Source organism: Fundulus heteroclitus, unplaced genomic scaffold (assembly GCF_011125445.2).
Source record: "Fundulus heteroclitus isolate FHET01 unplaced genomic scaffold, MU-UCD_Fhet_4.1 scaffold_80, whole genome shotgun sequence".
Taxonomy (NCBI): Eukaryota; Metazoa; Chordata; class Actinopteri; order Cyprinodontiformes; family Fundulidae; genus Fundulus; species Fundulus heteroclitus.
Window position 1 is genome coordinate 438788 of NW_023397252.1, and position 71453 is coordinate 510240.

At 39.2% G+C, this 71453-nt stretch overlaps 5 protein-coding genes across 6 annotated transcripts; 1 reads left to right on the forward strand and 4 right to left on the reverse strand.

The window, feature by feature from the left end:
- Positions 1-2319: 2319 nt before the first annotated feature.
- slc39a7 (solute carrier family 39 member 7) lies at positions 2320-15062 on the reverse strand. Of its 2 annotated transcripts, none has more exons than XM_036134354.1 (8): positions 14762-15062; positions 7525-8015; positions 6267-6435; positions 5942-6019; positions 5724-5846; positions 5242-5355; positions 3538-3734; positions 2320-3166 (listed from the first exon to the last, which is right to left on the reverse strand). In XM_036134354.1, the coding sequence occupies exons 2-8, from the start codon at positions 8005-8007 to the stop codon at positions 2912-2914; spliced, it is 1419 nt and encodes a 472-aa protein (XP_035990247.1). In that variant the 5' UTR covers positions 8008-8015; positions 14762-15062; the 3' UTR covers positions 2320-2911. The 2 variants fall into 2 exon arrangements, with proteins under 2 accessions (XP_035990247.1, XP_035990248.1); XM_036134355.1 differs by lacking the exon at positions 14762-15062 and adding an exon at positions 13820-13874 and having other exon boundaries at positions 2912-3166.
- A 6880-nt stretch (positions 15063-21942) lies between these two features.
- LOC110369242 (chitin synthase chs-2) lies at positions 21943-34402 on the reverse strand. Its single transcript, XM_036134352.1, has 21 exons — positions 34266-34402; positions 33752-33940; positions 32746-33625; positions 32350-32536; positions 32085-32183; positions 31305-31466; positions 29919-30093; positions 29739-29840; positions 29467-29608; positions 29179-29379; positions 28617-28732; positions 27953-28121; positions 27662-27841; positions 27314-27583; positions 27053-27227; positions 26907-26941; positions 25217-25281; positions 24382-24492; positions 24090-24301; positions 23917-23989; positions 21943-22767 (listed from the first exon to the last, which is right to left on the reverse strand). Exons 3-21 carry the CDS (start codon positions 33566-33568, stop codon positions 22609-22611), a joined length of 3456 nt encoding a protein of 1151 aa, XP_035990245.1. The 5' UTR covers positions 33569-33625; positions 33752-33940; positions 34266-34402; the 3' UTR covers positions 21943-22608.
- A 20024-nt stretch (positions 34403-54426) lies between these two features.
- On the reverse strand, positions 54427-55494 carry LOC118562045 (zinc transporter SLC39A7-like). Its single transcript, XM_036134341.1, has 2 exons — positions 55164-55494; positions 54427-54531 (listed from the first exon to the last, which is right to left on the reverse strand). Exons 1-2 carry the CDS (start codon positions 55458-55460, stop codon positions 54427-54429), a joined length of 402 nt encoding a protein of 133 aa, XP_035990234.1. The 5' UTR covers positions 55461-55494.
- A 259-nt stretch (positions 55495-55753) lies between these two features.
- LOC118562046 (zinc transporter Slc39a7-like) lies at positions 55754-63635 on the reverse strand. The gene is made up of 7 exons (XM_036134342.1): positions 63620-63635; positions 58882-58993; positions 58658-58821; positions 58273-58350; positions 58060-58182; positions 57508-57621; positions 55754-55959 (listed from the first exon to the last, which is right to left on the reverse strand). Exons 1-7 carry the CDS (start codon positions 63633-63635, stop codon positions 55754-55756), a joined length of 813 nt encoding a protein of 270 aa, XP_035990235.1.
- Positions 63636-65675: 2040 nt separating this feature from the next.
- On the forward strand, positions 65676-71114 carry LOC105923693 (major histocompatibility complex class I-related gene protein). Its single transcript, XM_036134364.1, is given in 7 exon segments — positions 65676-65765; positions 66649-66915; positions 67820-68098; positions 68184-68486; positions 69943-70050; positions 70158-70175; positions 70275-71114. Coding segments are annotated over 7 exon segments (1032 nt in total). The 5' UTR covers positions 65676-65719; the 3' UTR covers positions 70286-71114.
- Positions 71115-71453: the final 339 nt, after the last annotated feature.

The following is a 71453-nucleotide window of genomic DNA, read 5'->3' on the forward strand; positions in this document are numbered from 1 at the left end:
ATAGCATTTAATATTAGGATATTGCATCAGAGCTAGAAAAAATCAAAATCTTTCAGGGAGAAATATGTTTAAAGCTCTCTTTTTTTCAAAAAGTTTATTTTAATCTGACAAACAAGCCTCTCAGAAATGCATATTCTAATGTATCGAATATGACTGTAACATGACATCTATTCAACACAATACAACTGCAAAATAAATGTCTAAAGGAAACCTTCTCTTTAACAGGAAAAAAGGTGCAGCACTTTATCTGAAGAAGCAATAAAAAGTGAATTTAAATGATGCGCCAACAAAAAGCACATTGTTGTAAAGTTTCAAGTTTTTTGCAACGCCTTTCAAAATCGCCTTAAATTTAGCTACAACCGTCTCCCCATAATTTCTATCAAGCTGCCCTGTCCCAGTTGAAATGAGAAGCATTCCCACAGCAAGACAAGTTACAGGGGGGCTAACAGGCATGCCAGACTTATAATTGTGTTAAAACTAGGAAAACTATCTTTAAAACGATACATTATGTATCAGTTGTATGTTACTTTGTGTTATGCCATCACACACAACACTTTCAAGTTTGTGGTTTTCTGACAAACCTTAGGAGGTGTGAATGAGTGGGCTAATAAATCTCTGTAGAGTATTAAATCTCTGTGATCTGTCTCTGTCACTCTCCCCGGGGCCAGAGATGTCCAGAGATGTCCCGCCACTGGGACATCTCAGGACTAAGTGTGGAGCCCATCCCTCTCATACCCATGGCTCTGGCATAGCTGGCTGCCAGCGGAGCCTGCAGGCTTGTAGCTGCAGCCCATGGGGGTTTCAGCACTGTGGCTGTTGGGGGAATTCCTGGGGCTCTCCTCAGCTCTTCTCTGGGATGGGGGAGGCAGCTATCACTGTTTTGGTCCTTTTGGGCTCCTGTGCCCTGGGGGCCCTTTGGGGGTTCTCTTCTCCCCGGATCTTTGGCTGCTCACAACCACTATTGAGCATTTTTCTTATGGATAAACCTTAAATATAGAAGAACGCTCTCACAAACATTTGCTTGGATCCAGGTGCTTATCGATTCGCTACTATACAGATTAGCTCTCCCTAGATAAATTTGTATTAAACAGTACTGCATGTTTTTCAGTGACGTTATCAAGGCGTTAGGTTTGTAACTGTGATACTTTTTTTGGTTGGTTTTGCACCTCTTTTTATATCTCTCTCTGCAGGTGTAAAAGCAGACTCCGAGGATGTTATCTTGTGTTCTTTTTCCTCTACTGTATTTTCTTCACCTTTTCTCCCTTTTAACAATTTGCCAAATCCCTTTTCTCTTCCTTTCTTTCTCTTTTACCTTTCTATTTCTGTGTCCCTTGAATAATTCCAAAATAATATCTGATAAAGCTTTTTTGCATATAGAAAATCAAGCAGAGCACTACACAGTATGGTGGCAGCAATGTTCCACTTGTAAAAGTAAATATGTTGGGCTATCTTTGGCATAAAGACAGCGTTTCTTTTAAACAGATATAAACCTTCGACTTGTCATTGCACTCAGGACCGTCACTATTTACTGATTTGTAGTCAATCATTTTTTATTTTATTTTATATTTTTAACATTGTATATTCTCTTTTTTCAGGTAAATTCTTTACTTTTTTCAGTAACATATTAATATCAGGATTCAGAAACCCAAGAGCGCTTTAAATACTTAAGCAGTTTAAATCGTACATCTCTAAACTGAAGGTGATTGTGCACCAACTACAGAGACCATCAGATGACACACAGGACGGGGATTCCTTACTGTTTAGATTCTTCAAAGGAAGTCATAACTTCAGGATTCTCAGCTTTCCTCTCAGATCTTTGAGTTGAAACTTAGATCATGGAACATTGACAGGTCTGATGCTTAAGTAAACACGTTTTAACTAACTGGATACAATTACATGATTACATTAGTCCAGTCTTCCATCTCCTGTTTCTGCCTCCTCGATCATCAGTGTTCACAAAAATGGCCCCAGGTGCCTTAAAGAACGGCTTGTTTAAAACCCAGCACAGCATGTTCAACAGCTTCATGACGACTGCTAATTCCAGGGATCAAAGTAACTTCAGAGAGACGGAGCCTTCTGCACAGCCGCACCCCGCCTGTGGCATGCTCTCCCAGCACACCTCAGGGCGCCTTTGAATAAAGGACTAGACCGCAGTGCTTAGAAATATTTTTAAATTAACTATTGTAATCAATATTGATTTATTAATCTATTTTAATTCGTTTTTATAACAATTGCAGCACTTTTACATGGGTAAACTGATTTAAAGCACACCATAAATAAAATTAATTACTGTTATGACAGAAATTCTGCTAAACGTTATGCATTTGATTTTTGCATTTATTGAGGAGCAGATAAGAGAAAACGATGGACCTTTATTTGGGGACATCCAGCCAAGTTCATCTCAGGAGAACAAGTTATTGAAAAATATTTCTTTCAGCACAAAGCACAGTGTGACCACATCAACAGAAGCAACATTTCATTTTTGTGTGGAATGTAAAAAGAAAAATGTTAACATTCATCAGTATCAAACAAAAAGATATTAAAGTTGGACATCGGTGCAGGTCGGTGTCGAACCGACAACCCTTCTCTCGGCTCCTCGTCTGAGGAGTCGCTCTGCTGTTCGTGCAGAAGTCAGGCTCATCCTACTGGACTGCTGCAGAACTCTTTATCCTGATTAACAGTTATTGTCCATTCATTATTTTTCAGTTCTTTCTTGTAAAAAAAAAGATAAAGAAAAAGTGGACCTCTTGGTAAAAAAAACTAAAAAACACAAAAAAAAAGAAGAAAAAAAAACTCGTAATAAAACAAATCATTTAAATTCTGTGTAAAACCAGCTGTTCCCTCTCAGCGTCTCCGTTCTCCTCCTCCCAAGTCTTGTGCCGTAAAAAGTTTGCCGCTCCAATCGAGCGCTTCACTCGTACTCCGCGATCAGAACCATCATGCCGACTCCGAACAGCAGCGCCAGGATCTCCATGAGGGATTGGCCGAAACTGGAGCGGCCAGCCAGCAGCTCAGGGAGCACCGTCACGGTGGCGATGTAAACGAACCCACCAGCTGTGAAGGGGAGGATCCAGGCGGTGGCCGTGGCGCCCACGCCTTCGGCCATCAGGGAGCACGCCGTCCCGGCCAGAGCTCCCACTGCGGTCAGCAGCTGTAGACACATGGCCTGGTGCACAGAGGGGAACAGCGGCAACTCAGTCTCATTATTGCCTTCATTTCTGTTTTTCTCATTTAAAGGGAACATTCTAATTATTATTTTGCCATTAATCAATCATTAGAGAAAAGCAACTTTGTGATTTTAGAAAACAACATTTCTACTGCTGGTTCTACGAAAGCATTAACAGCTGCTGTATTAATGCAAAATCTAATTGTGGACAAGACAGATTCAATGGATTTTTGAATAATTTCCACTACTTTTATAGTGATTACAATGTGTCCATAATCTCCCATTTTCAGTCACCATTTTAGGACAAATGGATTTGATGTGCTAGAGGTCACTGAGTTGTATCATAAACATCAATATAAAAATATTTGTACCTTCTTTTTAGTGCAGCCAGACTGAACAAGGATGGCAAAGTCCCCGATCTCATGTGGAACCTCGTGGAGCAGGATTGTCAGGGTGGTGACGGCGCCCACGGCTGGGCTGACGAGGAATGAGGCGCCGATTGCCAGGCCATCGGTGAAATTATGCGTGAAGTCAGCCGCTAGGTTCAGATAACCGGACACCTTGATTTCTGCTTCCATGGAGACAAATAAATGGTTATCACAGAGAAGTAAGAATATTATTTAGTGAGGTCTTTTTGCTACATACATGTGCTAAAAAGTGAAGTGTAGGGTATGCATTGTGGGGTCAGGTCACAAAACATAAATGAGCACGCCACACGAGGAAAATAAAAGTTTAGGAAAACCACGAAGCTATCCAATAATACAATTATAGTCTAGATAAAACTTCCTCCTTTCATGCTTTTAGACTCAAACACTGGCTGTCTTCTCTGGTAGCTGAGCACATACCATCACGTGACCGCCATAATTATCATGATTATTATTATCAATCATGTCCTGACAGGTGCTGTCAAGTGACTGAATGATGAACTGTTACAGTCACACCTCCAGAGAACACGTGCAATAATTTTTTACTTTCTATAAGACTTTGTTAGAAAACTATATCTCAACAGAATCAATATTTTTAATATGCATATAATAAATATATGAATTAGAGCAGTGTGTTACCCAACATGGTCTATATTGTTATCACAAATAGCTAAAACGACTATTTTGCTGATAAGTTCTAGTTTATCAAGATAAGCCAAAAAGGCTCAGGATGAACCAAAGCTAGAATATCTGTTCAGGACATTTAAAGCTGGATTTAGAGATGTCGCCGACTTTTTTTTCCCACTTTCTATTACAAACAGAACAATTTACAAGCAAACTTTTAAATAAGAGCCTTTTAAGTATATTTGCAGGCACTGTCTGTCCCAAGTGTTGTAAACGTTTCTCTATCGTCCGTTCTTGTGCGACAGCCTGAAAATGCTGCACACAAGCTTCTAAATAGTGGCGCTCAGTGGACCAACTCTCCTGATGCAAAGGAGTTCAGACCAGTTTGCATCCATGAGGTGAGCTGCTAGCATTATCGTTGCTAGCAGAAGTCCAATGACCGCATGTGAGAGTGATATGTGGCGCTTTCTATAGCAGGCTTTGCTTCGTTGCTTTCTGGTTTGTCTTTCAACGTCTCTATTTTGGAAATTACTACTTGCCTTTAAGGTAAATAATTAGTGGAGTCCTCTCCCCCAATCACTAGCTGGACTGAGCAAATGGTTGTATACTGTAATGCAGAGGGGACACTTTTCAAATTAACCGTTGTGTTGACTTATTTTATTGTGTCACAGTGAAGAAATAACAGAAGTAGTTAAGATAATTTTAACAGCCCTATATATAACAATTTATTTCCTTCCATTCAAAATCACCTTATTAGGTAATTGCTAAATGTAGTCTTTAAACAGCTTTACTGTAATCAAAGAGAAGGATGAGGCTGTTTTAGCTTCGACACCTTAGCAGTTTTTGCTCAAATTATTTTTGTTTTTTTCTTAACTATAAACTTAATGTGTACCTCAGGGGTGCAAACAAATAATCTAAGTGGAACTTTTTAAGTAATTCCTGAACCAGCAGAGAGCCTAGCAGGGAGAGTGGCAGTGATAGGGATAAACCAAGGAAATTTAGGGATTTACCCAAAAGGTTACTCACCTGTACCCTTCTTCTCCTGCGTCTCTCGCACCTTTGCATCTTTGTTCTTTTTCTTCTCTTTTGTCTTCTTTTCCTCTTCCCCCTCTCCATCACTGTCCTTTTCTTTAGGAGCAGCTAAAAGTGTGACATCCAGAAAAAAATCAATTTAGCTCACAAAGGTGATCCTAAAAATCAATTGTCCTTAATTGATGTAATCAGCTGCAGTCTGGCATCTTCTGCTCTAATTGCATTTTGGAAGCAGATCTAAACACACTTTACAACCCTGCTGCTTCATGTGTATAAAGCAAATCCGAAGGTGGCTAAGAGTAGAGAGCATTTATTTATTTCTTCCTCTCCATAATTACTTGTACGCAAACTAATACAGAAAAGAAGAAAATGGTGTAGAAACCATCAGTAGCAGAGGAATATTAGAAGGTAATCCTAAATATTCATCAAAAGAACCCATCTGTAAAACGTTCTGTTCAGAAAAATGTCCCTCCTACCATGAGAGTGGCTGTGGGAATGCCCTCCCTTCAGCAGACGCACAAATTTTTCAACAACCAGGAAGGCGATGATCCCCCCGAGAACCCACAGACCAACGGACATCATGTGACCGTGGGCTGCTCCTGTGCAAGTTCGAGATCACAAGTGGCAGATATCAGCATGCAATATCCCTGAATTTATTGTCGAACGATTTGGTAAAAAGAGATCCTAGGGTTACCATGGGAGTGGCCGTGGTCATGTGACTCTTCACTTGCAGAGTGTCCATCATCTCCATCTTCATGATGGGAATGAGGCTCTATGCAGAACACAACGATATAAGGACAATTGAGAAATTCAAACGCCGGATTCAACAGCTGCACTCAGTAAAATACAGGATTTTTGAAACAAAATCGGTGCAAAAATATTTCAACTCATTGCTTGTGCTAGTACAGTATGTTGACAAAAATTACCTAAATCGTTGCGCATTATCCGTCTTTCTGGATATGTAAACTATGTAAATCAAACTGTTTAATTAATTTAAATGAAGCAAAAAAACAACCAACCGAGAGCGTGCGGTATGAGGTGCAGGAAGGCATCACCCAGCAGTCCGCCAGACGCGAAACTCAGCAGCACCTTGAGCAGGTTCTGGTGCTGGTCGCTGTTGGACTGGACTGGGATCAGGAAAAGGATGAGGAATGGAGCCGCGCTGATCAGCAGGGTGGCTCCGATAGCCTGCAGACAATGATGGGAGGAAGTTTACTAGTCTTTTGTTTTTCCTGCAGGGAAGAAAACAATGTCAGTAAGACGATCCTCAGAAAGGCGACATGAGGAGGAGGTGGTTGGGTTTGTAAAGTGGAACTGATCCGGGTCAAAGATATTGATCCACACTGATACAGGAGCTTATACACTCCTGATCAAAATCTTAAGACCAGATTCATGCAAATTCATTCATTCGTTTGCATTTTTTGGATCTCAAGAAGGTTGTAAGTAGAGCTTCAAAACGAAAAAAGAAGAAAAGGGAACAAGAGACCAGTTGTTGTGAGCTGGCAGTTTATTGAAAACAATTTAACTCAAATAGGCTGATCAGCTGTTAAAACGTTTAAGACCGTACTGTGAAGATCTCTTGATGCAGGCCCTCGTCTTTGTGGGGATGACCGGGTTTTTCAGCAGGACAACGCTACATATGCCCGACTGACCAAGACTCTCCAGCAGAGTAACGTCACTCTTTAGGACCATCCTGCATGTTCCCCTGGACTTAATCCAATTGAGAACAATTGAGGAAGGAGGGCAAGGGAGGTTTACAAAATGGCTTCAGACAGTGAAAGCCATCCTCACAGCTTGGAGCAACATCCCTACTAGCCTTTTGGAAAAACCTGCGTCAAACATGCCAAAACTAACTTTTGAAGTGATCAATAATAATGGAAGAGCTACTCATTACTGAGCCTGTTTGTAACACTTTCATTTCTGTTGTAGGATTTTTTTTTTTTTTTTTGAGTCTTAAAATTTGGATCAGTTGATGAACAGCTACTTGGGTTAAATTGTTGCTTTCAATACATTTCCTACTCACATTTGTTCTCTTGTCCCCATTTCTTCTTTTTGCATTTTGAAGCCCTACTTAGAACCTTGTTAGGATCCAACAGCGCAAAATGTAAATAATTTAATTTTTTTTAACTGGTTTTAAGAGTTTGATCAGCAGTGTATGCCAAAGAAAATTTAATTTTAATTATTACAAGATAAGTAAAGAGTACTGTTGTAATTATTTAATTATTAAAGAGTTGTAAACCTTTTACTAAGATAGCAACAAGGTTCCTTAGAGCGCACCTGTGTCCACAGCTCCACCAAGTCCCTTTTCTGGCCATCCGCTTCTCTCTTCACTCTCTCTGCTCCATGTCCGTGATCGTGGGCGTGCCCGTGATCGTGAGCATGCCCGTGATCGTGCCCGTGATCATGGCCATGAGCGTGCCCGTGATCGTGCCCATGATCGTGCCCGTGATCGTGGCCATGAGCATGCCCGTGATCGTGCCCGTGATCGTGGCCATGAGCGTGCCCGTGATCGTGACCATGAGCGTGCCCGTGATCCTCCTCTTCGTGCTGAGCTAGGTTGGCCTCCGCGCTCCACTTGCTCGCTCCGTGGAACATCTTCACCTGAGAACCATGAGCGTGTCCATCATCCTCCCCGTGCGAGTGGCCATGGTGGTGGTGGCCGTGGCCGCCATGGGAATGGCTATGAGCCGTGGCGGGTTGAGAGGCTAACAGCAGTACAGCAGATGCAGCCAGTGTCAGTGTCAGACGTACGCAGCCCATTCTGGAGCCTGTGAGAAAGAGAAATCAGGAGGAAAAGGGGAAAAACTTTAGCAATGCCTTTTATTTTGGCCCGTCTCAGAATCAAGTTTAATCGCCAAGTAGGTTTGCACTTACAAGGAGTTTGACTTGGTATTGATAGTGCAGACAAAAAATAAGAATACAGTAAAATAAGAAGTAACTAAACTTCAAGTCACTTTTTGAGCTTCACAAAGACGTTGCATTTATAGTGTAGACTATTTAACCGTTTAAATTAAGAAGAATGCAAATTAGGATTTTGGATAAAATCTAAAAGCCAGTAACTTTAACTTGGATTCAGATCTTTATTGATTAATAGAGGGGAAGTGGTAAAGGCAAATGATTAAAAGCACATTTTATTTCATAAACTACCATTTGTTGGAAATGGTGCCTCTGGTGAAAGTTCTGCTGAAACCTCTAGATTCTGGATTAACTGTAAGATTGTTTGGTACAATTTTTTTTTTTTTTTTTAGGTAGTTTGCCGCTTTTTTTAATGGGTTTTTTCACTTTTTTTTACTGCCATTTTGATCTGTTGCCCTTTGCAAAAACAGTTATGTGATCTTCACGGGACAAACTTTATTAAATAAATGAAAAGAGGAGTGAATTATTAACATTTTTCACCTGCTGTTTGTGTGGTATGTCAAATCCAACATGAATTCTTTTGAGTGACGTTAATTACTGTGGTTGGTGAGATGAGCTCAACTTTTACTTGGATGTCGTGCCTATGCTCTGTGAGCTAGTGTATGTAAACATTCAGGCCATCACAATTCGGTTTAACTATGGCCAAGAAATATAACTGGTTATCTGGAACGGTGGAAACCCCATTGCTAAGAATCTCTGCATATATTTCCCAGCGTCTCCAAAAAAAAAAAAAAAAAAAAAAAAAAAAAAAAGGGAATCCTTTCTTTCGATCAAAACTCAAAGGAGGGAAAAGTGGTGAAGGCCATGGCTCGTCAGCCCGTCAGGAGCTTAAGGCAGCCTGTGTGGTCCATGTGGCTCGGTCCACAGGAAGAGCTGCTGCAGCTCAAACAGCAGAAGACGTTCAAGCCGCTTCTGGGTGAAAGGTGACCAACAGCTCTGTGCATATGGAGCTGCATGGTGTGGCATCTCAACTACAACATGAACACTTTGAAGTTATGTTAATTACACTCGAGTGGTGAGATGGGCTCAGCGTTTACTGGTTGTTGCGGCTTCCCTCTGGGAGTTCATGTACTAGTATTCAGCCACCATCATAACTCATTTTAACTATCTTTAAAACAATGTAACTGGTTCTCTGGATTCAAAGAAACCCCACCCACTCGTTAAGAATCTCTGCATATTTTTCTCACGTCCCCAAAGCGTGGAATACCTTCCAACTCAGCTGAAGGAATAAACGTGATGGTGTCCACATGAAAGAATACACCGAAAAAAGCACAAGATTTTAGTTCAGCACCTGAAACAGAGGCGCTCTGTGGAGTTAGAGGCAGCTAACCCTAACCCACCCTAACCTCACTACGCTGGTTCCCACCTCACTGGAACCAGCGTAGGGCTGGGCCAAAATCTCAGATTTAGTTATACCAAATCCGACATTTCCCAAAAATAAATTCTAGAAATGAATATAAATACTTGCTTTAATGTCAAGCATTTGGTCTGAAATTTTACCTGAATTCAAAGCAAAACTAAATACAAGCTGTGAAAATATGCTTGTAAAACAAAATGGACGCCAGGCTGTTGTAAACAATGAAAATAAAACTAAATGTTTACAGTTAGGGGCATTACACAAAGAGCTAAGAACAGGCTTCCCTTCACTTGTCTAACTTCAAACTAACTTAAAAAAATAAATAAATAAGCAAATGAGTAAATTAAAGTGCCTCGTATTATGGTAAAAAAAAAAAAAAAAAAAAAAAAAAAAAGCTCAGCTCGGCTGCTGCACAGTGTGTAATAGACCTTTGGAACATTTGAACACCAAAGAAATAGCATTATCGCTATCCGCTAAAACATGTGGGGATATAAATGTATCAATTGTTTATCATAGATAAAAAGGTCAAAAAATATTTTGACAATATATTTTCCTAAACATATATTCAGCATTGCAAGCTCTTCTCTCCGTGGAAGCCCAATGAGTGCATTGGGAAAATAAAATCCAAATTTTTCAAAGATTAACCAATATTAAACCAAGAAGTTAATTCAAAATAAAAGTTAATTTATTTTGGCCTTGTCTCCCGACGGAGACGGATAGAGAGCTGTGGACATGGAGGGGTGGAGGGATATTACACACTTGGGAAGAATATTTAATGCACCTTATAATCCAGTGCGCCTTATGGTCTGAAAAATATGGTAGTCATATTGACCAGAATGTTGAATGTAGCTCCTTATTACAGTTAAATGGATGCTTTGTTTTCATTATAGTCCAGAGAATGGTGTGAAGGACCCATGGATTCAGTGTGCCATTTGGGGTTAGTAAAAAAGGCTCCTGCCGCCTGCTCCTTGCTCCTATAGTTGAAAAAAAAAAAATGGAGATGAATAAAACACGGGCCGAACTTGGTCTACCCCAGCAGCCACTAATGGAGTCTAATTTTCTTGCCAAAAACGATAAAGGTCTCTGGAACAGGAAAAGACAGCTGGTGTCCTGGGTTCAGACAGGAAAGTCTAGCATCTTGCGCCCTCTAGGTAAGACATGAGTGTTTTGGAATCTGTAAATAAGGCTGTTAGACCACTTCAAGAAAAGAAAAATACACCAAGAAAATCCTAATGATTTTGCTGACTATGCAACAAATGTGTGTCTGAAACATGACTGTGTTTTATATAAAAGATGGAATGTTTTCATCAAAAATATGTTAAGTCCAATGAAACTTTGCTTTGGAATAGATAATTAGTCCCACAAGAGAAACATTGTTTTGGTAATAGACTGCAATCATGAATTTGTGTTTAAGTTAAAATACATTGTCAAATTGCTTTTATTTGTTCATTAATTTTTTTGATGGCCTGAGAAACTCACTCCTTGAGTAACACCACTTATTGCCAGACACTGAGTCTTATATTTTCACTGTGTACTGTGGCAGGGCCTGCCGTTTTGTTTTATAAGCCGGCTTCAGGCTTTAGGGGGAGTGGTGGCCTAGTGGTTAGAGCAGTGCGCTTGCGCTCTGAGAAGGTTGCAAGTACCTCGGTTCGATCACTACCTGCACTCTGGGTCCCTGAGCAAGACCCTTAACCCCAGATTGCTCCCCAGGTGCCGCACAGTGGCAGCCCACTGCTCCCCAAGGGGATGGGTAAAGATGCAGAAGTGAATTTTTCCATTGTGAGATAAATAAAGTTAAATAATAATAATAATAATAATAATAATAATAATAATAATAATTATTATTATTATTATTATTATTATTATTATTATTATTATTATTCACGGCTGCTAATTAATTGCACTTTGAATTTAGGTTTACTCCTGGAAGGGGTGATTGATTTAAGTTAAAGGTTTTGAAAAATAACCTGTAATTTGAAAAAAAAAAAAAAAAATTAGATTTTTAAATAAATCAGATTATTTATTTCTTTTTTAGTTTTCAAGCCATACTGCCAACCCCTAACTCAAAGGATCTACTGCAATCTTGGTGCCATGTTCCACTAGCCTGCATGCTTTGGCATAGGGGTGGACGATGATTCAATAACAATATATATCGATCCATAGACATTTATTGAATATAGTAAAAAAGGTCAATAAAAAGTCCAAACAATAACAGCTTTCCTTCCTTTTGCATTCTAGCCATGCACAATTATTACATCCTCCCAACCAATGACAAATGCAGACCCAGGAACGCTCTGTCACCAAGCTCCGCCCCCTTCAAAGTGTATGTGTTTTTTCTTTTTTTAAAACTTTAAAAACCCATTTAATTAATGATAAAGAATTGGTTGAACAATGGGTTGAGTTTGAATTCAGTGTTTCTGTGTTCTGTATGTAGAAATATGTCATGAAGGAACAGCATAAAATGACCAGGGCTGCACTTAAAATGTGTGCGTAATATGTTTTGAATTTGTTGACAATTATCTATCCCGATCAATATTTCTATTTTAGTTGATATGTTTTTTTTTTTAATATCACCCAGGCCTACTTTCACAGCACAGTGTGCTTTTAGCTGCAAAACAGCTCGCGAGGTATCAGCCAATGTTAGTCATTTTTTAACATATCGGTATCGGTCCAACAAGAAAAACTGGGCCGATATTAACAGCCGGTGTTTATTTCCTTCTAGTTTCCCTTTGTGCCAGTGTTTAAAGAGAGGGAGTTGAACGGGTTGGTCATGCGGTCATGTTAAAGTGACAGTGATGCATCACAGCCAGGATTGTGTGGTTTTGAAATGAAGCAGAGGGGGAAAAAAGCAGAGTGTAAGTCTAGACTATAACCCACATTCAGAAATTCTGTTAGAATAGTTTTCAGTCGGTACACACTTTTACTAAATTTAACCATCACAGAAAACGTAAATGTTTGTGTATGTATACATGTAAATGCATACACACACATGAGTAAATATCAGTTATTGGACATAACAGCAATATTAATATCAGAAATCGATATGGGCCCAAATTTTCATATTGGTGCATCCCTATTTGCAACTCTATAAATTCCAATGATATTTGCCCTCTTCACCTAACCCATCTCTCAGGGGCCAGTGGGCTGCCACTGTGGAGTGGCCAGGGAGCCTCCTGGGGCTGAAAGTCTCGCTCAGGGACCCATAGTGACAGAGTGGGGAACTCGAACTTAGAAACTTGCAGCTTTACAGGATGGAAGCACCCTGATCAAACCAATCACCACCACTCCCCCTGTTGTTGATGGTGTGGCATGTTAAAACAAAATGTACACTTTCAAGTTATGCTAATTACAGTTCTTAAGGGTTATTGCACCTTTGTTCTAGACGCTCATGTATTAGCAACATTCAGCAACCATCAAAGTACATTTTAACAATCTTTAAGAAACGTAACTGGTTCTCTGGAGTCATAGAAACCCCACCCAATCGCTAAAAAGCTCTGCATATTTTTCACGCATGCCCAAAAAAGGGAACGCACTCAAACTCAGCTAAAGGAGTAAACATCAGGGTGATGCATAAAAAAAAGAGAATAGCACTCACTTTGGTGAGAGGGATATAGATTGCATAAAGTTACGACCATATCCCTCGATTAATGTTTTGGAATTGGAAAATATTGACCAATGTAAGGGTTTAAAACACGTTGACAAAGCAAAACTGTAATGGCTGAAAAACTGAGTCAGGGAATCTTCAAAACAGCCTCGCTATTCTGGGTTTGCAGTGGTCAGTTTCTATCGAACTGGCGACACGGCAATGACTCAGCATGTGGGGAGCGAAAGGTGGCCTTGTTTGCTCCTTGTGATTTGATCCAAAAGACGAGCTACTTCAGCTCAAATGGCAGAAGAAGTTCAAGCTGGTTCTGGGAGAAAAGTGAATCTCCGCTTGTGGCTGTAAGGATGCAGGCCAGTCAGGGTGGACAGAGTATCCCATAATGTTTGGGACCTGCTACAAGGTAGAAAGGCTTCAGGAATAGGCCTGTGACGATAATAATAATAAAAAAGGATGATTAAAAAACATTATTGCCATAAATCATGACCTTTTTCAAATAATATGATAATGGCATAATAAAGCAAGCATATCCTCTCAAAATACAGGCTAAAATAGATCAAGAGGTTGGCTGCAGTCTTATGGCTTAAAACCAAAAAACCTCCCACATTGCAGAGTTTGTCTTTGGCTTTGACACCAATTCAATTTTCCTCTGGCTCTCGCTCACGAGTCTCTTGTCTTATCTTTGAGCATGTGCCTACCTGGCAAGATTTAACGGAAACGAGAAGGAAGGGGTGAGTGGACAGCAATGCACTGAAACCTTTGTTATCCAGTCTCAGAGAGAGGAGAGGGAAACACAAGGAAAAGAAAAATAATCCTGCATACATACACAAATTAATGAGTTTATTTAAATTAATCCTGATTTATTATTTATGGTGACATGCCTATCCAGGAATGGTTTGAGGAGCACATCCGACTGGGTGTTGACTCTGCCTTTAAATCCCTCCTGATCTCGATCCAGTCGAGCAAATGTGACATATGTTAGACTTAGACTTATGTTGAACAAACAACAAACAACTCAAATCCACGGGTGTCCAGCTTCTAATCCTGCAGAAATCTAAATATTCCTTGCAGTCTTGGTGCCACGTTCTGATATAGACCTCCATGTATGGACAGCACAGTTTGCTTAGCAGGAAAAAGGTGAATATAATGCACGTGTTCATAATGTTATGCCTGATTGGTGTACAGGAAATATGACCATTATGGCGATTTTATGTTTAAGCTTTAAAACGGTTAAGACTGCAGTATTCAGAGATCTTTAACAATGCTTTTCTTAGTAGTATAATAACGGCACAGTGGTTTAATATAGGCTTATGAAAAAATCCCTTTGCATTAACTGTTTACGTTGAATAACAATGGTTATCCTCTTGAATCCGGTGCAGCAAGCACTGTGCTGAGATTGTTTATTTGCTGTGGGCCTAAAACGGATAATCTCTTTGATTCCCTGACAACAGAAACAACTTTTATCTCAGAGTAAACAGTAAAATCCGACCATCAAACAACAACGACCACCGGTTTCTACGAGCTGTTTACTCGAGCTAGCTAGCCAGCTAATACCCAGTGAATGTGCTAGCTCCATGCAGCAACTTAGCATCGTTACAAAGTGCAGAATGCAATAAAAAAAACAGTCGGTTCAATCTTACCGAGTGGTTTCTGATATGCCGTCTTGTTTTGCCACTAGATAACGCAGAGTCCTGAGAGGGAAAAGTGCTGATAATCACGTCTGCGGTGATGCTGCTTGTCAGACGTGGCATTTGCTCAACCAAACTCGTCGAAGTCTCGCGATGACACGTCCTACTCGGAGCATTTCAAGTTTTGGTTTATGCTCATTCCGCACCAGGTAATGAATATATGTCTGACGAGAAACCCGCTTTACAACAATGTATTTAACAATACCTCTGATTAAGTTTTTCCGTCTAAATATGCAACACTTTACCTGAAGCATACAAAGGAAAGACGAGGACTCATATGAAATATCGCGATAAAAAAAGGGTTCCGCTCAGGAGCATCCTGGAGGAGGTTGGAGTTCCGTCCGGCTGCTGCACAGTCCACAATAAACCTTTGCGACAACATTTGAGCACGCAAAGAAATAGCATTTAGACTATGCGCTAAAACATGTGGGAATATAAATGTATGAATTGTTTAGTGTAAATAAAAATGTCAAACATCTTTTTAGTCAGGTTGCAGTTAAATGTAATTCAAATCTGTGTTATCCACAGTTTGATAGACGTCGAGACTTGTTTTAATCGTTTTAAAATCTCGTAGTCTCAAGAACATGTCCCCTTCCCCAGGATATAAAGCACTGGCACATTAAATTCAGGGGCGGATTTAGGAAATCTGGGGCCCTAGGCAAAGAATGGGATGGGGCCCTCTGAATTGTGAAGACAACACATAAAACAGACCCATTATACAGATAGAGAAATTTTATTACAATAGACATACATTATTTTTTTTATACCTTTTGTCCCTCTGTTCTCATTGTTTTCCTCTCTATGTTTTCTTTTATCCCTTGTTCTAGTAGACAAGCCATGATCTGTTTATTTGTTCTCCATTTTTCATTTGAACGAAATAATAGCTGGAAGTAAATCTGCGCCCATCTCCATTTCTTGGAAAGAAATGGAGATGTGCTGACTGCTTCCCAGCAGAGTGGATGATGCTGGACCCTCTCAGTCTGGTGGGACATCATCATTATCAAAGCCTGGCTGGATAATTGTGGAACTCTCTCTGTTACAGCCCATCTATGTCTCATTCTGAAAACCAACACAGAAAACACAGTATAAGGCGTTTTAACCCAGTGGTTAAATGTATACTTGCTCAATTGCTAAAGTTGAAATTTGAGGATTTTATGCAACTTCAATTTTGTCTAAGTCACTTTAACTCAAAGGAACATACTGCAATTTCTACTCTACTACTAAGCCTATTTATATGCTGGTTACATACGGTATTTCAAAATCTGCTCCTCGGGCGCCGCACATGGCAGCCCACTGCTCCCCTAGGGTGATGATGGGTTAAAAGCAGAGAACAAATTTTGTTGTAATGTATGTTTAAATGTATGTTTCAATGACAATAAAGATGATATTACTATTACTATTAAAGCTCTGAAGTCATAAAATTAATTGGGGGGGAGGAGGTCATTGTGCAAGGTCAAATCTGACACTGCTAAAATCAGAATCAGAATCAGACAAACTTTAATAATCCCAGAGGAAAATTGCTGTTTTTTTTTGTTTTTGTTTTTTTCAGATTTGTGTCTTATCTCCTTTAACCAAAATTGAGGTATGAAACTCACTTCATTAACTCAGAGTGTGATTAGGTTAGAACATTTTGAATCATCTATGAGTGTCGGTTCCAATATAGGGGCATGCAGATTTTTGCATTGCAATGCATGTCAGAAATTGCTTCCTCCATCTAGGGATGGTTTCAAGTAGATAAGAAAGTTTTTGACCAATCTGTCTGTATGGTTTGATTAAATTTGACTTTAAAGTGCCTTGACATGTGTTCTGTAAAAATAAAATTGAATTGTATTTAATCTCACTCATTCGTTTTTGTTTTTTTTTAATTAATTTTATTTACTTAAAACACTGACCCATGTGTGGGGACACAATTAATGAGGTTATTCGGTGGGCTATAAACCCTTATCAGCTAAAACGCTGCTAAACCTGCTGTATTGGAGTAAAGAGTAGGACAATACGAAACAATGAAGGGACTAGGTTTATATGTAAGAAGGATTTCAAAATTGATTCCAGATCTTAAACCGAGATTTGGAAAATAATTATAAAGATTGTGGAGGCTCCACATAAATAAATAAATAAATAAAATATCCTAAACTTTTTAGGAGTAGTAATGCATGCTAAATCAACCTTAGCTAAAGTGTCCTACACAGTGTAAAGAGTTACAGAACCCCGTTTTATTACTCTTAAGGGCTAACATTGATTTCCCCATTTGATGAGACTACATTGATTAGTGTCACGCTGTCTGTGGAGGTGGACACGCCCCTTTCCATTCCATTAGGTTGTTTTAGTTCCTGTTATGTGTGCGGCTGACTTTACTTCATGTTTTTAAATCGTTCCTGCTTGAACAAAGCAGGATCATGAACTACTTTTGCCTGCTGCTTCTCTTTCACGTCACATCTTCAGGTAAGACGGGGTTCACCCTGATGACACACGACTGCGCTCCCAGGTTTGCTGACGACACAACGGTGGTGAGCCTGATCAGAGACGACAACGACCAGGACTACAGAGAGGAGGTGGAGCAGCTGGTGGGCTGGTGCAGAGACAACAGCCTGACCCTGAACATAGAGAAGACGAAGGAGCTCATCGTCGACTTCAGGAAGAACCGGCTGCACCATGCTCCTCTGCTCATCAACAACTTAGCTGTGGAGGTGGTCAGCAGCACCAAGTTCCTGGGGGTGCACATCACGGACAACCTCACCTGGTCTGTGAACACCACGCCACTGGTGAAGAAGGCACAGAAAAGACTGTACTTCCTGTGGAGGATGAGGAGAGCCTGCCTGCCCCCGCCCATCCTCAAGACCTTCTACAGAAGCACCATAGAGAGCATTCTGACCAGTTGTCTCTCTGTGTGGTGTGGAGGCTGCAGTGCCGCCGACTGGAAGAACGTGAGGAGAGTGGTGAATATGGCAGAAGGGATCATTGGGGCTCCTCTTCCCTCCATTAAGGATCTTTCATCACAGTGATGTGTGTCCCGAGCCCGTAACATCATCAGAGACCCCACACACCCCCACCATGGACTGTTCTCCCTGCTACCTTCTGGGAAGAGGTTCTGTAAAAGCTTTTTCCATGCTGCCATCAGACTGTTGAACTCCTGAAGCTAAAACTGGACTCTGTATCACATGTGTCCTGCATTGTTTACATTTCAATTGCTGTACTGTGAAATCACTACTGCACTTTATCCTAAAACTATCCTGCAAAGGTACTTTATTCTGAAATCCCCTGATATTCACTGAAATTCTCAAGCTGTATGCAAACGAAAATTAGTTCTGTACGCACTCTGTGCATACAAAATGACAATAAAGTTTGTCTAAGTCTAAGTTTAAGTCTAATTTCTCTATTTTTGTTATGTTTTAGAATTTAGATTGTTTAGTTAATTTTGATTTATTTGCTTATTTGTTGTAAAGATATTTTTGTTAAAAATTAGCTTATTTGTTAATAATTTGTTTAGTTAGTTAATTGATTTTGTTTGGGTCTTAGGTGTGTCACATACACGCATAGACTTTAGGTAGCTCGGGATGAACGTGGGTGGTCATATGTTTTTTTCTGTTTAACGGTCCTTCAGTCCTCAGGAACCAACGGTCAGTCACCATTAATCAATCCATAAGTGAGCAGGTGAAGCAATGCAGGAACCAGAGCAGGAGAGGCAGCAAGGGATGGTTTCAAGTTTGTACCATGCTGTTTGCCTGCAGAGACCTGGAATAAACCAACATGGAATTGCATTTTGTTTTTGGAAATTTTGTACTGCGTAAACCACAAACCCACGCTTCATCAAGTGACTATTTGAATTACATTTACTTTTAGCTTGTTCACCTTTAAGTCTTGAGTTTTTTTGGTTTTCATGGACAAGATGTCTTGACACATAGACACTACACTTTCATCTTTGGTGCTGGTGCTGTGCCAAAAGAGTTATTCCCGACAAAATTTTAATTTTTATTTAAATTTAATTTAAATAATAATATAATAAAAATGAATAATTTAAGACATATATGTATATGCGTGTATATATATATATACTGTATATATATATATATATATATATACTGTATATGAAGTGTGTGTGTGTATATGTGTATATTTGTGTATAAATGTGTTTGTATTTATAGTAATAAGAAATTATAACAATGTATGAGGCAGTGTTTTGCAAGAGACTTCCCATCAGAGTATTCTATTACTTTTAACCCCACTAAGAATATTTAAATGCACTGAACCATTTGTTAAAACAGCTATAGTTTTAAAGTTTTCACCAAAAAAACAAACAAAAAAGAAACCTGGAAATTAGTTCAATACTCAGCGAGTTATAGTTGATTAAAATTGATTCTGTGCCTGGTCAACACACTACACTGAGCAGAGCTGTCAACCGCTCCAAGAAGGCGCCCCTAAATCTCGTCAGCGCCCATAGGCGAAAATGGTCGATGCGGGGTCTACCCTTTATATTATGTCTATGGGGCGCACAGCTAATTGTGCGACACCAGGAAATACTTCACACTCGAGAGACACTTTATGTAATGGAACAAACATCACGGTTAATCCCATTCCCCGAATCAGAACATAGGCACCTGTTTCAGACTCAGCCAAGAACGGCAACATGTCAGCTCTAATAAAGGAGTCAAACGCCCTAGTGTCTCTCAAAATCTTAACTCAAACCTTTTCCCCACAACTAGCAGTGACACATACTCCTCACCAATGAAAGGCAGATATGAGACACTTACTTCAGAAGACCAAGCGTCCTTCGTGTCCGTTGAAGGACTCTGTACCGACGCAACCAAACCAACTCCTTTAGGAGTAGTTTGAAACTTTTTCATTTAGACCTTGAGCTGATGACAATCTGCTTTAATATGTCCGCGTCTGTGACAATAATAACAAACCTGATCATCATCCCAAACACCCGGACTTTTAAACTGTATCGCCTTATCTTGCTTAGTGACAGCACGCCGATCAATGCGGCTCACATTTAGCCCAAAAAATTGTTTGAAACCCACATGATCTGAATAATCCTGATGAGTAAGCACATATTTGTCTGCCAACACTGCAGCCTCAGACACATTCTTAGCTTTCTGCTCATTAATGTAAGTTGCAATGTTTTTCGGTAAGCCATTTTTAAATTCTTAAAACAAAATCAGGTCGCGGAGCTGATCAAAGTTCTCAACATTTGTGTAGCGCACCAACAATCAAATAAAGCAGTTTTAACATGACCAAAGTCAGTGTAACTTTGATTGTCGGCTTTTTTACAGTGGCAAAACCTTTGTCTATACGCCTCAGGCACAAGCTTATAGGCGTATAGGATAGGCAGCTGCTTCCAATTCCAATTTGCGCATCTCAACTCTTTCTCTCAGAGCTCCAAACGACGCATCTCCATCTCCAACTCCATTTTAGGTACCTCAGCGTTAGACGCCCCAACTTCACCCTGGGTGGTTGGTTCAAGAGGTGGCAAAACGTTTTGCTCAATCAACCCCCCCATACATCCATACATCCATCCATTTTCTAACCCGCTTAGTCCCTCATGGGGTCGCGGGACCCCCCGCCTTTTAAATATGTCTTTTTTCCCCTATTTAACCACAGGTATTTCAAACTGAGAAGCAATGGTTATGAGACCGTTTTTAGTAGCACCATTAACCTTTTCCATAGAAGGTTCAGCTACAAAATCATCCAGATCAAACTCCATTTCTGCGCAAAACTGTAAACACACGCCACAGGGGGGAAAAACAAGCTAAAGAGCAAATACAGTGTAAAGTGAAAGTAAATTGAAACGAGTACACCGCGGGCCCAAAGCAACCATGTCTCCACTATTGAATGGATCAACCCTGGTCCTATGTGGTACTCTACGGAGCTGTGCCAACCTCTGGAGCCAAGGAGCCACAGGTGCTCTGAGCCTTACACACACCTGGCACTTTGATGACACCTGGTACCCCGGTGACACACCTCCTCGTGGGTAGAACAGCGCTCCTTAAATGCCATCCAGGTGGCCAGGTAATCAGAAGCACCTCCCACAATCAAGGACCTGTATTGACACAGAGTTTCCGGCCACTTCCCTCACAGCAGGGCTATCACAGTCTGTATTATGTGTCTCAAAATTAGATCTGTGTTCCGGGGGAAATGTTTCCAGCTGGCCAACAAGGAAAGACTGAAGTCCCGCTGGAAGTGATCATGATCCACAAACAGTTACAGGTGGTGGCTCTTGCCGAACCTGGGTTCTTCTCTCGAAGATCTAGTGGACCCAGGAAAGCCGACGTCATTCTTTGGCTTTCAATAGTAAATAAAGGCCTGCTTAATCAAATCCTGATGAAGTGAGCAAGGCCTATGTCACCATTTATGCATTAAGTCAAGCAACCAACAGCAGGCAAAAAAATTGCCTGGATCGCATTCGGTATGAATGTGTTACAACATTTGACTTGTTTAAATCTGAATTAAGTTTCTAGCATAAAGTAGGCAAAAGTAGTAAACTGGCAAAGAGCACAAACCTTTTGGAGAACTTAAAGGATGATCTAATAATATTCGGAGAACACATAATATATAAGGAAAACAAAGCGTAAAATAATAAAAAAAATATATAAAAATTAAGCACACCATAAAGCATAAAAGTAAAGAATCTCACTGATGAGTCCAGATTCCTGCTAGTAAATAACTCAACCTATGTCAGCCATTCCATCATTATTTTTTCTTTATTTCACAGTTGTCAAATTGTTCTTCTCAAATCATAAAGAAACAAGAAAGAATGCTTGTTTCTTTATGAAGAAATACTTAAAATATATAAATAGCATATAAACAGTTTAAACAGAAAAAAGAGGCTAACATGCCAACAGGGAAACACTAGTTATATAAACAATTTGTGCTTTCCAAAAAAAGTAAAACTTGTTTTCCGTAGTTGAAGACGTTTCGCTTACATAACATGCAATTTCAATTTGAATTTGCATGTTATCTAAGCCATTGCAAGGCCTTTGTTTGGTAATGGTATAAAGCTTGTTACTCCACATTACTCCAGACTTTTTGAATTGAGAAAGCTTCCGGGAGAGGAAGCGAAACGTCTTCAACTACAGAAAACAAGTCCAGTTGCTTTGTTTTTTTACTTTTTTTTGAATGACCATGACCTGGATGACGTAGAATCTTCACCAGCAATTTGTGCTTTCGTAGCCACACAAAAACATTGCGGGGAAAAAAAATGAAAGTAACTTAATGTTTGAACAGTTTTCAAGTTAACACCTGTTTTGCATGAAACCGAGAATTGATCCAATCAGAATATACAGGCTTTAGTAAAAACACTTCCTTCATTAGTTTACAAGAGAAGTAACAATGTGCTTTCACGAATAATTCATTCCTCAGTTTTTTTCTCTTGGTATTTAATTAACATATTACATTAAATAACTTAACTTATAGTCTAAAAGAAAATCTCAGACAAATAGAATAGATTGATTAAATGTTATTTGCAAATTAAAAGACTTTTATTAATGGATAAACAAGCTTAAATAATGAAATATAAATATCAACATTCTTGATATAAAATAAACATTTATTGCTAATTAAAAGATCCAGTTGGCACATTATAAAATGCAAAAACATTTATTTAAAAAGCAGCAACATAAAACTTTTGCAGTAAATCTATTTAAGTAGTGATAAATAGTTAAGAAATCAAAGGAATTAATTACATCTTCATACTGAGGGTATCTTCATGGTATTTACTTCTCTTTGTGTTCTTATTTAAAATAAAATTAAAAAGCAAACAGATCAAAGTGCTAAACGTATTTTTGTCCAGTCTTGTTTCAAGCCTAATGCTCCTGACTTTCTTCTTCAAAGTCCAGGTCTGAAAATTCATTTTCACTGTCCCAGAAATCATTTGTTTCAATCTCAGTTTCTTCTGTCATGTTGCTCAGGTCAGTGACAGAGGCAAAGCCTGAGCTTGAATCTGCATTGGATTTAGAGTCCCTCTGGAAGGACAACAGACAAGCATTAGTGCAAAAAGATGCAGCACAACCTTAAAACACATAAAGCAGATAATTACTGCTCATGAAATTAAAGGGAATTATTTTACTGGTTATTGCAATAGATCTAATATATCAGTTGTAAACCGTTTGGAAATTTTAGTAACAGCTAACAAAAATGTTTATCTTGATGAGTCAACAGGCCTATAGCAGTTCACTGGTGCAACCAATATGGTCTTTGACATTTTTATGTATTACCAATATTCGAATATTTTTTGTAAAACAAAGATCACTTTTGCATTTTTTTCTTTGTTTAAAACAATCCAAATGCGTATCACAGCCTCTCATTAATGCATTACCTGTTGGGATACAAAGGTGATCAAATGTCTCATGTCTTAAAGGGTGTGTGTGTGTAATTTGGCTTTTTATTGGGAAAAATCAAGTGTTACTTTCATAAATGCATATTCTGCCAAAATCTAATAATAACCACATCTAAAATAAAAGCATTCTCATAACTTAGAGTAGTTTGTAAATACATAACTGGCAGTGTACCCAATGGAGGACTCCATATTGCATTGGCCTTTTATGATATTATGACTTTTCCTTTTTATTTTTGCTTCTGCTGTATTGCATTTGATGACTAGCTCCTTTTAGCAGATTTGTAGAAAAGATGCTGTCACAACATTGCTTATTTCATTACTTTGCAATTATGGTACATGCAGTGATGTAGCATAGTAGACATCCATCCATCCATTTTCTGACCCGCTTAATCCCTCATGGGGTCGCAGTGTTGCTGGTGCCTATCTCCAGCATTCAGGAGAGAGGCGGGGTACACCGTGGACAGGTCGCCAGTCTGTCGCAGGGCAACACAGAGACAAACAACCATTCACGCACACACTCACAGCCTAGGACAATTTAGAGAAGCCAATTAACAGTCATGTTTTTGGACTGTGGGAGGAAGCCGGAGTACCTGGAGAGAACCCGCACATGCACAGGGAGAACATGCAAACTCCATGCAGAAAGACCCAGGGTTGGATTTGAACCCAGAACCTGCAAGGCAACATTGCTACCCACTGCTCCACTGTGCAGCCCCGCATAGTAGACATATGAGCAACAATTAGGCCTAGTTTAAGTAACAAAAGCAGAACTAAATACCTGTTTTTTTGCTGGTTTCTGTTGTTTTGGCTCAGTTTCCATAAATGCCACATAATGAATGAGAGTGTTGACTCTGAAGGTGCAGAGGAAAGAATGTTGAATTGTCTGTTTTCTTTCATTTAACTCCAGGTATTGAAATATTGTGAAGACAAAAAAATCTGATTAGTGATCACCTGTGGTACAACATCCCGATAAACTGAAGCAAAACTGATAGAGCAAAGCCTAGAATGAACATGAGGCTCATTGGTTCAATCTGGATTTTTCCTCCAGTTTCATTAAGGTTTAGGTCAACAGCATTTATCTGGAAGGAAAAGACCTCGAAGACTTGAATTATGAAAATTGCTATCAGCCAAAGGGCATTCAAAAAGAAGAACGAAAAGTTGATCTGTGTTGGGAGAAAAAAAACAGGTTAGCTTGAAAAATATTTGGCATGTCACATACATTTCATTCCAGTCCTCCAGTTACCCTGTTTCTCAGCTCTTGCAGGTCATTTTTATTTTTTTCCTGCTTTTCTTTGTCATTCTGCAAAGGTTCCAGGTACTTTTCAATAAGTTCCTTCCAAAACTGCTCCTCGTCCTGCAAGAAAAAAAACAAAAAAAACAATTATATTATTAAAGTTAAGTATATGCTATAAATTTGGATTTGAAATCAACTTTGTGAACATTTTATTGAATGGAAACTTATTGTTAGCTGAATATAACAACTAAACAAGTGAATGTAATACTTTCACTGTTAACTTTTTTAAGTTTCTCAAAGTTTCCTTGAATAGGGGAACCCTCTGACCACAATCAGTATGCATGATTTGATTGAATTTGACTTAAATTCACTTTTTAAAGTGCCTTGTAATGACATGTATTTCAAATTGGCGCTATATAAATACAACTGAATTGAAGTGAGTATATTTGTTGGAATGTTTGGAAAAGTAAATACAATTATTATAGTATAAAAAAATAAATGTTGCTGTCGATAGATTTAAACACAATTTGATTCAGCGAATGCACTCTTCTAACACATACAGCTTAATGATGGATTTACCATCATTAAGCTGGGGGCCAACATAATGCTTTGACACCAAATAAACTAGTATTTACTCTTGGATATGTATAAATAGCAGCTGATGAATAAAGGTACCGGCTAACACAGAGTAGTGAGTAAAATTCAAAAAAATTAATGAAAGTATTTTTACCAGTTTGTCAGCACGCTATGGAGAACAAGTTCTGCCATAACTCAGAACAAATTGGTCCTCGATACACATCGTTTGACAGTGGAAGCTCAATTCTGTGTGCAAATAAACAATCACCTCATCCAGAGAATCCTCTTGCAGCTTAATGTCCCCAGACAAGTTCTCTAGTTGTGTTTTCCAACCTATGCAACAAAGCAGAGCAGAAACGTGATATTACATCAGTGGATTGATGAGGTAAAGATACACAGCTGTGTGGACTCTACTGATTGGAATGCTAGTTAATAGATCAGTTTTTGTGAGGACATGTCCACGCAGACTACATAGTAGTAAACTAAGTGGTAAATACATTATGTATTCACAAAAAGGAGGTTAAAAATAAAAAATAAATTGTGGGAGCTACAGACCTGCAAAAACTCTAACAAATCAATGCCCCTGAGTTTGAATGGCATGGATTTGACAGAGTGTTGTTCCTGCTTTCATTTGCCTCTGCCCCTTAAGTTTCGGGGTAGTGTCATATCTATTGGCTGTCCCCCGTTCCAGTCATTCTGATGCACTAATGTAACACCAGTATCTGTGCTCGTTCCTTAATAGTTTCCACTTGCTAGCTGCGCATGCACACTTCTAGTGTTTATGCATCCAGTTAGATTAGCAGCTAGGTTAGTGGTTAGCTGTTCATTGCAGCTCGTCTGCTCTCACTGTAGACTTTGAACATGGCAGAGAGTCGGATGAAGCGAACCACATTCATGTTTATGAGAAGAAGAGGAAGGCCTCATTAGAAAGGAATAAGACCAGACTGGATTTGGTAGATTTTTAAGATCCCTCTTAAAAAGAGTGGAAGAGCGAGGTAACCCAGTCTTGCGCATGCTTTGTTATTAAAAAAGGGACTTGGGAAAACATCCGGAAATATCGCTGACCCAAGCTTTAAGGTAAATGCAAAGCATACCACCACACTGGATTGACTAACCTCCTGGCACTAGAGCTGGCCTAGACAGGGATCTATGAACAATGAGGGCACCATCTGTCTTTCACTGTATTTCTGATTCCTTTTTGATATTTATTTGATCCCTAGCAACCCTTACTTTTTTTCTTCTGTTTTGTCCTTTTTTGTCATGTTGTGGTAAATGTATTCTGTTACAGGTGTGTCTTAAATGAGCTATAGGAAATACTGACATCTCGTGTCTAAAATTGGTACAACAGATTACCAATCACAACAATGTATATGTTGTTTTTAAACTGTGTTGCTGTTGTAAATTTTTACTTCCACGGGAGAGATCTGTGATGTTGTATTCTGTTCTGTTTCCATGTTAGCAGGTTGTTGCTCTTTTGCCAAGATAAAATGTTGCGCTCTCTTTTTGGGAACCCTGGAAAATCTCATAAGCTTAGCTCAAAAACCAGGAAGTAAACACGGCCTACAGGTAAATGATGTTAGAAGAAATTGGCCAGTGTAAAGCAGTAGTATGAAAATGTATAAAGAGAAAAAAAGGATATAAATAGATAAAATAAGATAAAAATATAAGGGGGAAATAAAGTACTGTAATGATTGTGTGACATAATCATCACAACCTGATGTGGGTCTAAATGTGTCGTTTCTATGTCACTAAATCTCTGTTTGTCTGTGTGAAGTAATTAGGTTTAAGTCATAAATACCACAGTTTCAAAAATGTTTATTTGTGTTGAGAGAACTGCAACTCTGCATGCAAAATACATTATCATTACTTAATTAAGTCATTAGGAAAATCTATAGATGTATAAAGTTATAGTACAATCATTCTTTTTTCAAGAAAAGTCAAACTTTTCTTGCACTTACATTGAACTGGAGAGTTGAAGAATATATCTTCTTGTCTAAAAGAAAATAAAAAAAATATTAGTATCACCCAATGCTTTGTGCCACTTAAATCAAATTCTTAAATAATTGTATGCAGTTAAATTATTTTTCATATCTTTAAAACCTACTGTTGTTCGTTTTCTGAGGCATCGTCCACAATAGTGTTCTGGGGTTGAGGTTCAAGCTGTGTAGGCTCTGGGACAAAGTTCTCCTGTCTTATGGTGAGCTGTTCGTCTTCTGGTCTCTGGTTGGATTTTTTGCAACATTTCATCCACAAGCACAGCTGCTTGAAGGTGTTTTTTACTTCAAAGGTGAAACTAAGTATCAATTATATTTGACGAAAAGAGCAACTCTGGACTTATGTTGCACTCTGAAAAGTATTAATGTACCTTTTTGTGATTTAGTTTGTTGGGCAGTTGTTGTAGCCCCTGCAGCAGGCTTTGTTTCTCTGGTGCCCCAAGAAACGCTGTTCATATTGACCATGGAGTAGATAGTGAGTAGGAGATAGGCACTGGGAATACAGATGATGTAGAGAAAGCCATAGAACAACAAAGGAAGTTCCTGAGGATGCATCAGTGCAGTGACAACGTAAATGATGGACATGGCCACGATGAAAATGCTGCTGGGTGTCAGAATGGTTCTTTCCTTCACCATTGAGGCTGGTAGAAAACATAATAACTACTTTTAGAGTTAAAATAACAAAAATGAACATTTGCTAAGCAAAAATGTGTAATTACCAATAATGGACATTGTCACCACCAGCATGAGGAATGCATACATGGCACTCAGCACTGCTGCAATGGTGATCTGAGTGTCAGGCTTGAGCTTAAAGCAAAGACCCAAGTAGATGGCAGGAGGTATCACAGCGATGACCAGAGCACCAGCACCATTTATATTGAAGAGGAAGGACAAACTACCTGAACAAAGTAACAATATAACTTTGTAAGTTATTTTCACAAGCTGTTTAAATGATTGTGTATAAGTGTTTTACATTTACACACACAAGACACATGCACAATGGCATTTACCGGCAACCATGAGACAGATGGTGGATGGAGCAAGGATGGATGAGATCATGGCAAACAGCTGGTAGAACATGAACGGTTTGGACATTGATGGGTTCCTCTTGGAAACAATGTTGGTGGAGCCGAGCAGATCCACAATGTTCGCCATCGTGGAAGGCCCCCATCGTTTCCGCTTAGTTGAAAAACAGTCAGTTTTTTTTTTCAGTTATTATCTGTTTTTGTGACCCGAACTCTTTATTCACTTATTTTGGATAATTTGGCTATTTACTGAAATCGTTCATAACATTATAAAACACCCAGTTTAAAAGACCAACACTGGAGCACCAAACAAGCACAGTTACAGATTCTCTGTTTAACAGAGCTGCGGTGAGTCGAACAAAACATAATTTTAAAGCCTTTGAAGAATATGAATAGTTTGAAGTCTTGCAAATTAAGCACCTGCTGGTGTCTGTTGTGGCCAAATCATCTAAATCCACAGGAGAGTAATTTTTAAATTCAATATGGCCTGTTCAAATATTTTGTTGTGCTTTAATTCATCAGTTTACTTTTGGTATTATAAAGTGCAACATATAAACATTAGTAGGTTATGATATTTTTAGGTGGTAGTGGTTAATACATTTGGCATTACAATCCAATTAAAAAGGTTCTGCACTGTTCCTGCAATCACCTGGTTGTATAGTTCTTTAAAGTCCTCTGGTGCATTGGTGTAGGCGTCAGAGGCTGCGTTGTATTCCACTCTCCACCCTTGTTTCAATAGCAGAGTGCACAGCCAGCGGTCTTCACCTGCAAAATAAAAATAAATACAAAATTCCATAATTTGATGTAGGAAAAGCCAAGAGTCAACACAAAGCTGGAGAATGAGGTGTTTCCTTATTGGATAGCCAGATCTATTCATACATCCATTCTCTGTAGCTATTTAATCTGTGCAAGGTCACTGGGAGGGGGTGTCGCCTTACAATGGTGGTCTGTGAGCAACGCAGCGGACAGGTTGCCAGTCCAATTACAAAGCAGCACAGTGACACACGATAGACAATTATTTTCACCAGTTAAATAAGCAGGCATGTTTTTGAGCTGTGGGAGGTACCCTGTGAAACACATGCATACAATCAGAGAACACACAAAGGCCCCAGCGAGGACTCAGACCAAAGACCTTCTTTCTGTGAGTCAACATAACTAAAATTAAATTAAATTAGATTGTGTTATATAATAACAAAAGCTCAGTTTTGTACCTTGGTCGTACTGGATGTAGTGGCTGGGCTCTGTGGATTTGGTTGAATACCTCTTCATCACGTTATCATCCATTAGCGCCTCTGCTCTGAACAGACTGAAGCAGCCGGGGCTGCACAGCACACAGCCGAAGACGTGTTCAGCTGACTTCTGCAGCCAGTGACTGACAGCATACTCAAACTTCTGGAACCAAACAGCTGGGCCTGCAGAAAAAAACCCACAGGTGTTTCACAACCTCACCAGGATTATTTGTACTGTGCCTAAATAGCCGTCGTTACATTGCTCCCAACCTGATCCAGTAGGGTGAATCCTGCCACATGCTGCGCCGACACGAGGATACATTTTGAGACGATCAATGAGCATCATCACAGCAGCGGGCTGGAAGTCAGTGTCCCCGTCTAAAGCCAAGAGATAGGTGTTCTTCTTCTCTCTCTGGGATGAAAATGCCATGTGTATGTTTTTGTATATTTAACATTGTAGTCCTCCACAGTCTACTGAAAATGAAATGAGCATGCCTTTTCATGCACTTCAGGAAATTTCCTGAAAATGTCTCCTATCTCACCTTCATCTCTTGTCTTAGATCATTTTCACTACATCCCAGCTTCCAGCTTCTGTGATGTTTGGTCATTAGTTTCCAGCCCAGAAGGAAGTAAAGATACATAACCTGCAGACAATAAATAACAGTTAACAAGTGAAATGTTTCTAATAAAAGTGTTCAGATGATCCATGGGATTTTCCCTACCTGAGACCATCTCTTCTTGTTCCGAATTTTCTCTTTGTCTTTGAGATGAACAACGATGTTATTCCCATGAGGCATTTCAACAACGAGACGAGCTCCATATGGTGTCTCTATGATTGACTGATCAGGAATTTGCTGCTGCACCTCAAAGAAGGATTTATCAAGATTCTTGAAGATGCTGTGGACAGACATGGAGTTATTTTACATTTAAAAGAGAGTTACAGATTAGCAGATAACTTATCTAATTTAACCAGAGTGCCACAAAGACAGAGCTGAACAGAAAAGAAACACTGTGACGAGCCTTTGCAAATTCTAAGTTATCTGGGTCATTGCAATAGCAAACAGGCTTAAATCAGAGGCAACCAGACTTTCGCTCAGCATTTCTCAAACATTTCGACACATATTTAAAAGTCTTTGTCAATTCTGGCGGCTTGCACTTCTGCAGTGACAGGTGGGTCACTAATTTGCATATGACGTGGAATGCGCTTAGGAGGACGGGCCTCCATGGGCTTTAAAACAGCACCGCACCAACTACTGGTTGCTCCAGTGTGTGCCACCAGAATTGACAAAGACTCCTGAATAAGTGTCGAAAGGTCTTTAGAAACACTAAGTGAATGCCTGGTTGCCTCCGATTTAAGCCTGTTTTCCACACTTAAACAAAATCATTCAAACATGTAAGACTGTGTTAAATATTATATGAAACTACAGGTTGCGGGAGCTGTTGAAAGCAGTTACTGGGAAAATAACAGATGATCCACAGACATTGTGGATGTCAGAGAAGTGACATAGTTAGATATGGATAAAAGGGTCTGATAAAAAAAATGTGTTGGTAATCCTGGGGACAGCATGTCCCTATCAGAGAACATCCAAGTAGTGACGCATTGTCCACTGATCTCACGTGAGGAACATGGATGTCACATAGGTACATTCCCTTACATGGGAGTGTACTTTCTAGATTCTATACAATGCTGATGTAACCTTTATTCTGTGCTCGCACTTTCTCGCTTTTTTCCCCGGTGTTGAACCTGTATAGAGCTTCTGTACTGATCTCACATTCATGTAAATACATATTTGATGTAAAAAAAACTTGTTTTCTGTCCATGGCTTGGTCAGTTCTCTACTCAACTAACTGGTCATTTTTACTAGTTGTAGGTAAACTTTACTACTTTACTTGTGAACTTGGACAGGTTGATCATAAACATTTGGCTTTTTTTTAATAAAAAAAAAACTTTCTTCTAAGAATTGTTGAAATAAACAACATATTCTGACAAGAATTAAGTAATTTCTGTGGGAAATATGATAGCTATTCAGACCTAATGAAATTTCATACAAACTCTGGTGGCAATTCGTAGAAATACACATTAGTTCATCTGTAAACAAGGTTCTTACCCATAAACCTCTGGGATGACCTTCACAAGGTCCTTTACGTATACGTTCAGCTGACGATCCTGATGCCCTTGGACAGTTTCAAAGGCGTCATCGAAGTAGATGTGGGCTTCAAAGGTGAAATCGTTCAACTTTGGTTCTATCTTTGGTCTGTACTTGTCCAGTCTTCATTGATAAAACAACCATGACAAAAAATAAATAAATGAAAAAAACATATGTTTTAAATCTGATGGATTAATACATAATCTCACACGGTTTACTAAACATCCATCCATTTTCTGACCCACTTAATCCCTCATGGGGGTTGCTGGTGCCTATCTCCAACGTTCACTTGGCGAGAGGCGGGGTACACCCTGGACAAGTTGCCAGTCTGTCACAGGGCAACACAGAGACAGACAGGACAAACAACCATTCACGCACTCACTCATACCTAAGGACAATTTAGAGAAGCCAATTAACCTAACAGTCATGTTTTTGGACTGTGGGAGGAAGCCGGAGGACCCGGAGAGAACCCACACATGCACAGGGAGAACATGCAGACTCCAAGCAGAAAGACCCAGGGTTGGATTTGAACCCAGAACCTTCTTGCTGCAAGGCAACAGTGCTACCCACTGCGCCACTGTGCAGCCCGTTTACTAAACGTTTACCCGTTTACTAAACAGTTTTGCATTTTAAGGAAATGTCTATTTTGAACTACTATAAAATCTCTGAAGTTCAGATATTATTTGTTTGTATGTAACACAGATAGTTGAGGTAGGCATAAAACCAATAACTTTAACTTACCTAAAAATTGAGATCATGATGTTCATCATCTCCTCATAGGTCTCATGCCACATTGTTGCACAGAGATACAACATAGCCGGGGTGGCGTCTTCCCTGTAACTTGATATGACAATATTTGCAAATCTGAGAAACATGCTTCTGTTGCAGATTTGATTATTTTATCAAACTAACACAAAAACAATGACAACTATACACTAAAACTAAAATTGCTGCCCAAAACAAATGAGATGGAAAAGCTGTACAACATTAGTACACACTAACTTACTGTTTCTTTTTGCCTTTACTCGTCCGAATATCAAAACGGGTGTTGAGGAGCAAGGATTGCTCGATAAAGGCTCCTTCATAGAGCCTCCTAACAAACAGGTCTTGTGTCTTTTGGATACGATAGATGTTGAAATAGCATATATGAACAGTGGCCAAAACCAGGCCAATCCACCATGATGCTGCTGCACCTGATGAGGGGGAAAAAATGACAAAGAAAATTACAATTAATAAAGCTTCAATGCTAAAACAGCAAAAATAAATCTAAAGCAACAAACTGGTCTGGCTTTTAGGAGTGCAAGAAAGTACTGATAGCATTCGCTTTGTGAAACCCCATTGCGTTAAATACTTTTATTAAGTACCTTTACCATATTTAGGAAGATTTATTAAAATTTTTTACCTGTCAGCAAGCCGATATCAACTATCGATGACATGTCCAGGAAGCACAAAGTGTGTGTAACGTCCAAAACCAGCTGGGGGAACAGGTTACCACTCAGACTTTGATTTCTTTCATTCACAGCTATGGCACAGTAACTGGTGAAGTTGATGTTTTCCGTTGTGTTCAGGCTTAATTGGTAGTCTTGGTAGTAAACGATGACAGGAACAATAAACAATACTATCACAGCCAGGGAAGCCAGGTACAAAGGCAGGACGAAGCATCGGCGTATGGCGTGCATCTTACAGGCTGCCAATGCAAACCAGTGGCAGAGTGCTGAGGAGATCAGCTGGACCCCAATGATGATGGCTACAATTCTTGTTTCCTGGCTTGGAATAGAGGTCACAACATCCCAGTCCATTTTGGCCAGAGGGACGTAGACACCAAGCACACAGGCGGTCACCACAATCCTCAGTAAGCTGGAGAGGATGTGTAGCATGTTCTGACACTTTGTCAAGTCTTCAAACAGATTTTTGAGGAAGTTGGACTTGCTTCTCACACAGATTACCCTAAAGTAGTTCTCCCACCAGTTGAAAGACACCAAGAAGGATCCAAAGACAGCAAGACCCACCCAGGTGGCTGTCTTCACGTTTGTAGGGTCTTTAAGAACATACAGGATAAGGAAAAGACTGTAACCAACAAAAATAACCAGAAAGGCAATGATGGAAGGTAGCAGGAAGACATTTAGCTTTTTGGCAGCACACTGAGAAACCGCTTGTAGGAATGCAGAGAGGACAGCTACACTATTCAGGATTGTCAGGTTGGTCACAATGTCCAAGTGAGGCATTGCAACAATGGTGAGAACTGCCAACCCCCCAGAAACTATGAACTCGAAGAAAAAAACCTGAAAAACAAAGATAAAACAACATTAACAAAATATCACAGATACAAAGAAATATATGTCATAATTTAAGATTTAAACATAAGTAAGAGATAAGAAACTATGGAAAAATATTAGCTTGTGTCTTACCAGGGCTGCAGATGCTTTTTTCGGCTGCTTGGATGATTTATAACATGCTTTCCAGATGCTTTTGAACAGAAGAAGGACACTTGGTGCAATAAGTGAGCAGCCAATACACAGCAGTGTGACGGGTTTCTGCTCTGCTCGGAGGGTCTTTGTACCTTCATGAGACAAGGTGATGAGGAGAAGGAACGAAGCCTGGAAAACAAAACATGATCAGCCCTGTTTTAGCCACTATATACCATACCATGCCATCTTTATTTATAAAGCGCTTAAAAACAGCCAACAGCTGAAACAAAGTGCTGTACATTGCAACAAGCTAAAACACATCCATTAAAAGATAAATAAATAAAATAGAATGAAAAGAATAAAAAGATTATGCCTGGAAGTATTTAAAAGAAACAATAAAACCATTTAAAATGGATGATTCCTTAGTTACATTTATTGTATCGACAATGGAATCAAGTAGTGTAGGATAATAATATCAGAAAGTCATGAATGAAAGTTATAAAAAGGAGCTAACCTTGCTGCATATTGCCAATCCAAACACAATGATAGCTACAACAAACAAAGCTATGATCTTCAAAAGCTTTAGCAGCTTCCACGGTGTGTGCTCGTCTTCAATGACAGGAACCTCCCGGCAGGTGTCCCACGGCCTCCTGGATAGATACAAGATGTTACATTTTGATAAAGGATACCAGCTAAAACAACTTTTTGTATCTAAAACTCAAATATGCTGATGATATCAGTGTGAACAACAGTTACCCCCCCCCCCCTTCCAATGGCTCTATTGACACAAAAATGTGTTTCTGTTTTGTTAAAGATTCATCACAAAAAAACAATGACAGAATTAAAACTATTTTTCAGACTGGCGGGAGGGGAAATCTCTCCAAGTAACATAAAAACGTAAAGACAGTTATCATAAATAATTGATGCCAGTTGTTGCGGCCAAGGGTCGCACGGCCGTTAAATAGGTTTAGGGGAAAATAACTTGTTTAAAGGGCTAGTTTGGTATGCATAGTATTTTCCCTTTAGTAAAATAATTAATTTGAAATGAGAAAACCAATTTGTATTTATGCAGTTTATCTTTGTTTGTCTCACATCTAAAATATTTAAGTGTGACAAAAAAGACAAAAATAATCTGTAAAAGGGCAAATATTGTTTCACGGCACGATAGACAAAAAAATGAAAGACAAGTTTTATGAGTTACTTACTTGATATCTTCACTTCTCTCCGCGTTCTCCATCGTAGCCACCGCTGAGGGATGCTCTCTGTTTGCTCTTCTGTCTTCTCCTTCATCCATCAACCCTTTATCAGCACATGTATGACTCATGAGTTGTTTAAGCTCCACCTGCAATAAATACCTCAGAGAATTGGTCACAGGTTTAACAAGTTCTGCTGAGTGAATTCACAACAATAAACGCTTATTTTTTGAATACTTCTCTTTTGTCTTCTGTTTTTACTCAGAACCTTGCAACACTTTCTTGCTCAAATGTACATTCTGAATGTGCAGTTTAACAACAGACTGCCTAAGTCAAAGTCTAAATCAAAATTAGCAACCTCTCTCACACACAAAAATGGTTGTTTTAAATAAACGTAATAGTGATTTTATAATAATTTGGTCAGTAAACATTATAATATATTGCAGATAATTATGCTATATCCTTATTTTTTTGTGAAGAAAAGTGTATTCTGGAATTTTTACATTAACATAACACAAAAAGATTATACTCTTGACGATGATTGTTGAAACTAGTAATGCTGTATTTTCACAAACTTTGTGACAACTTAAATATTTTTTTGTAGATAAGATCCCTGCTATTATAGACTCCAATTCTGATTTAATAGTTGATTCTTCCATGAACTCAGCTTATTCTGTTTCTTTTGAGATGTTTGAACCTTTTTCTCTCGGTGATCTATCTGATGTTATTTATAAGTTAATATCCTCTAATTGCCCATTTACTTGGCTTTACCATATTTGCTTAAATATACTTTTGGTGTGATTGGGCCTTATTTATTAGGAATTGTAAATTCCTTGTTGTCCACAGGATGTGTCCCAGGCTTTTTTGAACATGCTGCTGTCCAGCCATTGCTTAAAAAAGGCAAACCTTGATCCTGAAATCTCGACAAATTATAGGCCAATCTCTAAATTGCCTTTTTGTCTGACATGCTGAAAAAGTTCGTTTTTGAGCAAATTCAAATTCATTTGGAATATAAGCTGGAAACAGACAAATTTCAATTTGGTTTTAAACAAGTCACAGCAGTGAAACGGCACTTTGAAGAATTTTTAATAATCTTCTGTTAACCGTTGACTCTGGCGGCTCCTTTGTATTAGTGCTTTTAGATTCAACAGCGGCATTTGACACTGTCAATCATAAAACCTTGCTTTCACACCTTGAGAACCATATTGGCATCAAAGGTACTGCCTTACAGTGGTGTAAATCATATCCGGAAGGCCGCTCCTTTTCTGTGCATCTTGGTCCCTACTCCTCTGATGTTGCCTCACTCAGTTGTGAAGTGCATGCAGGGTTCTATCTTGGGCCCTTTACTATTTTCTTTGTATTTGCTGCCACTTGAGTCAATATTTAGAAAGCATAACATCTCATTTTATTATTTTGCAGATGATCTGCAAATTTATTTGCCTGTAAATTCAGGAAATTTGCAAACTCTGTTTGAATGTCTTACGGAAGTGAAGGACTGGATGTCACACAATTGTCTGGTGCTAAATAACTCTAAAACTGAAAGAGTTGTGTTTGGAAATCCATTTGATGTCACTACCTTGAGCAAGTTGAGTAGCTACTGAAACAAGTCTGCCAGAAACCTTGGTCTGGTCTTGGACAGCTCTTTTAAATTTGATAAACAAATAAGCGAAGTTGTTATATCTAGCTTTTTCCAGTTGCGTTTAGTAAAGTGCAGCCTTATCTACCTCATGCTGCTCTATGTCGTTTGGACTAGGGCAACTATTTGTATTGTTGGCTCAATCAGGCCTCCATTCATCACCTTCAGGGTGTTCAGAACGCTGCAGCTCAATTTACTTACAAGCACGAAAAAGCGAAAGCATATAACTCTTGTATTGGCTTCACAGCACTGGTTTCCAGTCAGCTATAGGATTCGTTTTAACATTTTGTTATTGATTTGTAAATGTTTGAATGGGTTAGATCCCCTCAATATTCCCAAGCTTTTGTCGGTCCATGTTCCAACTCGTTCAACAAGATCAGGAAATCAACTGACTTTGTTTGTGCCAAGATCACGGCTGAAAACTACAGGGGACCGAGCATTTGCTGTGGCTGCGCAGAGACTCAAACTGTCTTTCTTTAAGTATTAGAACAGCCGAGTCGCTTTTCATGTTTAAGTCTTTGTTAGAAACGGCCTGTTTGCACTGGCTTTTAACTTAAGATTAGCAGATTACTTTATCATTCTTTTATATATATATTTTTAATTTCTTTTAGTGTTTTTAGTATTTTCAATATTTGAACTTTTAACCATAACTTATTATGGTTAACTGTTCTCATTTTGTGTTGTGTATTTTTTATTTTGTATGTATATACAGTACATATTTATATGTTTTGTTGTCGCTGTGTGCAGCACTTTGGACAGAGGTATCTGTATTAAATATGCTATATAAATAAAGTTGACCTTGACATTGACATTATTGTGAGTTTTTTTATGTTTTTTCTAGGTGGGTCATATATAGTCCTAAAATTCAAATGTATAGGATATTCACTTTCTCTGTTATTAGAGATTATTAATGTACAAAGCATTTTGAGAAAGACAAGATCTGCAAAAGGAGTTGACTCCTTGTGGGAAGTATTTTTTGATGACAGCATTCTGAGAAAAATACCGGTCTGCTCACTATCTTTGAGTTTCAAAGTCTTTCTCTTTGTAGAACAGCGACGTGCTGGCTGCCACGAAACAATCGCAAACAGCCGTGGGTCAGTCTGCAGACTTTCTTATTGTTAGTTCTACAGAAAAGTGTGTTCTCTAGTGCCAATCCTTATTGTAACAAAGATGAACAATTGCAAAAGTGATTTTTCTTGTTCTCGTGACACAACAGACTAAAAGCTTTCTTAGAAACAAACCAGAAACCTTGCATGACGTGGAGCTCTGTTAATTACTGTACATTAACCCATCATCGAGACAGTGGCTCATAAATGTTGTTTTCTGACTGCCATATCCGCAGGGTTTTGTGTGTGTGTGTGTGTGTGTGTGTGTGCATTACTACCCTTGATTGAAGGGTGCGGCTGCCAGGTGAGTACGCACAGCTGCAGCTCATTTGGCCACATAGGAGAAGCATTAAGAGGCGTGGTTTCCTCAGGGCAGATGCCAGATAGTTCTCTCTCATAACGCGGTAACCAGGTCACAGTTTTGCTTGTATAATAGTTGCTGTCAGGTTCCTTTGCTGACCTCCTTTGTTCTCCTTTCAGGAAGGAGCTATCCTCCAGTCCATAGTCCTCCCTCTGGTTCATACTTCTTTGCCTCCTCGCTCTCTGAACCCCACTGATGAACCTACCTCTGAAGAATCTCCGTATTGCTCCTCTGGTCACTCCTCCCTAGACCCGCTGCCTGGTCCTCTCCACACACTAGACCATCCTTCATCGACCTGCCTGTTCACCCTCCAATGATCCACCTCTTTATCATCTTTCTTCGAAGTAGGTGTTATGGTCACCGACCTCTAGGCGTTCTCTTCCTGAGAGAGCTCTCTCTCTGGGTTTCAGTTCTGCCTGGCTGCCACAGGTGCAATGTGTTGGAGCTCATCAGCCACTCCATAAAGCGCTTCACACCAGGGATGCCAGATCCCTTTTCTTTTTTCTCTGGGCCTTGATCTGAAGTGATCTTGTCTGTGAGCTGACTGTTTGTAAGGAACCTTAAATGGTTTCGCTGTGAGCATTTTGTAAACAATCAAATATCTAACTAAAGTTGTGTTTCTTTTCACAGTGGAAGTTGGTAGGGGTTCTCTGCCTCTTGTTTGGTAACTGTTTTCTCCTGTTTTGTGGATAGCCAGGGAGTTTAGGTTGTGTGCTTTCTTTTCAATTATCCCATAGCAAGTGTTTTCTTTTTATTTTATAATTAGAAGAGGGGGTTGTTTGTTGTTTTGGCCATGGAGACCCTGAAGCTTAAAGCTTCCCTGTGTTTGCTGTCCTGTGACTGAAGTTTTATCTGAACTCTCAATAAACTATATTTTACTACTGACACCAACTGTTTAGTACTACTGCTTTTCTTTTTGTTACACCTGGTGCCAGAATTTCTCCTTTGTGGTCTTGGGAAGGGGTCGTAACATAAATGGGGGTTCGTCCGGGAGACATTTTTTACATGGCACAGTTTAATTTGGTGGAGTTTTTGGGTAATCCTACTGTACAACAATTTGATGTGTGTAGAAAAGATGAGTTATATGAAATTGCTTTATATTTTGGTATCCATGTGTCTAAGTCTTTGCTTAAAAGTGAACTGAAATCTCTTGTCTTTAGTAGCTTGTGTGGGAGATTATTTAACTATTAAACCTTAAGAAAGACGACTCGAGAGAAACCGTTCCTTTGTCATTGTCAACGAGAATTCCCTTTTATTACAACTTGGACGTACTAATGGGTACAAGCAGAGAATTCTAAGGTAGAATACCATGAACAGGCCTTTTATGGCCCAAAAATGTGTGTGTGTTGTAACAACAGTCTGTGTGTCTCCATTATTGTGTATTACAATATACTGACGTCCAGCCTCTTGGCAGGCTGGACTAAACTTCTGGGAAGTGTTTATCTCAAAAAGTACAAAAACAGGTCTATTAATTCTGCTACTTTACATCTCGGAACATTACATTTAAACAAAGTAACTGCCTCTTTCCAGATGTTTCCTCTCTTGCTGAGAGCCAGGTCAGAATGATCTTAATGATGTTTATCAAACTTCTACACATCCTCCCTTGGCACGTTAAAACGTAACACATCCAAGAGACCTCTACATTAAAATCTGACTCCACACTGACCAAGTCTAGCTGTAATAATAACAAACATGTAAACAATGTAATTGCTTACACAACCAATGGATAACATACTAATGTAATCAAGGTGTCTACACAAGTGCTGATTTTAATGACATATAAGTGCAGATTACAAACAGTAGCATATTTCCAATAATATATATAGAGAGAGACTGAAAGAGGGAGAGAGAAACAGAGAGAGAGAGAGAGAGAAAAGGACTAAGAGAGACAGAGAGAGAGAGAAAGTATGCAAAACAGTCATTGCTTTCACATTAACATCAAGCCAATGAATATGGAAGCAAAAACCCCCCGATATTTGGCACTTATTTATGTGTTTTCCTCAGGGAAAAATTCTTCCATGGACCTCTATTCCCTCCGAGCATCCGCCTTTCACGGTCACCTGACTGACGGCATCAATTGGAAATCAGCCATGCTACTCGCAATTACATTCAGCACTTGTCATTCAAAAAGAGTACATAAGCATAATACAATAACATAACATCATAAAATGTAACGTATACAAACAACATATCAATACATGGATTATATATATATGCAGATTATCTTGCTAACAATACTAATACGCAGGGTTAAAAAAAAAAACAAATGTTAGAATATAATGTTATGAAAATCTAAATAACCGGCCGCCTGTGCTACCTTATCTATTAAAGCTTCACCGTATTGTATTTTATTTATTTATTCTTTGATTGAGTAACTTAAACAAGGTTAGTAGGGTTAGTCATCTTCAGTTTGTGTGCTTGGTTCGAATGATGCCTTGGACACGTAGCAAAACAAAAAGAGTCTCCTCCTTTCCATTTGGCATGACTCTGTAGCATACGCATGAGTCCATGGACATGTCCAGGTGGCTGGGGATCAGCCCTTCGGATGGCTGCTGTCTGATGTCATCCATCTGTACATCGTACAACACAACACACAAACAAAAAGACTACAGTTGGCGTTATCACCAAAATTATTCCTGTTTTCGCAGCAAATGCTCCCCATTCCCCTAAAATTTCTTCCAGACTTTTCCACGACCAATTGTTTCTACCAGCATTCTCTTTTACTTCTTCTCTAAGTTTCATACATTTAACCATTGCTGCCCTAAACAAACCTTTAGGAGCTGTATTAATGGGAATATATGTACAGCATTGATTACCAAACATGTGACAAACACCTCCCTTACTTGCTAAAAGCTAATCTAAGGCTTGTCTGTTTTGCATTACCATTCTACTTGTTTCATGTAATTGATCTCCCAGTGCCATGAATCCTTCTACCTTCTACTGGCTCCACATATATCCTAATTTGATCCTTAAACATTTGAACTATAGCAGTTAAGTCCTTGTTTCTTATTCGTTCTAAATCACCATTTCCTGATACTACATTGGGGTGTTCTAAATTCTTCATTGTTAAGTCATATTTGTAATTGTCCTTGGGATCCCTGTGGGATTCTAATTTTATTTCTACCTCAAAACCATCATCCTTTATGTACAGAATAAGTGAGCACTGGTTTATCCCATACTCTATATTCCTGTTTGACACTTTTTCCACACAATTTTCGATCATTGTAATAAATGTTCACCTCAAACTCTGTATCTAATTATGTACGAAAATTACGGTTACCGTTGCTTTCCATTTGAATTCAGCATGGCTGCACTGGCTTTATCATGTCAACACGATCTATCGTGTTGACATGATGAGGGACCGGATTGTGACCAATCGGTGATTTTATGCCTTTACGAACATTGTTTTCTGCACATATTTCACATTGGCTCAAGATTTCATCCACCATTGCTTGCATGTAAGGTGACCAATAACCTTGCCTTTTCAACTTCTCCATCACTTTACCTCTACCACAGTGATCCAACCCATGGGCTTCTGAGATCAACATTGTCAACAATGCTACTGGTCCAACTAAATGTCCACTTTGTGATCTCCACAAACCACTTTCACTCATTGTCGCACCTCTCTGCGCCCAGAGAGCGTGCTCAGTTGCATGTGCCTCCTGCTGCATCAGAATGATGTCTTCTGGTGTCACCATTGGTTCCAAGGTGACCACTGGTGCCAAGATAGCCACCTGGCACTTAGATGCAAGTTTTGCTGCTGCATCTGCGGCATTGTTCCCCATAATGATTAAATCATTACCTTTACGATGGGCGTTGCATTTAATTATTGCCAGCCTTGATGGCAGCATCATTGATGTAATCAGTTCTTTCAACTGTTCTTGATGTAGTACTGGACTGCCGTCTGCTCTTTTGAAACCTCTTTGTTTCCAAACAGCAGCAAACAGATAACACACACCATGAGCATAAGCCGAGTCTGTGCATATGTTTGCTACTTTTCCTTTTGCTAGTTTGCACGCTTCTGTCAATGCTTTTAGTTCTGCCTTTTGAGCTGAGCACGGTTGCTCACATTTTTCTGCTTTGACTGTTACAAAATTGTCTCCTACTTGTTCTACCACGGCATAACCTGCGTGATTTCCAAGATGATCTCTGAAACATGACCCGTCAACAAAATGAGTGACATTCATTATCGGAGTCTAAATCGGGTCTTAGTCTTGTGTATTTCATTGTTTCTGCAAGACACTCATGTGGTTCTCCTTCACAGTCCAGAGGTACCATGTCAGCAGGGTTGTTCGTTGTACACCTTTGCACAGTTACGTCTGGATATGTTAAAAGTGGCATGTACTGTAAACATCTTGCCTGAGTCATTACAAACTTCCCTTGATTTATCAGTTCTGTGATTTTGTGGTGGGTCCGTATTATTACTGGGTAACCCATTGTTAAGGTTGATGCTTTTTCATAAGCGTAGTAGACTGCTGCTAGACCTTGGTAACACGGTGGCCAGCCTTGGGCCACATTGTCTACTTTAGTGCTGTAATAAGCAATTGCTTGCTTTCGTTGTCCTACACAGGTTTCTTGCATTAGTACAGCTGACGCGTACATGTTTTTCCTGTTGGCTACATAAAGGTAAAATTATTTGTCGTAGTCTGGCAATGCCAAAGTTGGTGCCACTTGCATTTAATGTTTTAGTGTTTCAAAAGCTATTTTAGCTTCAGTTGTCCATTTTAGCACTGCTTTCAACGACTGGTTTCCTGTTTCTTAAATGAGTTCTCTAAGCGGTGCTGTTTTTTCCGCATAGTTTTCAATCCAGTCTGCATTGAAACCTGTCATTCCCAAAAATGTCATAATTTCACCGACTGTCCATGGATTCGGAGCTTTGCTTACACCTTCCAGTTGAGAAGGTGAAATGCCAACTATTCCTAGTAATATTTGTCTTCCTATGTACCTGTGGCTGACAATACTGCAGTTTTTGTTTGGAGACCTTGTGTCCTCCCTCTGCTAATCTTTGTAGAGCTTTGATTGAGTCTTGATGACAGTCATTTAGTGTGTTTCCACAGATTAACAAATCATCCACATACTGTAACACAGTTCCGGTTAAATCGAGTTCTTCCAAATAATTTTTTAACACCTGATTAAATATGCGCGGGCTGAGTTTAAACCCTTTGGCAATCGGGTATAACTGAGTTTTTTTACCTCTGTAGGTAAATGTGAATAAATGTTGTGACTCTTCCGCTAGCGGAATGCTGAAAAATGCTAAACAGAGATCAATCACGGTGAAAAAACGAGCTTCAGTTGGTATTGACTTTAAAAGAGTGTTTGGATTTGGCACGTACAATTCTGCTTTTACTATTATCTTGTTTATTTTTCTTCAGTCATGAACAGTATTTGTTTTTGTCTGCTTTCAGAACTGGAAAAATTGGAGTGTCACATTGACCTCTCTACTTCCACCAGCACGCCTGCTTGCATCAATCCGTCAGTGGTTTTCTGAATGCCTTGTTCTGCTTCCGGTTTTAATGGGTATTGCTGGCGAAAAGGAAACCGTGCATTTGGTTTTATTTGAACTGAGACTGGCTCTGCAGATTTTACTAAGCCTACATCTGTGTCATGTTTAGACCATAAGTGCTCAGAGACATGTTTTAGCATGTTCTGCATTAATGGTTGATCTTCAGAGGAACCATCTTCCTCAGACTGATCTTTAAGATCAACAGGCACTGTCACAACTTGTGGTTTCGCTGTCATTGTCACTTCACATAGGATCTTGATCATTGTTCCATTACATGATTGTGAAATTAATGGGTTATCTGTTTCTTCCCATGTTGTTTCAGTTGCAAGTTTCATAATTGGTCCCAGATCTTTTGCATGAAATCCTTTATTTACAAAGAATGTAATGTGTGGTGCTGATTCTGGAACATTGTACCACTCTGAAATGAAATCATTTTGTTTCACATTTAAAGCTGCACCTTGGTTTCCAATAACAATGCATTGTGTTTCAAGATTAACAGTTCTGTTTTTTGTAGAACTGTCCCATTTTTCTTCAGACTCCATGCTCTTTGAAATGTCATAGAACATGGTGCAGTGGTAATCTAGAAAAGGTTTCCGGGCTTCTGGAATTTCAGCTTTAATGTACCGGCCCCAGTTAGTGACTACATCTTCAACTGGGCCTGAAATGTCTCCTAGCCAATAAACATTAGCTTCATGTGTTTGCATGTACATTTGAAGATCCAGACCTGTTTTATCAACATACAAACCCTGAGGAGAACACCAAATTTTTTATTTCATCCTGCACAATGCATCTCTTTCCAACAGGTTAATTGGTGTTTGGTCAGAGACAAGAATTGGTATTTTTATCTCATCATTATCAGTTGCCATACAGTTGTCGTACAGGAGCTGTCATTTGTATTAACTGTCTTATTCCCGAGAACCCTACTGTTGAAATGAATTTATCAGACATGGGGAGGTGCTTTGCATAATTTGGACTTACACACGTGAAAGCTGCTCCTGTATCGACCAGCATCGGTGTTTTTTTTTTCTTCAATTAGAATTTTTAATATAGGTTAATTTTCAGTTCCGTCGCTTACGATCGGGCACTGGTTCTCCCCTGTAAGGTTCTCTGGGCCCCCCTAGTAACCAAAATTTGGTGGGTTTAAAGGACGTCTTGTCGGACCTGGACGGAACCGGCCACGTGATTGCCTTCGGTAGGTGCTGTTGCCTCTTGGGCAATGCTCGGCACGATGTCCAAGTTCATTGCATTTCCAACCTGCTCCCATTATTCCAGGTGCGCCGGGCCTGCCTCTGTTAGTCCAGGCGGGACCTCTTTGCTGTCGTCCACGAGGCCCATATGGCTGTGATTTAAATGCTTGAGGATAAACATTCACCATGAATTGTTGCAGCTGGGTTGGTTGAGGAGCCAGAAAACTACTTTGTGGGTGATTTGTTACATCAGGTACAGGTTCTGAAAAACCTTGGGGTGGTGACACATGTTCTGTCGCTTTAATCATTGTGGATTGAGTCTTGGCTTTGTTTTTTCCTGACAGTTCTCCAAGCTGCATTTGTGCCAGTTTTCTTTGAATGTTTTTATCTTGTTCTGCAATCTTCATCTCCTCCCTTCTATGTTTTTCAACTGCATGTATCCCATGATCACGGAACTCTCTGTGAGGCATTGACGTCAGAGCCACCACATCCTCGAGCCTGTTTCTCACTGGACCAGGCATTGCTTCAACAATGGAGTTCTGGAACAGAGTTCACAGGGCTCTTATCAATTCCCTCTTCAGTTTCCTGCTTCCATCTTTTCATCTGGCTTGCAAGTGGCTGGGTTTTCTGTGGCATCAATGGGATTCACCTTCAAGGCTTTCATGTCAATTTTCGTTGGAAATTCCTTTCGCAGCGCTTCCCACAGTGCTGTGCAAAATAAATTTAATCCGATTCCATCCGCTCTCTGTTGGAGCATCCACGCAAAGCGTTCTTTTAAGACGTTTTCCATAGTATGTGTTCCCATGCACTGTGCAAAAACAGCCCTTAGATCACCAAATGCCAACATTTTCCCCACATTTAACTCTTCAAACACCTGTCTGGCAATTTTGCAACCATTCCAACCAAGTCTTGGCTTGTCCATGGAACGTAGTTCACTAAATTCCCTTTTACGAGTATTGGTATTTGTTTATTATCTGTGTATCGATCAGGTGAATGTATGTTCGGTCTGTATCTTAAATTAAAATCACTTCTCCTTTCAGTAGTGGCTTGTGTTCCTGCTCCAGGGTTTTTTACTGCCTGTTGTTCTGCTATAAGTGGATTTTCTACTAAGAGCTTGCTGGGATTTCCTGGTGCAATATTTTGTCTCATGGCTTCCTCTTCGATTTCCTGTTCCAACTCTTTAATTATGGTAGGGTCAATTTCTCTTTTCAAATCTATCCCTTCGTGATCTAGGTTTACCCAAAATGAATCACTCTTTTGCTTCCCAGTGTAGTCGGCATAACACTCAATTCCACCCATAGATTTCAAAGTCAACGACTTTCAAAACCAAACCAAAAACAGCAAGCCTCCCTCTCCCATCAGTCCTCACAATTTACCAAGCCATGCTTCCTGTAATAACTATTTAGATCTCCTCCTTAAGGTCATCTACTCATGAGCCAAGAAGAAAAATCCAACTTTATTGCTGTATAATTAAATATTTCATAAGTTAGTTCTTCAGTTGTTTGTTGTGGTTGCTTGGCTATACTGTAGATTTTATTAACAAACACCAAGACATTGAACGAGATATTAAATTGTTCTTTTTATGACAATGGAGTAATCATTCAAACTACAACTGCACAGACTTTTAAACATATGTGTTTTTGTGGATTTTTCTCTTGCTTACCCAAGGGGAACATTCTGTGCATAAACTGAAACAATGGATATAATAATGGAAATCTCTTTTAAAAAGAAAACAAAGCGGGAAAAGTGAGTTTTTCTTTATATACAGTTCAATAAATCAGAATATTAGTCAGAAGTTAATTTGTTTCAGTAACTCAACTCCTTAAGTGAAACACATTATATAGATTAAAACAGATTGATGATGTTTTAAAGCCTTTATTTTGGTTAGCTATGGTTGTTTTCACCTCCAGCTAATCAAAACATAGCATTTAATATTAGTATATTGCATCAGAGCTAGAAAAAAATCAAAATCTTTCAGGCAGAAATATGTTTAAAGCTCTTTTTTTCAAAAAGGTTATTTTAATCTGAGAAACGAGCCTCTTAGAAATGCATATTCTAATTTATTGAATATGACTAACATCACATTTATTTAACACAATACAACTGCAAGCCCTGCTGACGTCCATAGATGCACAGTACATAACTGCAGCGGCTATTATCAAAGAAGGGGAGCAGCAGGTATAGCCAGTTGTTGCCTCAATTCTGTACAACCCCTGAGGCGCAAACTGTGTCTACATGTAACATGGGAATGACAATAAAGACGACTTGTGAAGATTCACAAAAACAAAAGACAAACATGTTCTCCTCCACTGGACTTTAGGGGTGGAGCGCACAGGCCAGAAAAACAAAGACACCTAAAAAACGAGGGAGAACCCAGTGTGTGAATTGTATGTGTTATTAAAGCTGTGATCATTCCACACTGACTATGACAAAATTTCAAAGTGGAAAAACATGAAAGGTTCCCCTAATTTTCATGTCTTCATTTCATTGCAAACAACTACTTAACAGCCGGATCTGCATAATACATACATTTGTAATTGAAATTATGTAATGAACGGAACTGAACGGGAGGACTCAGTATTCAGGCTAACAAGCAGAGGCTTCAGGTTCAGATGCTTTATTGCTCTCAGACAAGCAAGACAGGGACAAGCAGGCTCTATGGTCAAAATGGCAGTCCAAAAACCGGTACACAAAAAGCAGTCCAAAACAGGCAGAGATACAGACAGGGCTAAAGCAAGCTCGGATAACCCTGGGACAGAATCAGGTCGGTAAAACGGTAAATCAATCAGACAGGGCAGGAAAAACAGGTTCAGGGATCAGGCAGGCTCAGAATCAAAAAGCACTTGGGTTTGCATCTACAGGTCAATCAGAAAAGGAACGCTGGAACAAAACTCACCGTGGGCTCGTAAATGATCTGGCGGAGAACTAAAGACTGAGGCAGAACATATAGTGGAGTGCACAGGTGAAATGGAGTGAAAACTAATTACAGGAAAACAGCTGGAACTAATCAGAGGCAGGGAAGTGACTGACAGAGAACTGAACTGAAAGCTTGCAGAACCCTGACAGATAATATAAAACAAAGAACAAAATCAAACCACAACAAAACTCAAACTATTCCATAATCCAAAACTAAGACAGAACCTAAAATCATGACAAATTATCCATCATCGTTGAGTTAAGATTTAAATATTGTGTTTAAAATGTTATGGAAATATCTCTCAAATTTGTCATTATGAACATGTTTTGCATTAAAAGATAATCTATGCTTTTCTTTTAACTTTTGCAATCCTTTGTGTGCCTTATACTTAGAAAATGAACTATTGTGGCATGTCATACATTTGATAACATTATTGTGGATCTGACAAATTATTTTGTTTAAAATAAGACTAAAAATCTTTTTATTTTACATCATATAGCAAGAAAATCCCTTATGAGTAGTGCAGCCTATTGGGCTCCATTCACTGAGTGCTCTTAATCGTTTTACTTTCAGTTTAAAGAGCAACAGATGAATGTGAACCTGCACAGAAAAATGAGTTGAGGCAATGGCACACATCTTTTAAACACTGACTCATCATACAGCATCTCAGAAAGTGGTCAATTGCACTCAGGACCGTCACTGTTTACTGATTTGTAGTCAATCATCTCTTTTTAAAAATATTTTTAACATTGTATATTCTTTTTTTTTAGGTAAATTCTTTACTTTTTTCAGTAACAAATTAATATCAGGATTCAGAAACCCAAGACCGCTTTAAATACTTAAGCAGTTTAAATCGTACATCTCTAAACTGAAGGTGGTTGTGCACCAACTACAGAGACCATCAGATGACATATGGGACGGGGATTCCTTACTGTTCAGATTCTTCAAAGGAAGTCATAACTTCAGGATTCTCAACTTTCCTCTCAGATCTATGAGTTGAAACTTAGATCATGGAACATTGACAGGTCTGATGCTTAAGTAAACACGTTTTAACTACCTGGATACAATTACATGATTACATTAGTCCAGTCTTCCATCTCCTGTCTCTGCCTCCTCGATCATCAGTGTGTTCACAAAAATGGCCCCAGGTGCCTTAAAGAACGGCTTGTTTAAAACCCAGCACAGCATGTTCAACAGCTTCATGACGACTGCTAATTCCAGGGATCAAAGTAACTTCAGAGAGACGGAGGCTTCTGCACAGCCGCACCCCGCCTGTGGCATGCTCTCCCAGCACACCTCAGGGCGCCTTTGAATAAAGGACTAGACCGCAGTGCTTAGAAATATTTTTAAATTAACTATTGTAATCAATGTTGATTTATTAATCTATTTTAATTCGTTTTTATAACAATTGCAGCACTTTTACATGGGTAAACTGATTTAAAGCACACCATGAATAAAATGAATTACTGTTTGTTATGATATTTGTCTAGGATGAACCCGGACACAGCACGCACACACAGAGCTAGTTCTTAGGAGTGAGTTTTATTGAATGGTGTGGAAGATGGATGATGATGAACCCAGAGTCTTTCAACAGACGGAGGTGTAGGGTGCAGAAGCTGGCCGGCAGGAGGCGTGTGGAGAGACTGACCGGGAGGAACTCTGGAGCCGAAGACTTGAGACCAGAACGGAGCATCTGAGCTGAAGACTTGGAGACCAGAATATCAGAGCCGTGGACTTGAGAGTAGAACATCTGAGCCGTGGACTTGAGACCAGAACATCTGAGCCGTAGACTTGAGACCAGAACTTCTTAGCCATGGACTGGAGGCCGGAACAGCTCACCAGGAGATGGGAACAGGAGTGGGAACAGAGCTGAGCTGGATCTAGGCTGAGACTGGACCAAAACAAAGCTGACGGAAAGTCTATAGTAGTGATGGGTCGATGAGGCGTCATGAAACGTTTCGACACATTGCAACTCTGTGCCGATACTGTGTCACTGAATACTGACACCTGCTGGACCTTAAAAATCCCTACAGGCAACCTGGTTGACAGAGTTAACTGACACTGATTTGATGACCAAGTATACACAATACAATTTAAATCATTGTATGTTGCATTGTATTATTTTATATTTTCATTTGAATTAAACATATATTTGATTTTTTTTAGATACAGTCAATAAATAATGTGAAGGAGGATGCTTGTGGACTGGCTTTTTTATTTTTTTACAAATGGTTGATCGGGCGCTGTGTTTAGTTACCTGACTGATATCATCTGTTCTGAAATCGGACATGCTGAGTATGACAAAGGGAGGAAAAACTACTCAGAGTAGCAACTTTCTACTCAGTGTAGATCAGCCGTATTTTTCTGAAACGACGCTCAGAACAAAGACGCACAGCGCAACCCGCCCAACCAAAAAAGCGTTGCAGAACCCATCCATCAGTGGTGCGCTCCGATCAGCACCTGGCGCTCACAGAGCGAGACTGTGGTACACCATCACACCAGAGTTGCAAAATAGTTAAAAATTAACCATTATTAACCGTTATCTTGTTTACAGTTAAGCTTGGATTTGATTTACTGCGCAGCATAGCTTTGCTGTGCGCGCTGAATCCAGATGCTGTGCGCGAATGCACACGCGTGCAGCTTAGAGGGAACAGAAACAGTTTGGCGCGTCAGTCAGTTCGAAACAGGTGCTGTATTGGTCACGTGACCGAAACAGTTCCTGTATCGGTCACGTGACTTTTCCGTAGCAATACACACATCGACACGGGTTTCGCTCTATGAGACCGACACATGCGCCGACGCATCGGTGTTGCCGGACCCATCACTAGTCTATAGGCTGACTGTAACAAAAAACAAAGTTGAAGGAAGTCTTCAGGCTGACTGTAACAAAAAACTGAGCTGACAAGGATTCTGTCAGAGACTGAGCGGGAGTGAACGCTATGGACCGGCGACGAGAACTTCTTCTTCTTCTTCTTCTTTTCTATTATGGCGGATCACAAGCAACTTTAAGGTGCATACCGCCACCTACTGTACATGAGTGTGTAGTAGCGTTACTCCACATCTATTAGATTCTATTTTTTAATTTTGTATTCTTAAGATAAATAAACAATGCTTTCCTTAATTTATGAATATCTGGTATGTTTCCTTCATTTCCTAATATACCTTTAAGATTCCATTCATGCCCTATACTTCTAACTATTCTCTTTAATTCTTCCCTTTCAAGTTTATATGACTTACAGTTCATCAGTATGTGTTCTTCATTTTCTTTTTCTCCACATCTCTCACATTTATCACTATTTTTCCTTCCTATTAAATAAAGCATGTCATTTAAGTAGGTATGACCTATTCTTAATCTACTAATTATTATTTCTTCTCTTCTGTTTCTTTCATTAATGCTTCGAATTTGAACTGACTTTTGCACTTCATATAATCTTCTTCCTTTCTTATCTTCATTCCATATTTTTTGCCATTCCTCCATTTCTTTACTTTTAATAAGTGATTTCCCTTCCCCTTTCCCAAAAGGAATTGAAATAGTTATTTCCCCCTCCAAAGCCCTTTTAGCTAATTTATCTGCCTTTTCATTGCCTTTTACACCTTCATGTGCTGGTACCCAACAAAACCAAACATCTATGCCACCCCTATATAATCGAAATAAAATATTATGAATTTCTAATATCAAATCTTTTCTATTATTTCCTTCTCCCTTAATACTTTCCACTACTGCTTTAGAATCTGTGCACACCACCACCCTGATTGGTCGAATCTCCTCCACCCATTGCAAGCTTAATATAACTGCCACCATTTCTGCTGTAAAAACCGACAATTGATCTGATATTCTTTTATAAATAAATTTTTTAAACTCTGGAACATATATTCCTATTCACTCATATCCTTTTAAATTCTTAGGACCATCTGTATATATTTTAAGGTAATTATTATATGTAGTTCTTAAATAAATATCAGTTTTTATCCCTATTTCATTTAAATTCCAATCATTTTTCATTGTATTAATTTGCAAATCTACATTAACCTCTGGTATTAGCCATGGAGGAATAAGATAAGATAAGATAAGATAAGATAAGATAGTCTTTATTGATCTCACAATGGAGAAATTCACTCGTCACATCGGCTCATACAAGAAGGTGCAGAGTAGGGAAGGTGCATTCAGTTATATACAGTGAATCTTCATATATACAATGGATCAAAAAGAATACCAAAAAATACAAAAAAGGAAATAGGAATGGGCATTTGATGTCTCATTTACATTCTTAGTGGTCTATATATATATATATATATATATATATATATATATATATATATATATATATATATATATATATATATATATATATAAACATATCTATATACTTAAATATATACATATATCTATGCGCCTACTTACATACGCACCTACGCGTATGTATGTGCATATACATTGTATACATACATACATACATACATACATACATACATGTGGGCTGACTTATGTTCAGGTGTTGATAGCAGCAGAAGTCACTACATCAGGATTATTGCACGTGTTGTAGTACAGTGTATTAATAGATTATTGCACCTTGGTTATTGCACATTAATTATTACAGTTATGGTCACAGTTGCAGTTACAGTGCAGCATTGTAAAGTCTGGTAGCAGCAGGAATAAATGACCTGCGGTAGCGCTCCTTTTTACAGACAGGATGTCTAAGTCTGTCACTAAAGGAGCTGCTCAGCTCCTCTACAGTCTGGTGCAGGGGGTGGAAGGTGTTGTCCATGATGGATGTGAACTTGGACAACACCCTTCTCTCAGCTACTTCCTCCACAGAGTCCAGAGGGCAGCCCAGGACAGAAGTGGCCTTCCTCACCAGCTTGTTCAGTCTCTTTCTGTCCCGCTCTGCACTGCCAGGAGCCCAGCAGACGACAGCGTAGAGAAGGGCTGAGGCCACCACAGAGTCATAAAAAGTTTTTAGCAGAGGCCGGCTTACTCCAAAGGACCTCAGCCTCCTCAGGAGGTGGAGCCGGTTCTGGCCCTTCTTATACAGGGCGTCGGTGTTATGTGTCCAGTCCAGCTTATTGTTGACGTGAACACCCAGGTATTTGAAACTCTCCACAGTTTCTATGTCCTGCCCCTGGATGTTCACAGGTGAGTGAGGTGGGGGTCTTCTCCTGAAGTCGATCACCATCTCCTTGGTCTTACTGGTGTTTAACGCTAATTGGGTTAAATTGAGCTATTTCCTTGTCTTCTAATCCATACTTTTTAATCCATTTCCTAACCATCCATCCAAATCCATTACTTTGGAACTTCACATATTCCCAACAATTTTGTATAATAGTTGAATTCACATGATTATCTGTATTACTTTTAATTTTCATCCAATATGCTAAAGCTAATTTAATTCTCCTCATTTCCAGTGAAGTTTCCCCATTTTCAATTAGGAGAGCATTAATAGGTGTTGTTTTTATTGCTCCTGTACATATACGTAAAGCTCTACACTGTATACTTTCTATTTTTTGTAATGATGTTTTAGCTGCTGCTCTATATATAATACTGCCATAATCTATTATTGCTCTCATGAGAGCCCTGTATATGCTTAATAATGACTGTTTATCTGCCCCCCAATTATTTCCAGCCACAGCCTTTAACAGATTAATAACTTTTTTACACTTGGTTTCTAAGTTATCTATATGTGTTTTCCATGAGTAAGAACTGTCCAACCATAAACCGGCGACGAGAACAGAATGAGGTGAGTCTTATAAAGAGGTGAACATAGGTGGCAACAGATCAGGGGTAATTGCTGCCTGACAGGTGACGGGAATGAAAACTAATTAGTGTCCAGAGGAGTGACTAAAGCTGAGCAAGGGAGAGCTAAGTGAACTACAAAATAACAAAGAAGTAGTGATGGTGAGATGAAGCCTCATGAGGCATTGAACCACTTGAGCCAACTGGTTCGAGAAAGGGTTCATTTCTTGATGCTTCATGTGCACACGACACCACCTACTGGCGAGGTGTATAATCACAGCCAGCTGTATCTTAACATGTGTGATGCATTGGTTTTTTGTCTATTATGGCTCTTGGGAATGACTTCACAAAAGGTGTAGGACAAAATCATTTGTCTACATAAATTATGTATACACATATGTGTATAATAAAATATTGTTTGAATGTATTCTCTGTGTGTAATTATTCCCAAAATAGTAGTGTCATGTGATATAGCATGTTGTGTAATAATGTTTTTCCGTGACTCTAGAAAAATGGCATGGGCTTAATCAGGCAGAGGACAGTGAAAGTGCTTGTGGAACTAGGGAGGGGGTAGTGAATAGGCTAATGCTTGTGTAACTTGGATGATTTCATGCATTATTATTGAGAAACAACAATTTCTCCACAGTTTTTGGTTTCAAACGATTTCTCTTTTTTGACACTACTTCTCCAGCCTTTGAAAAGACACGCTCACATGGCACAAATGCATAAATAAACAAGTGCAAGTTTGTACAGATTGGGGTACAGTGACCAATGATTAGCCCAGTACTCCAGGGGGTTCTCCAGCCTGCTTATGTTTGCCTCTGTCCTGAATCCAACGTCATCCACAATAGTGAAAGGCTGGGTATCCTTCATTATCATGGAGACAAGAGCTTCATCCAGCTCTTGTTTTCTGGTGGCTGGTTAAAAGGGAATAAATACAGTGTTGGTTACCTGTCTGTATTTGCACAACAAGCAAACATCAGCATGCAAAAATTGTGATAGTGTGTTTGTAAAATAGTGATGCGGCAGTCATCGGCGCGGTTACTGGCGGAGGGTGGAGGGGGCGGGGAGGGGGTAGGCGTCGGTGAAGTCACTTCTCGCTTCAAAGTATCCATGTATTTTTGCCTGTTTTTTCCCTGTCATTCCCTATATGTACGCAAGAAAGCAACAATAAAAAAACGCGTGTTAACGTCAAATAAACATGCGTAGCATATCAAGTTATTTATTTATTTATTTTTTTGGAATGTTGCCGAGGCGGTAGCGTGAGTTTGGCGAGGCGGCTGCCGAAAACACTGCTGTGGGGTTTCTAAAGCTGTCAAACCCACTGAGCTATATCTCAGTGGTCAAACCCCGCACCGAAATCTGAACCACTTCCCGAAGTAGTCAGGTGGTACAGCCGGGCAGCGAAGCTTCGGACATCATCGTTTTCGGCTCCTCTCCTAAATGAAGCAAGCTTCGATACGCGCTTTACGGAAATGCCCCCTCCATTACTCGACACACGCCTCGAAGCCTCGGCACATCACGTAACATCACTACAAAGAAGCCAGACAAAACTTAAACCATGACACTGTTATGACAGAAATTCTGCTAAACGTTATGCATTTGATTTTTGCATTTATTGAGGAGCAGATAAGAGAAAACGATGGACCTTTATTTGGGGACATCCAGCCAAGTTCATCTCAGGAGAACAAGTTACTGAAAAATATTTATTTCAGCACAAAGCACAGTGTGACCACATCAACATAAGCAACATTTAATTTTTGTGTGGAATGTAAAACTCCGAACAGCAGCGCCAGGATCTCCATGAGGGATTGGCCGAAACTGGAGCGGCCGGCCAGCACCTCAGGGAGCACCGTCACGGTGGCGATGTAAACGAACCCACCAGCTGTGAAGGGGAGGATCCAGGCGGTGGCCGTGGCGCCCACGCCTTCGGCCATCAGGGAGCACGCCGTCCCGGCCAGAGCTCCCACTGCGGTCAGCAGCTGTAGACACATGGCCTGGTGCACAGAGGGGAACAGCGGCAACTCAGTCTCATTATTGCCTTCATTTCTGTTTTTCTCGTTTAAAGGGAACATTCTAATTATTATAGGCCATTAATCAATTATTAGAGAAAAGCAACTTTGTGATTTTAGAAAACAACTTTTCTACTGCTGGTTCTACGAAAGCATAAACATCTGCTGTATTAATGCAAAATCTAATTGTGGACAAGACAGATTCAATGGATTTTTGAATAATTTCCACTACTTTTATAGTGATTACAATGTGTCCATAATCTCCCATTTTAGTGCCCATTTTAGGACAAATGGATTTGATGATGCTAGAGGTCACTGTGTTGTATCATAAACATCAATATAAAAATATTTTTTATTTATATATTTATCTTTTTAGTGCAGCCAGACTGAACAAGGATGGCAAAGTCCCCGATCTCATGTGGAACCTCGTGGAGCAGGATTGTCAGGGTGGTGACGGCGCCCACGGCTGGGCTGACGAGGAATGAGGCGCCGATTGCCAGGCCATCGGTGAAATTATGCGTGAAGTCAGCTGCTAGGTTCAGATAACCGGACACCTTGATTTCTGCTTCCATGGAGACAAATAAATGGTTATCACAGAGAAGTAGGAATATTATTTAGTGAGGTCTTTTTGCTACATACATGTGCTAAAAAGTGAAGTGTAGGGTATGCATTGTGGGGTCAGGTCACAAATCTGTCATAAATGAGCGCGCCACACGAGGAAAATAAAAGTTTAGGAAAACCACGAAGCTATCCAATAATACAATTATAGTCTAGACAGAACTTCCTCCTTTCATGCTTTTAGACTAATTCATTTGCAGCGCTCAAACACTGGCTGTCTTCTTCGGTAGCTGAGCACATACCATCACGTGACCGCCACAATTATCATGATTATTATTATTATCAATCATGTCCTGACAGGTTCTGTCAAGAGACTGAATGATGAACTGTTACAGTCACACCTCCAGAGAACACGTGCAATAATTTTTTACTTTCTATAAGACTTAGCAACAGTTGGCCTACATTTTGTTAGAAAACTATATCTCAACAGAATCAATATTTTTAATATACATATAATAAATATATGAATTAGAGCTTTGTCTTACCAAACATGGTCCATATTGTTATCACAAATAGCTAAAACGACTATTTTGCTGATAAGTTCTAGTTTATGAAGATACGCCAAAAAGGCTCAGGATGAACTAAAGCTAGAATATCTGTTCAGGACATTTAAAGCTGGATTAAGAGACATCGCCGACTTTTCCTTCTCACTTTCTATTCCAAACAGAACAATTTACAAGCAAACTTTTAAATAAGAGCCTTTTAAGTATATTTGCAGGCACTGTCTGTCCCAAGTGTTGTAAACATTTCTCTATCGTCTGTTCTTGTGCGACAGCCTGAAAATGCTGCACACAAGCTTCTAAATAGAGGCGCTCAGTGGACCAGCTCTCCTAATGCAAAGGAGTTCAGACCAGTTTGCATCAATGAAGTGAGCTGCTAGCATTATCGTTGCTAGCAGAAGTCCAATAGCTGCATGTGAGAGGGACATGTGGCGCTTTCTATAGCAGGCTTTGCTTTGTTGCTTTCTGGTTTGTCTTTTAACGTCTCTATTTTGGACACTACTTCTTAGCTTTCAGGTAAATAATTAGCGGAGTCCTCTCCCCCAATCACTAGCTGGACTAAGCAAATGGTTGTATACCGTAATACAGAAATTAACCGTTGCTTTAACTTATTTTATTGTGTCAAAGTGAAGAAATAACAGCAATATTTAACAAGATAATTTTAACAGCCTTGTATATAACAATTTATTTCTTTTCATTCAAAATCATTTTACCAATTATTAGGTAATTGCTAAATGTAATCTTTAAACAGCTTTACTGTAATCAAAGAGATGGATGAGGCTGTTTTAGCTTCGACACCTTAGCAGTTTTTGCTCAAATTATTTTTGTTTTTTTCTTAACTATAAACTTAATGTGTACCTCAGGGGTGCAAACAAATAATCTAAGTGGAACTTTTTAAGTGATTCCTGAACCAGCAGGGAGCCTGGCAGGGAGAGTGGCAGTGATAGGGATAAACCAAGGAAATTTAGGGATTTACCCAAAAAGTTACTCACCTGTGCCCTTCTTCTCCTGCGTCTCTCGCACCTTTGCATCTTTGTTCTTTTTCTTCTCTTTTGTCTTCTTTTCCTCTTCCCCCTCTCTATCACTGTCCTTTTCTTTAGGAGCAGCTGAAAGTGTGACATCCAGAAGAATTTCAATTTAGCTCACAAAGGTGATCCTAAAAATCAATTGTCCTAAATGATGTAATCAGCTCCAGTCTGGCATCTTGTGCTCTAATTGCATTTTGGAAGCAGATCTAAACACACTTTGCAACCCTGCTGCTTCATGTGTATAAAGCAAATCTGAAAGTGGCTACGAGTAGAGAGCATTTATTTATTTATTCCTCTCCACAGTTACTCATGGCTTGTACTTGTATAGCACTTTAACTAGTCTTGACGACCTCCAAAGCGCTTCACACTACAGTTCAGTCATACGCAAACTACTACAGAAAAGAAGAAAATGGTGTAGAAACCATCAGTAGCAGAGGAATATTAGAAGGTAATCCTAAATATTCATCAAAAGAACCCATCTGTAAACTGTTCTGTTCAGAAAAATGTCCCTCCTACCGTGAGAGTGGCTGTGGGAATGCCCTCCCTTCAGCAGACGCACAAATTTTTCAACAACCAGGAAGGCGATGATCCCCCCGAGAACCCACAATCCAACGGACATCATGTGACCGTGGGCGGCTCCTGTGCAAGTTCGAGATAACAAGTGGCAGATATCAGCTTATCGCTGAATTTATTGTCGAACGATTTGGTAAAAAGAGATCCTAGGGTTACCATGGGAGTGGCCGTGGTCATGTGACTCTTCACTTGCAGAGTGTCCATCATCTCCATCTTCATGATGGGAATGAGGCTCTATGCAGAACACAACGATATAAAGACACAGGCATTAAAAAATGAGAAATTCAAACGGCGGATTCAGCAGCTGTACTCAGTAAATACAGGATTTTTTAAACCAAACAGTTTGTAAAACAAGCTCCTTTTATATTGAGCTAAACAGCAAAAACATTTCTACTCATTGCTTGTGCTAGAGTGTTAAGAAAAAGAACCTAAAATGTTGCCTATTATCCGTCTTTCTGGATATTTAAACTATGTAAATGAAACTGCAGTTGTGGAATCTATAACAATTAATTTAAATGAATAAAAAAAAATAACAACCAACCGAGAGCGTGCGGTATGAGGTGCAGGAAGTTATCACCCAGCAGTCCGCCAGACGCGAAACTCAGCAGCACCTTGAGCAGGTTCTGGTGCTGGTCGCTGTTGGACTGGACTGGGATCAGGAAAAGGATGAGGAATGGAGCCGCGCTGATCAGCAGGGTGGCTCCGATAGCCTGCAGACAATGATGGGAGGAAGTTTACTAGTCTGTTGTTTTTCCTGCAGGGAAGAAAACAATGTCAGTAAGACGATCCTCAGAAAGGCGACATGAGGAGGAGGTGGTTGGGTTTGTAAAGTGGAACTGATCCGGGTCAAAGATATTGACCCACACTGATACAGGAGCTTATACAGCCTTTAGTTCCAAAATCTGTGCAAATATTTGAATTTCATGTTGTTTCCTGTCAAGTAATCCGTACTGTGAAGATCTCTTGATCTCGTCTGTGTGGGGATGACCTGGTTTTTCAGCAGGACAACGCTACATATGCCCGACTGACCAAGACTCTCCAGCAGAAAAAAAAAAAAAAAAAAAAAAAAAAAGGGAATCCTTTCTTTCGATCAAAACTCAAAGGAAGGAAAAGTGGTGAAGGCCATGGCTCAGCCCATCAGGAGCTTAAGGCAGCCTGTGTGGTCCATGTGGCTTGGTCCACAGGGAGAGCTGCTGCAGCTCAAACAGCAGAAGACGTTCAAGCCGCTGGGTGAAAAGTGACCAACAGCTCTGTGCATATGGTGCTGCATGGTGTGGTATCTCAACTACAACATAAACACTTTGAAGTTATGTTAATTACACTCGAGTGGTGAGATGGGCTCAGCGTTTACTGGTTGTTGCAGCTTCCCTCTGGGAGTTCATGTACTAGTATTCAGCCACCATCATAACTCATTTTAACTATCTTTAAAACAATGTAACTGGTTCTCTGGATTCAAAGAAACCCCACCCGCTCGTTAAGAATCTCTGCATATTTTTCTCACGTCCCCAAAACGTGGAATACCTTCCAACTCAGCTGAAGGAATAAACGTCAGGGTGTCCACATGAAAGAATACACCGACAAAGCACAAGATTTTAGTTCAGCACCTGAAACAGAGGCACTCTGTGGAGTTAGAGGCAGCTAACCCACCCTAACCTCACTACGCTGGTTCCCACCTCACTGGCTCCCACCAGCTTCTGCCGCTGGTGGGAGCACCAGATGTAGGGCTGGGCCAAAATCTCAGATTTAATTATATCAAATCTGATTGATCCCCCCCCGCCCCCCCTCATTTTCATTTCCCAAAAATAAATTCTAGAAATGATTTTAAATACTTGCTTTTATGTCAAGCATTTGGTCTGAAATTTGACCTGAATTCAAAGTGAAATTAAATACAAGCTGTGAAAATATGCTTGTAAAACAAAATGGACGCCAGGCTGTTGTAAACAATGAAAATAAAACTAAATGTTTACAGTTAGGGGCATTACACAAAGAGGTAAGAACAGGCTTCACTTTGATAGTGTAACTTCAAACTAACTTAAAAAAAACCATAAGCAAATGAGTAAATTAAAGTGCCTTGTATTATGGTTTAAAAAAAAAAAAAAAAAAAAAAAAAAGCTTGGCTGCTGCAGTGTGCAATAGACCTTTGGAACATTTGAACACCAAAGATATAGCATTTTGGCTAGCCGCTAAAACATGTGGGGATATAAACATAGACATAATATAAGAGTAGACGCGTCATTGGGCGGGTTCTGCCTATGCTGCGGTGCGTCAGAGCGTCCGCCATCTTAAATGTGGCAAATCTGCAGTTACTCAGTCACTTAAACAGTATCAGAGGGACTTTAATCTCTGAATATACTTTGTATTCGTAGTATTTCTTTTTTGTAATATTACAAGTTTATTTTCGTATCCCTTTAGCTACATTCTCCTGAATTTATTCTCCTAAAGAATAAAAATAATTAAAATAATCTAACCTGGCCCTATTACTCCAGGAGTGAAATAATTCTGCAAACTGTGATTATTCTGGAAATGTTCCCCCTTAATTCTCATAATATGATGTTTTTATCATAACATTATCACTTCTGTGTTTGTTAGTTTATTTTTACTTTAGGACTTTTTTTTCTCATATTATTAATTTTACCTCTTTAATACTCACCCAAAAAGTCTGTTCCTAAAGGTTCACATGTGACACGGGTTTATGAAATAATGAAGACCACAATGTTTAGATTTAACAAATTGATCCTTATATTCATAACACACACACACACACACTCATATATATATATATATATATATATATATATATATATATATATATATATATATATATATATGCGTGTGTGTGTGTATTTATTGCAGCACAGGAATGAGGCATCTTCTCTGATCCACGTTCACAATAACAGAACTCAACTTTTTTCTGCCACATACAATATGGCGGTGACGTTGACGTGCGAACCTGCGCCCTATGACGCGTCTACTCTTATATTATGTCTATGGATATAAATGTATCAGTTGTTTATCATGTATAAAAAAGTCAAAAAATATTTTGACAATATATTTTCCTAAACATATATTCAGCATTGCAAGCTCTTCTCTCCATGGAAGCCCAATGAGTGCATTGGGAAAATAAAATCCAGAATTTTCAAAGATTAACCAACAATAAATCAAGAAGTTAATTAAAAATAAAAGTTAAGTTTATTTTGGCCTTATGTTAGAAACAGGGCAGTGTGGTCCAACTACTCTGTCCTCCCGACAGAGACGGATAGAGAGCTGTGGACGTGGAGGGGTATTACACACTTTGGAAGAATATTTAATGCGCCTTATAATTGGACATAACAGCAATATTAATATCAGAAATCGATATGGGCCCAAATTTTCATATTGGTGCATCCCTATTTGCAACTCCCTAATTCCAATGAAATTTGCCCTCTGCACCTAACCCATCTCTCAGGGGCCAGTGGGCTGCCACTGTGGAGTGGCCAGGGAGCCTCCTGGGGCTGAAATCAAGATTAAAAACACATTTGTTTAAAATTGCCTTCAACTGTCCTAGTTAACTGAATCACCACTTTTTTGTTCTATTTTCTTTCTATATTTTATTCCTACTTGCTCTTATTCTGTATTATTTTGCTATATTTTAATCATGTAAAGCACTTTGCATTGTCTTTGTACTGAATTGTGCTATATAAATAAATTTGCCTTGCCTTGCCTTGCCTTGAAAGTCTCGCTCAGGGACCCCTAGTGACAGAGGGGGGGAACTCGAACTTAGAAACTTGCAGCTTTCACAGGATGGAAGCACCCTGATCAAACCAATCACCACAACTCCCCCTGTTGTTGATGGTGTGGCATGTTAAAACAAAATGTACACTTTCAAGTTATGCTAATTACAGTTCTTAAGGGTTATTGCACCTTTGTTCTAGACGTTCATGTATTAGCAACATTCAGCAACCATCAAAGCATATTTTAACAATCTTTAAGAAACGTAACTGGTTCTCTGGAGTCATAGAAACCCCACCCAATCGCTAAAAAGCTCTGCATATTTTTCACGCATCCCCAAAAAAGGGAACACACTCAAACTCAGCTGAAGGAGTAAACATCAGGGTGATGCATAAAAAAAAAAAAGAGAATAGCACTCACTTTAGTGAGAGGGATATAGGTTGCATAAAGTTATGACCATATCCCTCGATGAATGTTTTGGAATTGGAAAATATTGACCAATGTAAGGGTTTAAAACACGTTGACAAAGCAAAACTGTGATGGCTGAAAAACTGAGTCAGGGAATCTTCCAGAAGAAGAATCGTAGAAGAATGGCAGAAGAAGTTCAAGCTGGTTCTGGGAGAAAAGTGAATCTCCACAGATTATCCCATAATGTTTGGGACCTGCTACAAGGTAGAAAGGCTTCAGGAATAGGCCTGTCACGATAACAATAATAATAAAAAAGGACGATTCAAAAAAAATGAATGCCATAAATCATGACCTTCTTCAAATAATATGATAATGGCATAATAACGCAAGCATATCCTCTCAAAATACAGGCTCAAATAGATCAAGAGGTTGGCTGCAGTCCTTTGGCTTAAATGCAAAAAACCTCACACACTGTAGAGTTTGTCTTCAGCTTTGACACCAATTTAATTTTCCTCTGGCTCTCCCTCACGAGTCTCTCGTCTTATCTTTGAGCATGTGCCTACCTGACAAGATTTAACGGAAACGAGAAGGAAGGGGTGAGTGGACAGCAATGCACCGAAACCTATATTATCCAGTCTCAGAGAGAGAAGAGGGAAACACAAGGGAGGGGGGGGGGGGGACAGGCACGCATACATACCCAAATTAACAAGCTTATTTAAACTAATAATGATTTATTATTTATGCCTATTCAGGAATGGTTTGAGGAGCACATCCGACTACTGGGTGTTGACTCTCCAGTCGAGCAAATGTGACATATGTTGAATAAACAAGTCGAATCCACGGGTGTCCAGCTTCTAATCCTGCAGAAATCTAAATATTCCCTGCAGTCTTGGTGCCACGTTCTGATATAAACCTTCATGCATGGACAGCACAGTTTGGTTAGCAGGAAAAAGGTGAATATAATGCACGTGTTCATAATGTTATGCCTGATTGGTGTACAGGGAATATGACCATTATGGCGATTTTATGTTTAAGCTTTAAAACGGTCATGACTGCAGTATTCAGAGATCTTTAACAAGACTTTTCTTAGTAGTATAATAACGGCACAGTGGTTTTATATAGGCGTATGCAAAAATTCCTTTGCATTAACTGTTTACGTTGAACAACAATATCTTGAACCCGGTGCAGCAAGCTCTGTGCTGAGATTGTTTATTTGCTGTGGGACTAAAACGGATAATCTCTTTGATTCCCTAAGAGGAGAAACAACTTTTATCTCAGAGTAAACAGTAAAATCCGACCATCAAACAACAACGACCACCGGTTTCTACGAGCTGTTTACTCGAGCTAGCTAGCCAGCTAATAGGGCTTGGGCGTTGTGACGTATTACTTTCCGTGGCCCCCATATTGAATGCCTCCGCCACCGCTACTCAGATTACTGCCTATGACTACCGCATACTGTACTCCCTCTCTCACTCGTGTTTTAATTTGATTAATTTTACCGTAACTTGATTTCAACCATGGTAAACCATTGCTGTATTGTGGGCTGTAACAGCGCAACACATGATCGGCATGGAAAAAACATAGAAAATGGGTTAACTTTCCACCGCTTTCCTGCCTGGAGGCGCAACCACGGAGAACAAGTGTCAGCGATAAAAAGAGTCGTCGGCTCGCTTGGATCGCGGCATAACTTTCCACAGTATCCCGATGTCAATGAGAGTGTGTTCCCTGCATTTTCATTCTGGTAAGTTAAAGATGCAAGGTTTTATTTTATAGCCTACATTGTTTCTTTCCTTCAACCGCGACACCACATACATGCACATAAATACTAAAACGGCAGCGGGAAAAGGCTCAAATACGTGAGAAACCCGGAGGATTTAGGGAGGGTTGGCAGTTAATGTTACTAACTACACCTTTGAAACACATAGCAGCTCGTTAAAAGTACATTACATGCGTGAGTGATTGTTAGCACTAACGGTTAGCAGGTGCCAGAGCCCGTCTGAGCACAGCTTACCTTTGTACGAATTACTGTGTTCCCACTGTTTGCTGGCTTTATGAGCTGCAGCTCCTGAACCCATCCATTCGTAAACTGCACATGAGACTCCAAGGACTTGTAGCTTTGGAACTGTTCTGAAGTATAGGCGCTCACACCGCAAACAAGGTAGCCGAAGACGTCTGATATGCAAAACAGTGGCAACAAGTCGTTGTTGGCGCTCCATAATAATGCTGATTTTGTCAACATACTGGTCCCTGGTTTCTCTATTTAATGTGTCCCGGTAAATTTCAGATCCTTTTCGGGATTTTAACATATTTTTTCTATCTATTCTTTCTCAACTCTACTTCTACGTCTCTTTGTTCAACAACGTTATGTCAGAGGTATTTTAACGTTGCGTTGCCATCAACATGGCCGCCACGTCCCACAATGCAACGCGGATCCCAAGCCCTATACCCAGTGAATGTGCTAGCTCCATGCAGCAACTTAGCATCGTTACAAAATGCAAAATGTAATTTAAAAAAAAAACAGTCGGTTCAATCTTACCGAGTGGTTTCTGATATGCCGTCTTGTTTTGCCACTAGATAACGCAGAGTCCTGAGAAGGAAAAGTGCTGATAATCACGTCTGCGGTGATGCTGCTTGTCAAACGTGGCATTTGCTCAAGCAAACTCGTCGAAATCTTGCGAGTACACGTCCTACTCGGAGTATTTCAAGTTTTGGTTTATGCTCATTCCGCACCAGGTAATAAATATATGTCTGACGAGAAAACCGCTTTACAACAATTTATTTAACAACACCTCTGATTAAGTTTTTCCGTCTAAATATGCAACACTTTACCTGAAGCATACAAAGGAAAGACGAGGACTCAAAAGAAATATCGCAAGATAAAAAAAAGGGTTCCGCTCAGGAGCATCCTGGAGGAGGTTGGAGTTCCGTCCGGCTGCTACACACGCAATAAACCTTTGCGACAACATTTGAGCACGCAAAGAAATAGCATTTAGACTATCTGCTAAAACATGTGGGAATATAAATGTATGAATGTTTTTAGTGTATATAAAAAAGGTCAAACGTCGTATTAGTCCAGTTGCAGTTAAATTTCAGTATTGTCTTTGTAGTGGTTATGGGTGCTACCTAGGCAAGATAGCATACAAGTCGCTGGTAAAAACGCAGAATTTGTTTTTTGTGTGAATTCTGTGTCGTAACAACTCTAAGCACTTAGATGAAAAACATCAACCAGGTGGATTTTGAAGACGGAGGGGTGTGTTATACATTAAAGCTCTGAATTGATTAAGTCATACAATTAATTGGGGTGAAGGGTGGTCATTGTGCAGGGTCAAATTTGTTGAGATTTGTGTCTCATCTCCTTTAACCCTAAAATTGAGGTATGAAACTCACGTCATTAACTCATAGTGTGATTAGGTAGAACATTTTGTATCTTCCATAAGTGACTTTACCTCATGTTTTTAAACCATTTCTGCTCGAACAAAGCAGGATCATGAACTACTTTTGCCTACTGCTTCTCTTTCACGTCGCATCTTCAGGTAAGACGGGGTTACATGTTGTTACTTGTTTTCCATTCCAGCGCGACATTCTGATAGTTTCATTTTCGGTCGACAGTGAGCGTTTGCCAACGGCCTGGTGTTTGTCCATTGAGTACAGATATAATCATTATACCTTACAGATCCCAAGCTTTCATCGTCAAAGCTTAGTTTGCAATGTCATTCACAGCCAATTAGACGCTTCTGGTTGTCTGTTATTGCTCGCTGTGTTCACTTGTTACTGATCAAGACAGAGATGGCGATTAATGAAGTTTGTAAATTTGTAATAATCTGATCAGCTCGTGCCCTCTCTGCAGTTTGATGTGCTTCAGCCTTGCAGCTTAAGCTGTGCATCAATTCTGGCAACAGGACGTGCTACAGCAGATTTTTAGACACTTTGAGGCACATGTTTCTAAAATCATATTTTAATTTTTATCACATGTTAAACAATATGTTTAATTTCTAATTCTACAAAAAGTAGTGACACATTAATGGTTAACAGTGATAATTTTTTGTAACAATGAAGTACCCGTGTTCCTAAACAAGTAAATGCAAAATCTTTTTAGTAGATATAAAGTGTTTTACTACTTAATGCATTTTAGAGAAGACAGTATAGCTGACCCTGAATAAGAACCTGCATTTACATCTTGTGCTTCCAAAGGTGTCATTTATTCCTCTCAGCCAATGATATAAATATAATGTGAACTGTGTTTGATGTATGTAATAACAGACCATTACTTGCTATAACGACACACAAAAAAAAACAAGCCAGAATATTGCACCATGTGAAGAATCATTTTTTGTGGATCAGTAGAGTGTAAAAATGCATTCCTCATTGTGAATGAGGTTACGGCATCACCTTTTCTGTGATATTCTTTCCTTTTAGTGAAACATTCCCTGAGATATTTCCTTACTGCTACCTATGGAGTCCCAGACTTTCCAGAGTTCATCGGCGCTGCTACAGTGGATGAAGTTCAGGTGGGCTACTGTGACAGCAACATCAAGAAGGCCACGCCCAGACAAGACTGGATGAGGAGACTGATGGAAGAGGATCCTGGACATCTGGAGTGGTATTCTGAGAAGTGTCTTGGAAGTTAGCATATCTTCAGAGCAAACATTGATAACTTTAAGCAACGCTTAAACCTGACTCAAGGTAATGTGTGTTATAATTGTCACCTCCTTTGGGTCCTCTTCTGCTGTATCTAGGAGTCATCATGAATTTAGATTTGTCACATTAAATTTAATTTTTACGGTAGGAAAAGTTTGCAGACTCTATATAAATATTACTTTTAGTTAATCTTATTAAACTTAGTAAATATTACTCTTAGTCGTGTGACGGTTGTGGTAGCCTCTATCTCTCAAGCTTCGTTAGGATGATGGAAAATGTAGAAAAGTTACACCTCACAGTTTCCATTAACTTAGCTAAAAATGTGAAACCTTTTATAACATTAATATAAACTGAGGAGTAATAGAAATTGCATAGAAGTACAGTAAGATATAGATGACAAAGAGTATTCCTAAGTTATCATTATCCTTTATTAATCTTTTTTCCATTGGATTTAAGCTGAAATTATTATCTACATTTGATAATTTCATCTAAAAATAGTTATAGGTTTAACTTGTATTTTTCCAACACATGATACCTAAATGGCCTTTGGAGGCCAAGCTTCAAATTGAAAATAAAACAGTATCTTTTGACTTTCGGTTATTGCTTTGAGATATTTATGACTGTCTCAATAGAAGACATAATTTATCTACATAATACTTCTTGTACTTTGATTTTACACAATCAATTCTTGCACATTTTTGCCATTGTTTCTTAAAGCAATATGTTTTTATTGTAATTTTAATGTTCCTTTCTTGAAAAAGTTCAGTCTGATTTTCTCAATTTAATTTGACTTTAAAATGACAGTTTCATTTATGTGACACACTGAAGCTATCTTGAGTCTCACACGTTTTTGTCTCAAATGCACATTTGTCTTATTTAGACATAACATGCAGCTGTATGGATAAAAACTGTGTTTCTATTTTTTTTTTCAATTGTTCTTGTATTTTAGGTCCCTACATTTTACAGAGAATGAATGGCTGTGAGTGGGATGATGAGACTGGGGAAATTAAAGGGTTTAATCAGTATGGGTTTAATGGTGAGGACTTCTTAGCCCTGGACCTAAACACACTGACATGGACTGCTCCTAAATCGCAAGCTGTCGTCACAAAACGTATGTGGGATGCCGAGAAAGCTAGATTAGAACATAATAAAAACTACTACATCTACAAATGTCCCGACTGGTTAAAAAAATATATCCATCATGGGAGGAGCTTTCTGCAGAGGTCAGGTATTTGACACTATATTTAATGGCTGCAACACCTGAATCAGCAGGAATGATACGTATCATATTTAAGAGTATTTTCTCTCTGCAGAAAGCCCGTCTGTATCTCTGCTCCAGAAGACTCCCTCCTCTGTGGTTACCTGCCATGCTACAGGTTTCTACCCTGACAGAGCTGAAATATTCTGGAGGAAAGACGGAGAGGAGATTCATGAGGGTGTGGAAAAAGGAGAGATCCTCATGAACAATGATGGGACCTTCCAGATGAGTGCTGATCTTAAAATTTCATCCGTCCAGCCTGGAGGCTGGAGGAGATACGACTGTGTGTTTCATCTTTCTGGTGCTGAAGGTGACATAATAGTCACACTGGATAAATCTGTCATCCGTACAAACTGGGGTAAGATGGACCTCTGTGATGGCTCCACTAATTTAGGAGAGCAAACTGAAATTATTAAGCCACATATGTTCCCTTAAAGAGCACATTATTTCTTGGTATATTCGTGCATATTTGAACAAGGCATTTTAAAACAACTTTTAGCACATACACTGCAGAGGAAGAAAAGGGTTACATGTCCCCATCAACGGGCTCTTTTAGAGCATTGCAACCAAAGACACATTACAAACTCAACGTCAGTAAATAAGAAATATATTAAGAATGTTGTCTCTTTTCTACAGAGCCCTAGAGGGGTCATCGCAAAATGTTTTGCATGTTGAGAGAATGTGCGCTCGTTTTACTACATTGTGCGCTCGTTTTACTAAATTGTGCTCTCGTTTAACTATATTGTGCACTCATTTTACTAAATCGTGTGCACGATTTACAAAATTGTGCTCTCGTTTAACTATATTGTGAGCTCATTTTACTAAATCGTACGCTCGTTTTACTAAATCGTGTGCACAATTTACTATATTGTGCTCTCGTTTTACTATAGTGTGAGCTCATTTTACTAAATTGAGCTCTCATTTTAAGCTTAGTAAAACGAGGGCACAATTTATTAAACGAGTGCAGTATTTACTCAAACGAGCGCATGATTTACTAAAACGAGAGCGCAGTTTAGTGAACATAGTTATAGAACATTGTGTGCATTTGTCAACATTTGTCTACTTAAACGTGGCCACAATATGTAAAACGTGCACTCAATATTGTCTTGACACATGTAAACATGAGCACGTTATAGTATATTCGAGATCTTGATCTACCAAAACGCACCCACGAATAATTAAAACGTGTGCTCGAATAAATTGTGTGCACAAAAAGGCTATAGTCAACAATCCAGGAGATAGTGGAAACTGGTCGAATAGCTTACATTTCCATTTCGTAGCCTTTGAGATGGATGGTCAGGATATACCATAGTTTGGGCATGGCGTATAAGGAAATATTGAGAACTCTAGCCACCCAGCATGGGATGGTTATGAGTTTAGAGCACATTAAAAAGGATGCTAGGGGCGAATCGTCTCCACCGTTGTGAGTATGATGACTTGGGTCATATTAAGGAAAACGTGCTCACGTTTTATTAATTCGAGGACTCAATTAAAAGAAAACATGCTCACGTTTTATTAATTTGAGGGCTCAATTAAAGGAAACGTGCTCACAAATTATCACGACCTGAAAAAAAACATCACTTAAAGTGCACTCTCCGGGCTCCGTACTTTTCTGCCAATATAGTAAATTTACAGGTAGATGTTAGTGTGAGGTTTGCCTTTTTTTTTTTTTTTATTCCTTCATCACATGACATTTTAAGGCAGTAAGATCTTTTTTACTCTATGTTTTCAAACAAGATTACGCCTTCTTGAATTTATTTAACAAAACAGCTTAATTTCCTAACTGTTTGGCCCATGTTGTTGGACCTTCTCAGCGTCTTCTCCAGAGATTCCTGCTGCTGCTGCTGTTGCCGGAGGTGTTGCAGCATTTCTTCTGGGAGTTGCTGTAATTGTTGGCGTCTTCTGGTTGAGGAAACGTAATGGTGAGAAGACAATGTATTTTCTACATGAAATAATTTGAAATTAATGTTAATTATTTATGAGCTGATAGTTCACTACTTCATTTATAGTGTTTATTTTTATATTCCAGGATTCAAGCAAGTTGATGGTAATTATTACTCCTTTAAGTTGTTTTCTGGTAATACGTGAGTGGTATTATATTTACAGTAACAGGCAAGAGTTCACATTTTGCTGTTTGTCTTGACAGGAGAAGAATAAAGGACGACATTTGACTGGGTGGAGAGTCAATAAATTCACACCTCAAGCTTCCAATGGACACGTCTCCATAGAGGGCTAATGCTGCATGAAGGATTGTTGTTGTACCATTATGTTGTGTCCAGCAGCAAAAATTAACACAATATGGCAAACAGACTGGACTGGATGTAAGCTTTACTTGGTGGAACCTTTTCTGTTCATCTCTAGTGAGAGGAGCTCTGAATACACACTTGCTGAAGCCAAGTACCTCAGAAAGCCTCCTGGATCAACTTGTTTAGATATCTTGGAGCTGGACTTCTATAAATGAGCGGTGGCTTCATTTGAGGCTAAAACAATTCACACAGAGTTACATTTTCATGAATGTGGATGAATGTGGCTTTAGTGTGATAATACTTTTATTGGTTTGGACAGAACAGTGCTATACAAATTCAGTCTTTGGAAAATAATTTATCTTTATAATATTTACTTACATACATAACATGTTATATCAAATACATTCATTATTATGATAAAATGTAAATATCTTTTTGGTTTTCACCTTTTCTTCTATGCCTTTTTTTTCTGTAAATCTGTTGTGTAGTAAACAGCAGAAAGAAGTCTGTTTATGAAACAAAGAGGAAGAAGTCACAATAAGTTGTAACAGTGGAACGGAATAACTTGACAGTGGAAAGAAACAACTGTAATTGTTTTTTTAAGTACATGAAAATGGATATTATTTTATTACTGTTTAATGAACAAAAGTTGCTATTTTGGCATCTTTGAGGATAAAGGTGAAAACAACTGTCATGTCAGCCACAAAAACAAAGCTAATAAAACTTGTGAATATTTACAATCAGCATAATCGGTAACTGAAACATAATTAAAGATGCTGGATTTTCACCAACAGATAATTCTGAATGGCAAAATTAGAATATATTAGAGTGGTTTTTCAAAATTTGTCATAATGACTTCAGTGTAGCTTAAAACATTTAAAGAATTACCTTAATTTAAACTCTTCTGTTGATCATCCTTTGCATTGTAACCAACAAGCATGAAAATTAAGATTAAAGAAAGAATGCTTACTTGTGTTGCAATTGCAAGTTCTATTAATCTCAAGGTATCATTACATTTTGTCATTTATAGGCACCTTTAGCTGCTTCTATTTTGGCACAGTAGACACATTTCTTTTAAT

Excerpts from the sequence above, each read along its gene's own strand:
- LOC110369242 (XM_036134352.1), bottom strand. The coding sequence starts at position 33,568 with ATGCCTCACTTGGACATTGTGACCAACCTGACAATCCTGAATAGTGTA. Across the intron at positions 29,380-29,466 it reads GATTCACCCTACTGGATCAG|GCCCAGCTGTTTGGTTCCAG; the intron begins GTTGGGAGCAAT and ends TTTTTTCTGCAG. Across the intron at positions 28,733-29,178 it reads CTACATCCAGTACGACCAAG|GTGAAGACCGCTGGCTGTGC; the intron begins GTACAAAACTGA and ends TTTATTTTGCAG.
- LOC118562046 (XM_036134342.1), bottom strand. Across the intron at positions 58,351-58,657 it reads CCTCATACCGCACGCTCTCG|AGCCTCATTCCCATCATGAA; the intron begins GTTGGTTGTTAT and ends TGTTCTGCATAG. Across the intron at positions 57,622-58,059 it reads TTCCCACAGCCACTCTCACG|CTGCTCCTAAAGAAAAGGAC; the intron begins GTAGGAGGGACA and ends TCACACTTTCAG.
- LOC118562045 (XM_036134341.1), bottom strand. The coding sequence starts at position 55,460 with ATGTTCCCTTTAAACGAGAAAAACAGAAATGAAGGCAATAATGAGACT. Across the intron at positions 54,532-55,163 it reads TCCTGGCGCTGCTGTTCGGA|GGAATGACAGGGAAAAAACA; the intron begins GTTTTACATTCC and ends GCGTACATATAG.
- slc39a7 (XM_036134354.1), bottom strand. The coding sequence starts at position 8,007 with ATGGGCTGCGTACGTCTGACACTGACACTGGCTGCATCTGCTGTACTG. Across the intron at positions 6,020-6,266 it reads CCTCATACCGCACGCTCTCG|AGCCTCATTCCCATCATGAA; the intron begins GTTGGTTGTTTT and ends TGTTCTGCATAG. Across the intron at positions 5,356-5,723 it reads TTCCCACAGCCACTCTCATG|CTGCTCCTAAAGAAAAGGAC; the intron begins GTAGGAGGGACA and ends TCACACTTTTAG.